Raw genomic sequence first — 70,566 nt, forward strand, 5'->3', positions numbered from 1 at the left:
GGATCATTCGGGCTCTAGGCCTCAATTATACACCAAACAAATAATTCTGAACCCCGAAGACGAAGGGTGGATGGGTGAGAGGGAGGGAGCAGGAGACCAGGGGAAGTCAGATAAGACAGGTGACGGCCAGCAAGTGGTGTTGAGGACCCTCCCTTCTCCCCATCTATGAGGAAGGAGCTGGGAATATTGGACGCAGCTTGGAAGAGGGACTTGGGGCAAACGACGGGGCAGAGTTCCCAGAGAAAGGTCGATGAGGACATCCTCTGAAAATATTTTAGATTCTTAGAAACTGAACTGATAGGAAGAGAGAGGAAAGGAAGAGGGAGGGGCGTGGCAGGAGATGGCGAAGGGAAGTGTCTTCTCCACAAAGCACAGAGAGACTGGAGAAAAAAAAAAAAAAGCCTTAGGCCTGCAGCGCGGACCTACAAAGCTCAGGACAGTTTCCCTTAACAGCTGTGGGCTTTGGATTCCTTTCCTGGGGTGAATAGTGCCTGTCGGGGATCTAAGCGAAGGCAGCCAGCCTCCAGCACTGTCAAGAATCAAGCACAGGGGCTTCCTCCCAATTGCAGGCCAGCGAGCAAATCAAGGCAGGAGGCCGGGGGGGGCGGGGGGGGGCGCCTAGGAAGTCCCCTTGCCTCCCAGCCCCATGCCCCGTCGCCGGCTGCCTATCAGCACCACCTCGGCAGGCTTAGGGGAACAGACCCCAGACCCAGACCCCAGAGCTCCTGGATAAGAGCGGCCCGGAAATCTGGATTCTAACCAGCAACCCTCCCCCAGCCCCCTGCCAACCCCCCAGTGTTTCTGAGTCAGCCCCTGAGAACGGCTGACTTTGTCTCACACTGTCATCCTCCAGGAAGGGAAATGGGGCCCAGAGAAGCACAGCCGCCTGCCCGAGTCACCGTCTGCACCCCGGACCCCACACGTGCCGGCAGCGAGGGCCTCCCGCTTCTCCTTGCCTCCTCAGTCCCCAACTCTGGAAAGATCTTCCTGGCCTTGCCTCTCCGTCCTGATGTGGCGGAGGCCTCCCTTCCACTCTCTCTGGCGCGGGAACTGACCCCTCCTGTTTCTTCACCAGCACCTGAGTTGGGCCCGAGTAATGGTGTCCAGCCGGGCACCTGAGCCAGGGAAAGTGTTCAACAGGCGTTTGTAGAATGAATGGCGCCGTCAGTCAAGCCCTCCAGGCCTCTGCCCCGGGGACAGCAACTTCCAGAGAGTCCGTGGGGAAAGGCCAGGAGACTTGCTCCTCTTCCCTCTGGTCTGAGTCCTGCAGAAAGCCAGGAACCAGGTGCCCTGGCTGTCAGTCCTTCCTCAGCCTCGTGCAGGGACCGACAGAGAGCAGCAGGCCCCCGCTCTGCGATGGGGCTTCCTTGGCTGGCGGCTGGCCCGCTCATCCTCCAGATAGACATGTGAGGTCAGCAGACCCCTCCGGAGACCAGACAGTGTCAGAAGCATGACAAGACCAAGGGTTGTGGGGTGCTCTTCCGCACCCCCTGCGGTGGGCCAAGAGAGAGACCAACCTGAATATGGCCATTGAATGCAGGGGTGAGGTTCTGGGGGGCCCCCATGTGGCCTAGCTTCTGCAGGAGGACCATCCCAGCCTGGAGGGGGCTCACCTTCCTTCGCCGCCGGGGGCTTGTCCCCGCTGAAGGGCTGCCGGAGGGCACGGGGCAGGGGAAGAGGAAATTGAGCCGGAGAAAGGGAGAGCGGGGCTGTCCGCGCCAATTGGTCAGTGACCATTCCAAGTCACACTGGTGACTCTGGGTGCTGGCGGGCTGGGATGGCGCGAGAAGATAGAGTAGGGACAGCAGGAAGCAGAGAGGGAGGAGAGGAGGAGAAAGAGGTCAAGGCAGACAGGATGGCGCCAATGAAAGGAGGGCAACCTGCTTCCAGGCACCTCGGTTTCCCTTTTAAAGCTTCCGCCCTTAACAAGAGCTCGTGCGGCCCTTCGTGGGAGCCCCCAGCCCTTGCGCTGCCCAGTGGTTTGGACTCCCTATGGATTCCCAGAGCACCCAGGGCCCTTTCAGGAAGAGAGCAGAGCACTTGACTGGGAGTCAGGGATGCAGGTTTCAGTGCCAATCTGCCACGAATGTGCTTTGCAATTTTGAGAAAGAACCCACCCCCCACCCACCCCCATCCAGGGCCTTAGTTGTCCCAGCTACTAGAAAACAGGCCACACCAGGAGGTCTTCAAGACACCCTCCACGCTGGGGCATGGTGTGGCGATGCTTAGTGATAACATAAGGTAATAGGGGGGTGGGGATGGAAAGTCCCTGAACTAAGAATCGGGGCTTGGGGAGCCTCTTCTTTACAGATGGGGACAGAGAGGCCAATAATGGCGAGATCAGGAGGAGATAGACCCTTAGGGCTCAAAGTATGATCCAGGCACCAGCAGCATCAGTACCACCAGAAGGAGCTTACGGAAATGCGGCATCCCAGGCCTTGCCCCAGACCTCCTGAATGGGACTCCGCATATTAACAAGACCCTCAGGTGATGTAAAGTTTGAGAGCCCTATGCCAGGGGAAGGCTAAGGGTGTGGGTTTCTTTTCTTTTCTTTTTATTTTTTTCTAATGTTTTATTTATGTCTGAGAGAGAGACAGCATGAGCAGGGGAAGGTCAGAGAGAGAGGGAGATACAGAATCTGAAAGAGGCTCCAGGCTCTGAGCTGGCTGTCAGCACAGAGACCGACACGGGGCTCGAACCCACGAACTGCGAGATCATGACCTGAGCCGAAGTCGGACGCTTAACAGACTGAGCCACCCAGGCGCCCCAGTATGTGGGTTTCACATGGGGCCAGACAGGGCCCAGACAGAGGCGAGGCTCCTCTGCCTCCTCACTCCACTGCTATTCTCGGCAAAGCAGAGATGCTAAAACCGACCTCACAGGATTGTCATGGGGATGTGAGCCCATGGTCAAAGAGAAGTGTTGGGCACAGCGCTCGGTGTTCCAGGAGCATGCAGCTGTCAGAGTAGTGGGGCCGGTGCTGGGGCCACTGTGTGATACATTCTGCTCAGCGCTCCCAGTTTCCTTGGGACAGCCTGGTCACCTGCTCACTGTGTGCTCCTGGGCCAGGCCTCTGACCTTTCTGTGCTTCTGTGGCCTCGCATATAAAGTGAGAGTAGTCAGGAGTGCCTCTCTCATAAGGCTGTTGAAGGATTAGGTAATTAAATGATCGGACGCACGTGGCTCTACAAATGCTTTTACTGTTATGATTACAGGAGCTCCAGTCTGGAGATCCAGATTCTAGGGAAGAAGGCAAACCTTCCTCCTGGCCATGAAGGAAGGGTTGAGGCAGAGCCTTCTGGAAGGGGAGCCAGGGAAGGAGCGGGCAGGACCACCTCCCAGAGGCAGCCACGGGGGCCAGGAACTGAGCAGGCACCTGTCCTGAAGCCCAAGTTTTGACGAGAACAGCACCCACACAGAGATCATGCTGACACACACGCGTGCACTCATCAGAGCAACAGAGTGGGAGTCTGAAAGCCGTGCCACAAACTCACTGTGCAAGCATGAACGAGTAGCTTGCCCTCTCTGGGTTTCAACGTCCTCGTCTGAAGAAGAGAATTGGACGATTAGACAATATCAGAGTGCCTTCGGGCTGTACCATGCTGATTCAGTGGTTCCGGTACATTCTAAAGCATGCACCTGCCCCCACATGTTGTCACAACACAGTAAGGGACAGGGAAAGACACCCTCCTCCCTACCTCCCCCTCACACTCAGAGAGGCATGGACAGGAGGGAAGCACCCAGGAATCACCTGGCCGTGCCACAGACGCACAACCACTGGGCTCCCCTCTCCACCCTCCTTGGCCCCTTCCCTCAGCAGGGCCAGGTAGCTGGGGGACGCCCCTTCCTGCGCAGCACACAGTCCAGGCATCTGCTGCCCCCTGCTGGCTAGAGGAGGGATGGCTGCGTGGCCCGCAGAGCCAGGCCTAGGGCGGGGACTCGTGGCACATCCAGCAATGCAGCGTGTCCTTAGAGCCACCCTTCCCCTCAGCGGCTGCCCTTCCAAGATCCCAGGGAAGGTTGTGAGAAGAAATTAGAAGAAGGCCCACTGGCACACCCGGATCCCTGGGCAGGAAGGAAAACCGGAAGGGACACATTGATCTTTATTTTATTAACAGCGCTTAATACGAGCCAGGCGCTGTTCTAAGCGCTTTACAAATATTACTTCATTTACCCTCTAAGATAGGTACTAGCACTATTCCTCGTTTTACAGATGAAGGGAGTGGGGCTAAAAAAAAAGAAGTCTCAAAATTACACAGCCAACGGGCTCACAGGGGCGGGGCGGGGCGGGGGTGGGGTATACCAAGGCCCAGAGGGGCTGAGAGGGACCAAGTAGAGGTAGAGACACAGGGACCCAGCTACAGGAACGTGGGAGGGGAGGGGGCAGGGGAGGGGTAGGTATGGAGACAGCAGGATGGCCAGGAGAGGGAGGGGAGGGAGGCGGGCTCCCCTTTGACCCCAGGGCCCCAAAGATGCTATCAGGCCAGACCCAGGCCGGAAAATCCTTCCTGGATCCCTCCACATTCCAGCCTCTGCCCGGCTGGTTTTACAGCCTCACGGTGAGGCCGGACACTGTTTATGGCAGCCCCATTCTCCAGCTCTTGTCTCCAGGCCCCAAAGGCATCTGGCCAGGCTGAGGGAGGCTTGTGGGGGCAGGGGTCCCCCGCCCAGCCTCCCAACCCCTCCTTTGAACCCTGCTGGGTGCCGGAAGGAGGGGGCCCAGTGGGCGCCACAGGGCCCCTTCCAGGCTCCTTACTGCTTGTCTGGGGGAGGAGGCTGACCCCCGTTGTATGGGCCACCTCCCAAGACCACTACATCCCAGCTCTGCCAATTCCTTGTAATGTGACCTTGGACACAGGCCTTCATAGGATTTAACCTTTCCAAGCCTCAGTTTAGCCTTCTGTAAAATGAAAATAATAGTACCTCGTGCTTATGTTGAGAATCTGACAAGTTATAAAGAGCCAGCCCCAAATTGTAGCCAATATTATACCATAGAGTTTGTACATCAGGCAAAAACTAAAGATTCCCACCCCATTTAGTGGTCTTAGGAATCTCCCGCTAATTCTGCCCCCAAGCTAGTGTCCATGCTGCAAGCTTCCTCTGTCCTGTCCCACCTCTTCTCACAGCGGGCCCCCACCTCAGACCCCTCACCTCCACACCCTCTGCCTGGGCTTGAGTGTGTTGCCCTCTGCTGGCAATGGGGAGAACTGCACACTCCTCTTCCTTCTGCAGCTTAGAAACCAGAAGCTTCGGAAAGGAGAGGAAGCCCAGGCAGGCAGGGAGGTTCTCTCCTGCGTTCCAAGCCTCTGGAAAAACCTCTACAGAATCCATAAAAGGACCAAGGGCGATAGAGCCCAGGGCGGGTTTGGAATCGGAATCAAGGACTAGAATGCCTGCATTCTTTTTAAAAAAAATTTTTTAATGTTTTATTTATTTCTGAGAGAGAGAGAGAGAGACAGCATGAGCAGGGGAGGGTCAGAGAGAGAGGGAGACACAGAATCCGAAACAGGCTCCAGGCTCTGAGCTGGCTGTCAATACAGAGCCCGACGCGGGGCTCGAACCCACGAACCGCGAGATCATGACCTGAGCCAGTCAGACTCCCAAAAGACTGAGCCACCCAGGCGCCCCTAAAATGCCTGTGTTCTAAGGAAGTTTGGGCAGATGAACTGGAATGGCAGAGAGATGAAGGAAGGCCTTGCAGAAGGGCTTCCCAGACACAAAGAGATGGTTCAGGGGAAGAGAGTGGGAGGAAATACAAGATGCCTCCTCCTCTGCAGCATGTCCCAGCCTGACAAAGACGGCGGGGGCGGGGGGGGGGGGAGGCGGGGACAAGAGAGGACATGGAGAAGGAAGGATGTCTGGGATGCCCCCAAAGACATAGGAAAGGGGGGCTTCCAGGGATGGGAGGAGGGTGCCCCCCCCCCACGCACACACACGCTGACGATGGGAAGAGGTTAATTGAGTCTGTCTACAGGCAAGATAAAAACTCCAGCAGAACCGGAGCTGGCTCCCTGGAGTGTCTTCCAGATAATACTCAGAACCTGGCTGCGATGAACAACTCCTGGGGATAATCGGCCGCCGCTGGGGAAGAGCAGAGAACCTGCTTCCTCCACTCTCATTCCTGCTCTCCCCAGTCCCCCAACCCCCGAGCCCCCCCCCCCACGCCCCACCCAGTCCCAGACAGCCAGAGGGGTGGAAGTCAGACAGGAGGAAGAACATGTAACTCTGTCTGAGACTGGGCTCTGCATTCCCCTTCCTGACCCCGTGGTGCTGAGAATGCCCAGATCTCTCACCCTCTGCTCACCCACCCACTTGGCCCACTACTATTTCATGCAAAGGTTGGTCCATCTCAGGGGACTTGGGATGCTGCACTTCTCAAAGTCGGCAACAAGTCCTTGAGCAACGTCAAGGGCTGCAGGGCTGTGGTCCCCTCTTTCTGTGCCCCTAGACCCTCCAGGAGATCTGCCCTTCCCCCCCTAACTCCTTTCCCGCCAACCGGCCCCTCCCCAACCCCCCCCCCCCCCCAGCCATCACAAATTCCAAACGAGAAGCTGGTTCCAGGCGCCGTGTTTGTGTTTATCTCAGGACAGGCTCTGTCTTGTCAGAAGCTGCCCCTGCCCCTGACCCCCTGCCCTGCCCCCAGAGCTCTGCAGTGAGGATACACTGAACAGGGATGTGCAACGGACAGGCGCTCCAGGAGGCCAGGGCCAGAGGAGTATGGGGGTCCATATTCTCACGGCAGCCTGCGCCCCAACCAAGTGGCCTGGGCATGTAAGGCCTCTTCTCCTGAAAGGCCTTCTCAGGACCCAGGGGCCCTCTAACTGGTTCCTCTTCCTCAGTAGGTATCCCTACATTCAACTCCCCAGACCACGAGTCGGAGCCGCCACCCCCCCCCCCCAGAGCCCCCTCTCAGCCCCATCATCTCCTCAAGTGGCAGAGTCCAGGTTCTCAGACCCAGGCCCTCCCTTCCCCTGCACCCTCTCAGGGTGGGGTCCTAAGGAAAGGCCTGCAAAGAAGGGCACCAAGGGGAGGAATAAACACACAGGGCATGGGAAAGAGACTGGAGATACAGAAATGAAACTGACCCCAAGCAGGTCATAAACAAAGCGGGACCTTCTGTAAATAAAGCGTGAAATTTACCATAAACAGAAGCGAAATGGGCTATAAGAGAGGGATGCTTAAAAACAAAATCACGGACCCCTCCCCAAGTGAGTGGGGAAGGGAAGGGGACCTGGGAACACCTGACTCAGGGAGAAAGAGGATTTGAGAGAGGGACAACATGAGGAACGAGAGCTTACCGCTCTCTGAAGGGGCCCAGGGTTAGGTTAGGAGTTGATAGGATCTCTAAACAGCAAGCAGACGGAGATGATACAGAACGACTTCCCGGTGTCAAGGGCAAGTATAATCTGCCACCACTTCACCTTCCATTTATCGTCCCATCTCCCCTCCCTCCAAACTCCATAGGGGCAGTAGACAAAGTCCCAGGAAACAGCCAAGGGGAAAGATTCAGAAGCTGGGGCCCACCGCAAACCACAGGAGCGAGAAGGTCCTGAGTAGGTAGGTTGTGTGGGAAGGAGGGCACACAAGAAACCAGATGCTCCAGCAAGAGAAAATTAAATGCTGGAGCAGCAAGGGTTCCAAGTCCAGAGGTAAAGAACCACTTCCATCCTGCCCTCCTCCTTCCTCTCCTCTGACTGTGTCTTACCTTGGCCTTTCTCCCTCCTCTGGTCTCTCCCTCCTCTTTGGTGGCATCTGCACCATCCCAGAGCATCAGGTTCAAAGGCAAAACTTTGAGTCAATCCCAGCACTGCTCTTATGTGTCAACTGACTGACAGGCCGGACTGAGACTGTTGAACATCAGGTTAGGACTGCAAGTGCAAGTTCTCTTCGTTTCCCTTTCACTTCTGGGTGCGTGTGCCTGCCTTTGTGTCCCACAGCTGTCTGAACCTCGGAAGTCAGGAGGAGAAGGATGAGGTTGGTGCCTGCCCTTGCAAAGGGACCCAGGTAAACCCTGTTCAGTTCCTAATCTCTAAACATGGTTGTGAGGGTAGGGGGAAAAGATCGTGCCTCTAAACCTTCCCGAACCTTCCCAGGGCCAGCAGAAGGTCCAGATGCTGCCAGACCCTGGAGCCATAACCTGCTCCACGGCTGCCCCACCACCGCCACCATGCAATTACCATTCATAGTGCACAGCTGGGTGATTAATGACCTGATTAATAATTACTCAGGCTAATAAAATAATTAATTAATTTGGCAAGCCATTATTTATCTGCTCATCCTCAGCCTGAAACTCAGCAACTAGGAGTTTGGGAATCTCCCCTCCAGGCTCTTTCAGAAATGTGATCATTAATATGGGCAAGGAAGGGTGGGGGATGGGTCTTCTGCATCCTGAGACCCTTCCAAGGTGGAAGAGGCGAGGGCCCGAGGGCTTTCTGAGAATGCAGATGGGAAGGGCTGAAACAGACTGACCTGGCAACCTCAGGCCCTAGAAGGAGCTGACCAGGGAGGTCTGGGGGGGAGGGGGGGTTACACTTTTTGTGGGGAGAGAGGCACACCAGGGAGCTTGGTGGGGGGAGCTGAGCACCCAGGTTTGGGGAATTTGTGGATGTGTTCTCTCCAGCAAATGATTGATGGCACCATTTTCAACAAATGATCTTTATCTCGCCTCTTGTCTCCCAAATTTATGATTTTGCCCCCAAGCCCCAGGCTAGACAAGCAAGGACTGAGTGAGTTCTGCAGTGGGGGTGGACTGACTTGTGGTGGGGTCCGAGAATAAGTGGGGTATCTCCTGGCCTCTGCAGGAGGGAGCAGCTTCCCCCCTACTGTATGTTTCTGGGCTCCTGAGAAATAGAGCCCTGCCCAGGACTTAGATTTGGGTCTGGTCCCCTCCTTCCCAGTAGGGAGGGGAGCAAATAACAGGGTGAAAGAGACACAGCTGATCTTCTGGGGTTGGGAAGGGAAGCAGAAGCCCACCCCAGTGGTGAGAGAGTCCAGTCAGTCTTTAAACAGGCAGAATGTTCCAGACCCAGGGGCAGAAACCAGACATCATTTCTACACGACCGGAGGAGCTGAAACACCAGTTGGTCACTCACCAAGCAGACCTATATTAGACGGCCAGTTTGTGCAGGGACAAATAAAAACCAGACCTTGCCCTAGAGAAGCTCAAATACTTGTGGGGGAAGACAGACTTGTAAATGTCCTAGGGTAAGTGCCATAAACAAAAGAGGTGCGTATAAAATCCATGGGAGCACAGAAACATCCTGCCTGGGGGATCAGAGAAAACAATCCCAGAAAAGAGGGGACATTTGAACTGGGCTCTGCGGAATGAGTAGGAATTTGCCAAGACAAAATGGAAAGTATGTGCAGAGACTCAGAAGAGCAGAAAGTGTTTGGAGAGCCGTGAGCTGGGAGGCGAGGAGGTAACCTGATGAGATGGGAAGCCAGATCGCAAGAGCCTGGACAGAGCAGGAGTCTGGACATTTTCTTACAGGCCATGGGGAGCTCCTAGAGGTTTAAGTAGGAGAGTGATCCTCACGAACTGTGTTTTAGAAGAAGAATATGGAAGGTGCAGAGGAGAGAGGGTAGGCAGAGGGGCCGGTTAGAAAGCTGAGGCAGGGCTAGGCTGGGAGATCCCCGTAAGGACTGACAGTTGGGATGAGGCGGTGGCTAGGGGGCTGGGAGCAGGGGGGTTGGATTTCAAGCCTCCCAAAGTCATAAAAAGGCTGTAAGGCAGAGACTGCTGAGATTTTCCTCACTATCCACTGCCTTCTGTCCAGCACGTGTGAGGAGATGGCAGGAAACCTGGGACTTTAATGAACCCACACTTCCAAGGGCTGGATTGGAACTGGACCCTCCTCCAGAGAGCTGAGAAATAGAGGGAGTTAGAGCCAGGCCTAGCTGGAGGGTAGGACGTCTGGAGGCTTCCATCCGGCTTCAGCAGGGGGGCGTGGCCAGGAGAACAGAGGTAGGCAGAAACCTGCCCAAGTGGTGGCTGTGGGGAGGGGGCCGCGCGGCGGTGCCCCCGGTGGCCAGCAGAGGGCGCGCGGGAGGTGGGCCGGACCTAGAGCGAGGGCTGCGGCGAGTGGCTGTACGGGCCTGGGCGCCCTCTGCTGGGGGCCGGGCCTGGAAGCCGCGACTCGGTACTCCTACTGTGGGGTCTCCCATTCCAGGTATCTGGGGCTGCGCCCAGAATCCCGCAGAAAACTGGCGTCCTGCCCTGGAGAATCGGATCCTAGGTCCAAGACGGTCAGTTCTGGGGGCCACCGGTCTCATTCTTGGGTTCCCTGTCCAGCGTCGCCAACAGTTGGCTCTCCAGCTTTTGCCTGGATCGCCTCCAAGGACCGGGACGGGACCTAACACCTCCAAGAGCCTCGACTTGGCGTGTGAATATGGGTGTACTTATGCCTACGCACGCCAGGTCGGCGTGGCTTGAGCTCCCCCAGATCACAACTTGCGTAAAACAAAATGCTACCACTTCCATTACTTCACAAAGTCCTCCTTTCAACCGCCTGGGAGGTGAACAAGGCAGGATCACATCCCCATTTCACAGATGAGGAAATGGAGGCTTCAGACTGCGAGATCACACGGTTAGTAAGTGCAAGGCTTGAAACCAGGCCTCCCCCACCCCAGGCTATACTCGTGTCCCTACTCGGTGCTAATTAATGTGTGGTCCCAGTTCATAGATGAAGGGTCACCTAGGGGAACAGACTGGAGGAGCAAGCGGGCTCCTGGTCTGCCTGGCACCAGTAGGTCGAGCTTCCTGAAAGACCCGTTTCCTAGGGGTACAGAGTGGACATTTCAGGCAGTGCCCTGAGCGTGTCAAAGTGGGGGGGGGGGGAGGTGCCACCGGAGTCCACGTGCAAAAATCTCTGAGGAGATCTGAGCCGCGGGCGGGAGACTCAAAACTCATCCAGACACAGCTCGCCCCATCCGGTTGGGGATGGGCCTCTGGCAAGCCTCGGGCAGGGGGCGGGGGGGCGGGTCGCGGGGCCACTCTAGGGTCTGTCCCGGTGGGCGGTCAGAGTGAGAGCCCCTAGTGGGACGCCGCCTACCACTCGAGCCCCGCAGCCTTATCTGTCGGGGGAGGGCAGCCGCCTCCACCTGGGTTTCTTTTACCTGCGCCTAACGTTTAACTTTCTATATTCTCTCTCCTGTCCCCACCTGTCCCCACCACTCCTGACGGGGGTTTCAGGTAGTTCGCCTCCGGCCCCGAGAACGATGTCACCATTCCCTCACCCGACCACCACTCCCTGTCTGACTCCAACGGGGGAAGTCCTTCTTAGTGTCTGACCACCTTTCCTCCTGCTGCAACTGTAGCTAAACCTAAGGATTTCTGTCCTCACGGAAGAAAGTGAGTGCTTTAACTTTCTTCCTCTTGGCTAGGCAATGCAAACCTCCAGTCCTTTATCCGCGCTGACATCCCATTTCCCCTTCCTGACAAGACCTTCTTTCGGGACCAGATCGGTTTTTTGGGTTTTTTTTTCTCCTGCCTTTCACTGTCAAGGTAATCCAAGGTTGTTTTCTGATTGGCTGCCCCCTCCCTTCCAATTTCTCCATCTCAGTACAGTACCCTCCCCAACTGTACGGATATCCAAGTCCCACGCGCCAGGGCCCATAGATGGCCTCAGTTTCTATGGTAGGGAGTGGCCCCGCCTCCGTGGAGCCCTCCCGTTTTGTGAGAGTCCTGCTCAACCGCATCTAGGACATCCCGTCTTCCCCCAGCTACTGAACAGGACACCGTCACGTTTATTCATCGCAAAAACATTTATTGAGCGCCTACTATGTGTTCGGCCCAAGGTCCTCGCCTGACCCCCAGCCCTCTGGCTGCTCGCTGGGCTTAAAGGAAGAAGGAGATCCAGGAGTGCCGGTCTCCAGTCCGGAGCGCGGGGTATGAGAGCTGAAGGTCGTCGGCGACTGCGTGAAGCCACCGGGGTCGGGCGGGGGCGGTCGGACGCCTGCGGGTCTGATGCTCCGGGATCGCAGCGAGGACACTGCACCGGGCGCCGCCGCCAGCGCTCCAGCCTGGCGCAGGATTCCCATTCTTAGCGCAAGGAAGACCCCTTGTGGCTGCTGTGGGAAGAGCCAGCAAGGAAAGGGGGCCGGAGCGGAGATGGCAGTCCCCAGTCCAGAGTCCCATGTAGGTCTAGCCTGGGGTGGAGCCTTGTTCCCTGGGGGGCCTTGGTGGCTAGCTGTGCCTAATAATCCTTCGCCCCATTCCCACACCCTCAAAACCCAACAAGTGGGATTTGCGGAATAGTCTTCTCGCCCAATCATGAGAAAATAACACAGCAACAGTAGCAAGTGTGACTGTGGTTAGACTTCTGGAAGTTCTCCAGAAGTGATGGGAAGCAGGACAGCTCGCAAGGAAGGAATGAAAGAAGACAGGCTTTCGGATCCTCCCCTTCCCTGGCGTTGGGGAGAGAATCTCTGAGGCTGAGGAGGGTGTGGGGTTATCATCCCTTGCCCAGCGGCTCCTTCCGGTTCATGGTCGGGGAAGGAAGCTCTCACCAGCAGGGGGGCTCAGGTAGTGTCGGCGCTGCCCGGGGCCGTCCCTCTTCCCACACCTTAGGCTTGTGGGGGAGGGGAGCGGGGGGCAGTGCACAAGGTCACCATGGGCACAGGGAGGGGACCCCATGTTCGTTACAGGAGACTGTCTAGGGTCCTGAGATGGGGCCGTCTGGGCAGGGAAGATGCCCCCCACACCAGGTCTGAACTCCTTTGGGGAGCGGAGGAGCCCTAACGATACTGCACCCCTTCCCCCAGCCTTGGAAGCTGCTAGCAACCGAGCTCGGGCAGTGTCAATTTGCATACATTTGCATACCCAGCTGCGCACAGCTGCATCCGGCTTCGGACCATAAATTCGAGGCGGGCGGCTCCGGGTGAGCGGGTCCCACGCGAGGCGGACGCTCTCTCCGCGCGCGTCCGCCGCGCCTGGTCACGCCCCTGGTGCTGGCGAGTCCTCACGGCTCCCGGAACTGCGGTCGGGGCAGCCTTGCCCTTCCCCGCCTTCCCCCACCCCCGCTCGCGCCCCCTCCCGGGCTTCTGTCTGCGTCGCACTGCCGCAGGCCAAGCCTGAAACCCCTGTTCCCGGTTCCTTGGTCCCTCGGGACGCGACCAGAGTCCTTGTGTCCTGAATGTAATCACCTTTCTCTGCTGCCTTGGCCAGGGGTTTCTAGTGTGTCGTCTCCTGGGGCGGGGGGGCACCTTGTTAAAAAAAACCAGGTCTGATCATGGTCAAGGGCTTAAAATTCTGTGGCCTCCCTGGGCTAGCAGAACAATAGCAGAAGAAAGCTTATATCGTTCACTCGTGCCAAGGAAAGCCTGTCGCATTCTGCTGGCATCTCTCTTTAGCCTTAGTCTTATCACCTGCCTTGTGGCCAGTCCCAGTCCCAGGCACACGACAGCACGTGCACCAGCTCCCCAAACGGCAGAGGATCCTGAAACTCCCCCACGAGGTCTCCCTCAGCCTGGCCCTTCCCTGTACCTTATTTCCACCTGGACCGCCCCTCCCTGTTGTTTGACAAACACCCTTCATTCGCCGCCCTGGGGAGAGCTCCTTCGGCTCTCTCGCCTCTGGAAGCTTTTCATGACATCTACCTCACACACGTTTGGGTAGTTGCACCCACCAGGTTGCCGGGTCCCCTCAGGTTAAGACAGAAACCATGTGTTTTCATTGCTGTTTCCCAATGCCGAAGGGCACAGCCTGGCACCCAGGAGATGCTCAGAAGTACTGAATGAGGAAGGAAGGAAGGAAGGAAGGAAGGAAGGAAGGAAGGAAGGAACGAACGAACGAACGAACGAACGAAGCAAGCTTTCGATTCTCCCAGGCACTGTGTGTGTGTGAAATAGGACACACATAGACAGTCAGGGCTCTGCTGAGTGCCATCCCTCACATGATATCTGTGAGCCCACGGGAGAGTCCCTCCTCCCTCTCCAGTTCCTTTTTGGGCCAAACACCCCTAAGATTGTGAGAGGTGAGAAACCGGGAGGCTGAGTGGAGAGTTGGTGCAGGGAGGGAGCACTAGACTCAAGAGTCAAGAGATTGAGGGTCAGACTCTACTGCTGTTTGACCTTGGAAAAGCAACTTCTTTCCTCTCCACCTGTTTCCTCAACTGGGAATAATGAAAATAATATTGACTCCTTAATAGGGCGTCTGTAATGATTGAACGAAATATTTCATGACATGCTTACTACATGTCATTGCAGGCGGATGACGAGGGGATCCATCTTGCCCCTTCCCTGGGGGAGGAGAGCACCTCCAGTAATGATCCATGTCAAGAAGTGTAAAGGAGTGAGGTTTCCAGGGCCTCGAGTTTCACCAGTCTGCATTCTGCCAGCACCTGTGGGACAGCAAGACATTTACCCGGAAAGGTGGAAGTCATGCCTGCTTATGGACTTGATGGTCCTCACGGCTGTTCCCTCAATGGCTACCAGGGGGCAGCACAAAACCCCAAATCACCTCAGACTGCCTGACACCCAGAGAGGCAGGAGATCCTTCTGGGCCATTTTCTGGAAACTGCCTGAATCCCCGTCCCCAGCCCCCTTTGCTGTCGTTACCATCCCCTTCCTGGTTTGTCTTGGTGTGCTTCCCATTCCCTCTCTCCATCCCTGGTGCCTCTGTTTCTTCCTGTGGCTTTGTGCTCCCTTGGCCAATTTATAGCTGGCTCCTCCAGACCCCCATTGCCCGTCCTGCACTTGATTGTGAACAATCTTGCTTTACTAGGCATCGGAGCGTTGGGAGGGGCACAGGCAAAACCTCTGGGAACAGAACACAACAGGGAATTCTGGGGAAGGCAGACCTGGGTTCCAGGCCTGGCTCCTACTGCTAATCAACTGATCCCCAGGGCAGAACTGAGTTGTGAAGTGTAAATGCTTTCAGTGCATGGAAAGCTCACTTGGTGGATGCTTGTCTTATTAAACATCGGTCCCTCTGACTCTGCCCAGGGTTCACCCTACCTCAGGCAGGAACCTCCCTCATACCAGCGCTATTTCCCATCTGGTCTCCACTTTCTTGATGACAAGACCCTTTGTTTGTTCTTCTCCTTCTTCTTCCTCTTCTCCTCCTCCTTCTTCTTCATTAATTATTTACTTTATTATGTATTTTTATTTTAGAGAGAGAGAGAGCGAGCATGTGTGTGCAAACTGGGGAGAGAGGCAGAGGGAGAGAGAATCTTAGGCAGGCTTCATGCTCCAGCATGGGGCTTGACCCCATGACCCTGCAATCACCACCTGAGCAGAAATCAAGAGTCAGATGATCAACTGACTGAGCCACCCAGGCCCTTCATTCTTAACACTGACTTTCCCTTGGATACATACACCCAGGTCCTATCCCGTCAGGAGACGCAGTCTGGATTCAGCTTCACGTCGGAGAGGGGTGTGCCCAACATGGAGGGAACTCACATAGGGCTCCAGCCCACTCCCACCCAGAGAGCCCCAAGCAGGCATTTTCTGGGCGAGACAAACAGCAACTCTGTTACCTTATAGGAGGCCGAATGTGTGTATGCATGTGTGTCAAGGATCGTGACATCCATGAGGCCGGGCACCACTGGAATGCCCTGCCCCCTGCCCCCACTCCCCCAGACAGGAAGACTTGCTGTAATTGACCTTGCTAAGATTCTCATCACCTTCCTTTGGTGGTCGTGGTGCCCAGGACACAACCCACATCCCCCTCTCTCATATAGTGCCTTTCCCCCCCACTCCCTACATACCTCACCTTTCTTACCTGTTTCCTCTTTTCTTTCCCTCTCCCTTTTTTTTTTTAAAAAAAATTTTTTTTAATGTTTTGTTTATTTCTAGGAGAGACAGAGAGACAGCGTGAGCAGGGGAGGGTCAGAGAGAGAGGGAGTCACAGACTGAAACAGGCTCCAGGCTCTGAGCTGGCAGTCAGCACAGAGCCCGACGCGGAGCTCGAACCCACGAACCACGAGATCATGACCTAAGCGAAAGTCGGACGCTTAACCGACTAAGCCACCCAGGCGCCCCTTTCCCTCTCCCTTTATGCACCCACTCTTTCTCCTCCCATTTCCTCTCTCCTCTTCCTCCTGAGGTTGGTCTCTTCCCGTCCTCCTCACCCTCCAGAAATCCTATCCTTTTTCCATCTCAAATGCTTTCTTCTGCTCATCTCAGGGAGCTCTTTGTCACCTCCCTCCAGTTCCCCGGCTCTGTCCTCTGTGCTTTGCCACCAGGGCCCTAATGATTTATGAGCCACTTTTTGGAGAGCTCAAACTCAGAAACCGCCTTCGGGTGCTTCAAGGAACATAATGCGCAAACTCCAGCGCGGGGACAGCCTCGGTGATAAGGGTGTTGAGACCAGAGAGTCCTGTGCAGAAAGCAGGAGGGCAGAAGGAAGGACTGGGAGCCGGGGCCAGAGCTGGGCAGTCTGGGCAGTGAAGATCTTGCCAAACTGTTGTTGGTATTCTCGGTGACTTTCACCCCTGCTGCTGATGGCGAAGACAAATCCAGTCTCTCTTGATGTCATGGCATGTCATTCTGTAAATTATGTTCACATCCTTATTCACTGTTCATCCTTCAGAAAGTCTGTAATGACTATTCCCCAAGCACCAGCTATGTCTTAGACCGTGAGCTCCAGAAGGCAGGGATGACACGGAACTCCCATCGGTACAGCTCTTGGCTTTGAGAACCCTCCATGATGCTCAGGAGGAGAGAACAGAAGGCAAGTGGATACAGGCAAGGCATTCTAAACAGTATTGGTTACGAATACGCAGTGCTCTGGAACTATTTTATGATGTTATGTGGAAAAAACATCCGAAATGGTACACACACTACATAAAAAAAATTTGTCTCATATAGGGGCACCTGGGTGGCTGGCTCTTGATTTCAGCTCAGGTCATGATCTCACCCTTGTGAGATAGAGCCCCACATCAGGCTCTGCGCGGGAGCACGGAGCGTGCTGGGGCTTTTCTCTCTCTCTCCCTCTTTCTCAGCCCCTCCCCAGCTCGTGAGTATGTGCTACCTTTAATACTCTTCAGATATACCCCCAGAATAAATACATTTTTTTAAAAGAAGAGAGGATTTGTCTCATATGGACAAAATCTGGCCAAGCACACGCAAACATAAACGTGTATTCATTGTATTAACATGATTGAGTTACACTTTTCCCAATGTTTTCCCAATAAAACATATCAATGTTTTATTATAATAAAAGACAAAATATTTTGTGAAAAACGAAATCATTATTCAACATTTGAGGTAAGTACCCCCGCGCCAGGAAACTGATACCCAGAGGGGGAAACTAATTTACCCAGTATCACACAGCTTATGAATGACAAAGCCTGACTTGAACTTTCATCTAATGATTCCCCACCCCCACCCCCTCCTCTTTGTCGGGCTCTTCTGGGCTGGTGCTTTGGCTAATTCTGGAGTGAGGTCAGTTGTGAGCTTCTGCCGCTTCCTAGCCTCCCTCAATCCACACTTTATCCTGCCGTTCTAGTGTGTTTGGCCTTCAACATGCTCACTGGCCTTCTGATAACAGGCTGCCCCCGAGGCCCTCTCTGGCCTCCCTGCCTTTCCACCTGAACAGACACGTGGCCTGCAATTTTCTGCTTCTGATTTGTATGGCCGTCCTGGTGCAGAGCTGAGAGCAGCTTTTGTTTGCCTCCATTAATGATTTTCTTCCTCTTGGCCCAGAGGAGGCCACAGAGCCCCTTCCAAGGCCTGTCCTGGGTGTGCAATCCAAAGCACCTTGCAATCATATTCATAAATGATTTGAGGATTATCTGCTACCTTGAATTACTGAGGCCATTGCTTCCCCTCCATTAGATTCCACTTGGACTCAGTGGGGTTTCACAGATTCACATGAGTGCCATGTATGTCTCAAATTCTCATATCTGCGCAGACCTGCCATTTCTTTGGGAGGAAGGGGGATCTGTGTGCCCCATCTCTTCTGCGGAGGCAGCAACAGCGATTCAGTTCTGAGGAATTTCTTTCTTTTTTTTTTTTTTTAATATTTTTTATTTATTTCTAGGAGAGAGAGAGACAGTGTGAGCAGGGGAGGGTCAGAGAGAGAGGGAGTCACAGACTGAAACAGGCTCCAGGCTCTGAGCTGGCAGTCAGCACAGAGCCCGACGCGGGGCTCGAACCCACGAACCGCGAGATCATGACCCGAGTGAAAGTCGGACGCTTAACCGACTAAGCCACCCGGGCGCCCCAGTTCTGAGGAATTTCTAAGGCCCGTTAGGGTACTACCTCTGCAGCCAATGAGTACCGCCAACTCCCAATCTCCCCTCCCCCATACACCTTCCCCTCATAGGCTTCCCGGAGACCACCTGAAGCAGGATTGGGGATTGAGGGAAGGAAATGTCAAGATTCCAGGCCCTCCCCTCCCCCACCCCTCCACCCCAGGGCAGAAATTAAAGCCGTTCAGGGTGCTGCCAAAGGGCCTCCTGAAGCAATCAAAATATATCTTAGACTTTCATCCAGTCCAGAGCAAAGGCTCTTCTAAGAACACATGAGAGTAAATGCGGAGTTGATTCATGGCCCAGAGCTCTTCAGAAGTGAAGTGCCAGCCGTCTGTGTCTGGGTGGAGAAGACATTCTGCCTGGAGCAGAGGACACGGCCCTACAGGCCCCTCTGTGCGCTTCCACATTCCTCGCACCTGGGTTCTGGAACACACGTGCCCTGCACAGTGTCCGTTCTTCCGAGCCTCTCACCCCCCATCCTTCCTCATTTCATCCTACTCTCCCAGCCTCTCACAGGGACAACCTGGTACCTCCTCTCTGTCTTCCATGTCCTCTATCCAAGCAGTGCTGTCCCTGGCCACTCTTGACCCAGCTCCTTAATCCCAACCGGAAACCCTCTTCTCTGCTTTGAGTGAAAAAAGGAAGGTGGGGATAAGACACCCAATCACAATTCCTCACTTCCCTCTATCCGCAGGCTCGGCCTGTCTGTTAGGGGTGGAGGCGAGAATCAGGGAAATGGTTTCTACCTGCTCCCATGATCCCTGAGGTTGGTGAACAGGGCAACAAGAAACCTCTAAAGAAGGAAGGCTATATTCCTATGCAGAAAGGCAGCCAAAAATTCAGACAGAAGTAAGGATCCAATTGGTTTAGCTGGACCACAGCACCCTAGTCTCCAATCGCCTTGAGGACGCTTATGAAATCGTCAAGTGATTATCTTAAAATTTTTAGCAGAAAAATACCACACAGAGAATGGACTCTGTTTTTGTGGGAATGACAAGGGTCTCTGTCACGTACAAAATCATGAAGAACCCAATTAAAAATAGGAACTGCTTTTCAAGGTGAAGCGTCCCTGTTTTAGACATCATTGCTGAGAAATCAGGAGGGTTGAAGATGGAGAGATAGCTTCAATCTCCAAGAAGACTCCCTTTCCCCACACCTCCAAAGGGGAGAAGGGGGAAAAAAGCCTGTACTTTCCCTCCCAATTCCTTCCTGGGAGCTTTCTCATTAGCTGTGTATTCCTAGATATGTGGATGGGGGGTGGGGAGGGAAAGGGAGAGGGAAATAGGAACCGAGATGATAAAAAGGGAAAAACAGGAACTGAGAAAGGGCAATGAACAGAAGAAGGAAGAAGGGCAGAGAGAAGATGGGAACAAGGGGCATCCTCTGTGTCCTGGTCTCAAAGCAGGAGAGGTTTCCTCCATCCCCCGCAACACCTTTGAGAAGCAACGCCAGCCTTGCTCTCTCCTGGGAGCATCATGGAGGCTCTGCCCCCTCGACCTCCCGGGTCCTTGTGCAGGTAAGACTGGAACAGTAAGGCAGGAACTAGAGGGGGGTGGGGCATACGACAGAGGACAAAGGCGCAGCCGGGCCCAGGTCTCTGGGAGGTGAAACATAAGGCAGCAGAAGGTGCCAGTGGTGGGCAGGGGAGTCAGGGGGAACAGGCGGCAGAGAGGTGCTGCAAGGTGTGGGAAATCGCAGGCGCGCTCGCGCTCGGTCCTGGGGGCACACAGCATCCGCAAGGGCTTCGGGTCACCTGTCCTCTCCAGAGCCGCAGCCCTCACCTGCCCCTCCCCACCCCCTCCCTCGCTGCAGACCTAGAAGTCGAATTTTCTCACTGCAGCCAGCAGCTCACCACCAGCCTCCTCCCCCAGCAAGCAGCAGCGGCGAAAAGGAGGAAGAAAGGAAGGGGTGCAGTGATAACCCCAAAGCTTTTCATCTCAGCAGCCCCCAAATGTATAAGCCAGCTCAATCCTCAGCCCCTCTTCCTCTCTCCCTGGCTCACAACCAAATGATCACACAAGGCTTTTCTGAGAAAAGGCGTGAGGTATCGCCTCTCCCCATCTGGGAGGGAGCATCACATTATATGCAGAAAGAGATGCACCTGTTTCCAGAGGTGGCATGGGGTAGAAAGAGCTCATAAAGAGTCCCAGATTGTTGCAAGAAAGATAATAATTTGATGGGGTTGAAATTAAATGTCCAAATTGAGGCTGCTTATGAAATTTAAATGGGGTGGGGAGAACGTGGGGCGGGGAGACCAGAAATGAGAAGAAAAAAGACAAAGAAAGGGAAAAACACACCCGATACAGTAGACAAAGGGGAGAGACCATAAAAAATACAGACACACAAATAAAGACAGAAGCTGAGAGAGGAGGGAGCCGGCACCTGGAAAGCAAGATGTTACAGCTGCAGAGGGGGTGGGGGAAGCAGGAGAGCAGAGGCAGGGGAGGAGGGAACAAAGGCCGAGGAGCCAAGGACCCGAGGACCAGACCTTTTCCCTCATGTGGCTGCAGCCTGTCCCCAACTTTAAGCAGGAGGGTTCAAGGGGTTTCTCACTCGGGCTTTACCTTCCGCATCTCTGCTAGAGTTGCATTGTCCCCAGGGCCTGGGTGGTGTGCTCAGCTCCCCTGCTGGCCCCAGCTTATGCCTTGTGCCCCCGCCCCCCTCCACAGGTCACTTGGGTAGCAGCTTGGTGCGGCCTCAGGATGTACTGGGTTCCCCTGGCATGTGCTCGTGTGCACCAGCCGTCGACACCAGGGCTCTCGCTCCCTTCCAGACGTAGAGGCTGCCAGGGGGCTGCTGCCCCTAACAGAGCACGAGCACTCAGCAACCCACCTAAGCACAGAGCCCCACACTCGGTCCTCCATTATCCCCAGGCTGTCAGTGCCGCATCGGCATCGATCTCACGAGCTCCACAGCTCTTTAGTGGAGACAAAAGGGGAGGCAAAAAACAGCCCGGCTCCGGGCTTGCCCGGCACACTGAGGCAACATTCCTGGGAGAAGAGTTATGAGCAATGATGAGCTCATCTGAATGAGTGCCATGCGGGCGCACCCCCTGACACACTGGAGGGAAACAAAAACCAAGACGCAGTTGTTTAGAGGTGGCGGTGCCGGCGTCAAAACCCTGGAGCCGCGCCTTCCGCAGGCCCCAGGCAGAGACAAAGTGGCGTGAGGGGGAAGAGAGCTGCTACGAAAGGGAAAGGAAGCGGGCAAGCAGTCCCAGGCTTCGGAGGTGGGAAATAAATAATGTCCAGAAGGGGCTGGCTCTGAAGTGGACCAAATGGCTCTCCTGTCCCATGTTTATGGGGTCATGGACCATTAAACCAGCCAACCTACAGATGTCTTCATAAGACTTTACGAGATTAGACTGGGGAGACCCTATAACTCAGCAGCAAGAAGGGAAAACGAGAGGGAAGAATTGCAGATAAGAGATGTGGAAATGAGGACTCAGCCTTCGGGGGTGTTACATCTCAGTGGGAGGAGGTCTGGCTTCTGGGACCCCTCTGCCTTCCTCACTCCGCTTCTGGGAGGGTTTCTGCCTGTCTCCATTGGACTGAAAAGTGCATCAGGCTTTTATTAACTAATCATTATAAACCATCATTTAATGGATTTTCCTCCGAATCCAACTTCCAGTTGCTACGCCCCCCTCCAGCCCCACGTTCCTGACCCACAATCAGGTCCTTAAAGAAATGGTTTCTTTGGTTCTTGTGAAGCAAATCAGAAAAGATAATAAAATAGCTGTATTTACAAGCTCACATATATTGGGAGTTTCAAGCCCGATTTAGATTGTCAGTGTGGTTTTCCACAAATTTTAATAACCAGGAGGTGATTCTTCTGGGGGGGTCCCTGGGATGCTGAAGGCTAGTGTTTACTCTCTGGGCCACTGGCAGTAGAGCTGAAGGCAGGCAGTGTGAACAGGTGAAGGCAGGAAGGCAGTGTGAACAGGTTAAGGGAATAGAGTAGGGAACAGTGCATGTATGGTCTCTTACTCCCTTGGGCTTGCGCCACCCTGTGGCGATTTGCAGAAAGTCAATGAGGCCAACAATCCTTAGGAAAAGAGCCCTTGTTCTGAAGTCTCCCCGCTCTTTCAGAAAGGCATCTGTGACACCTAGTTGACATTCCAGGGCTCCAGTTAAGGAAGGGTGTCAGACCCACATCTTCAAACCACCACGCAGGATCCATATTTGAAAAGCAACCATTTATTAGAACCAATACAAGAGTATGAAAAGAGGGAAAAGAGGAGGGTGGAAGAGGGGGAGAGAATGAGGTCTGCATCAATGTCAGTTGTGGAAACACATAAATTGCCTACTTTTAAACATTTACATTTAAAAGGCGAACATATATATATATCACTTATCCTAAAAAAATAAAAAAAGAAAAAAAAAAAAGAAAAGCAGACATGTTTGGCTGAACTAAAACCAAGAAACACAACCAAAACTCCCCCACAAACCAAAAAGATCCATAGAGAATTCAATTTCCCATTTTTTCCGCTTAGAAATCCGGCTACCAAGTGTGATGTGTTTTGCTACTCAGGATGGGACAGAGTGTGGAGAGAAGCCCAGCCTCGAGTCTCTCAGATCCCATCCTGTGAGAAAGGGCAGGGGCTGCTGGGCCACAAGTGAGTCAACTCCTGGCTACTTGGCAGGAGGTCAGACTGCACTCTCCATCCTCCAAAACTCCACAGAACCACCTGGTGCCGCAAGCGCGGAATGAAGAGTCCGCAGAGCACGGAGCACCGGAATGTGACCGCAGCAAGGGGCCAGGACCTTGTGCTTTTCCGTGGGTTACACGTCTAGGGCCAAGGAGGGGGAAAGGAGAAAGAGCCCTGTTGGGAAGAGGAGCTGGCTGAGCCCACATCTGGGCAAATAGAAATAGTGTCCAAAGTTTTCCCAAACCAGAGGAAAAAGAGGTCAAGGTCAGATTCAGACTGTGGACACTGAGAAAAAGACGACAAAACGAGTAAATTGGATGAAGCTCTAAGGAGTATCACTGCCTAATTCTGAGTGTTAAATGTGATCTCTACACAAAAATTTTCCCAAAGTGGCTCTTTTTTGGTAGGGGATGGAGAAAGTGGTTATGTTTTTTGAACCGGCTGGTTCCTATGGGGAGGCAAGGGGTGCAGTGATTCAATTCAGGGGGCAATAAAATCAACGCTATAAATTCAGCCCACTGTGTACACTTTGCTCCTGAGACAGCTGGAGTCTGCTCCAATCCCATGGGGAACAAGACCTTAATACACAACCTGCAGAGAGAAACAAGCAATAGTGTCCCTGCCTCATGGTTCCCTAATCCAATGCTCTTGGGTCTGAAACAGCCTCTCTTTGTGGATGCAAGACATAGAAAATACTAAGTGCCTTCCCCCATAACATCCTAAGTCTGGACTATGAAGACTCCAACATTCACAAAAACACTGTCAACATCTGAACTAGCAGCTTTGATGAGGGGTGGGGGGCAGAGAACTTGCCGAGGTCACTAGCAGTTCCAACCTTGGGACAGCTCAGTGAGGACTAAAGCCTGTGTCAGGCCTAGACATTGGACTTCGGCTCAAGGCATCCTCCATCGAGGACCCTAAGGTACTCTACCAACTTTGATTTACAATGCCTCACAACACCCCTGTGAGGTAGGTCAGTATCATTAACCCCATTTGACAGATGGGGAACTGAGGCATTGAAAGGAGTGACTTGCCCAAGGTCAGCCATTATGAATCAGTTGAGAAGGTTGGCACACATAGTCAGCATCCACTCAATTCTTGTTCCACTCCCCAGGGCATTTTACTTCTTAGGGTGCACTAGCGAGCAAAAGAAGTCAGCAGGTACACCTTACACCGCAAACTAGATGATCTCCATCAACCCCCAAGTATTAGCAGAGGGCCTATTAGCTGGCATAACGCAAGGAAGCTTGGAGATACAAACTGCTTCTAAAAGTCATGTGTTAATGGATATTTTGCAAATAAAATTACATTTCAAGCAGTAAGGGCATGAATTCTTTTGTAACAAAATATTCACTTTATCATAAGAGGTGAAGGACTAAGTCATGCTGATTTCCCAGAGTTGTGTGAGAACCCCTATTCCTAAATCCTGAAATTCAAGAACAAAACCTCGTTTTAAGCAAGACCCTCGTCCCTAGCGGTGATCTTGGTCATGCTTGGAGCTACAAGGTTAGGAGGGGTGGAGGGAAGGGGGCAAAACTAGCAGTAGCAGTGCCCGCAGCAGCAGCCTTCCCTACAGGCCGAGCCACGAGGCGGCAGTCCTTCGGCGGCTGCTTGTCCTTCCCCTCAGTGCCCACAAGGCTGCATCTTTCCAACTTTCTGTCCCAGCGCAACTTCAGGAGTTGCAGGATCTTCATGAATGGCTCTCGAAATTAAGGATATGAATGGCGAAACCTAGTTTTCTGTTCAGAAGAGGGGATGAAGTGTTCTCTAGAACTACTTGTAAGACTTGTAATATTCTTGAAGTACCTGACAGGGGCATAACTTTTTGACAACAGAAAGCTAAAGGGAAAAACACCCCCCCCTCCCCCTTTGGACTTACGACGACTCCAGTAGTCATGATTATGACCCTTGCCCTAACCCTTGCCCTAAAACTAGGGGGGGAAAAAAACAAAACCCACAGTCAGCCCTAGCTTAGAATCAAATCCTAAAGCTACTGGAAACTGCAGAACACTGACTTGAGCCTTAAAAGTGCTGTGACACGATTAAACTCTATCTTCTCGGGTCTCCTTGAAGACTCTCCAGGCAGGAAGCCTCTTTTCCTCTGTACCCCCTCATAGTAGCCAGAGCAGCTGGACCTAACATATGTCAGAAGCCCAAAGAATGATTTGCCAACACACATGGTCTGATGTCCACCAGGGTTACTCTAGTGCCAGGAAGGACCGACCATTCCAAGATCTAAATATACACCTTTTTTCACTAATTGGTGATCAACACTGGACAATCCCAGATGATGGTAACATTCAAGACTGATTAAAATGACAATGACAGTTCAGGTTCAGTCTGTTGGGAATTCCTCCAAAAGTGTGATGAGCTGGCCACTGGTGCCTGGATCGACTGTGAGGTCACACTTGTCAATGCCAGGGGACAGGCAGCTCTCTCTCTCACACACACAAACACACTGGCAAGATAAAAAGTTCATTGCATTCAATTTAGCCTAATTTCTTGATAATAGTTTCCTATTAGATTTTCCGATTAATACTGATGGCACTTACCTAGGCTGTGATAATTAGGTTTTGATCTATTGTGACATTAATGATCACAATCAGTTGACTTTGAAATTGTCTTAATTAATGGCTCTTCCCTCCTCAGCTGCCTCCAGTGCAGGTTCCATCCCCTCCCCCCAACATCATGCTTTAACTCTTTCTTACTGATCCCAGAGACAAACAGCAGTGGAGGATCACTTCCCATAAACCAAGACTTTAAGCTATTTTAAAACATTTCTGTGACAGAAGAACAATATGAGATGATGAAATGAGGATCAGGACGAAAAGGCAAGAGAACATGCGGTCAAGGCATAGAAAAAGCTCCATGTTAGAAAACCACCAAAGTCAAGCACGATGTTAGAGTGGCAATGACAAGTTGAAGTCACTCTAAAAAGACAAGATGAGGTAGTTTAAAATTCAAGAAATCCAGCACAAGCACAAAGAAATTAGAATTGTCTTCATGAAGCTATCCAAAGAACCTTCACATTGTAATTTTCCAGAACAGTTCCTCTTCATTCCTGGGAATTCTGACTACCAAAGTCAGTCAACTTTCAGTTATCCAGGCAGCGAAAAGTCTCTTTTTCTTGTGGTTACACAGTCCAGAACTGAGAATTTTCTGACAGTCAAACTGGTTCTTCACAGGGTTAGGCTTCACTCCTGACTTCCCTAGACTAAGTATATCTGAAACTTCAGGGTATGGGCATTTCCAGGACAGAGTTCCACATAAGGACACAAGTCTGCTTAGATATCACCACCTTGCAGTGTTGAATAAAACTATACTGCACAGAACAGATGCTCACATGTTACAGATGTGCCCCAAGCCTTCTCTGTGGAAAATCTCTTGTCATCGAAAAGTATGTCCTCATTTTAGGGTTAAAGCCAACCTCACGTTAATTCTTCCAAAAGGGAGGAGAAAACGAAAAAGGTGTGAACAACTCTGATGGGAATAAACGTTATAGAACTCACAATATGTCACCAGCACCGAACTGGGCACTGAACTGGATCTGCGACATAAGATTAATATGCTTTCCACAAACAAGGATTCACTAGACCGTTAAATACTTTGGCAAAGAGCCTAAAACAGGGATCAAGATGAGGGGTTCTCAATCTCCACTCACCTGTTTTCACTCTCAGCAACAGCATTTCTAACCAACCTTCAGTTATTCTTATCTTCTGGAATAAGACAAGCCCTCGTTGTATCCCATCTACGGCCAGTTAGCTCAGTTCATCCAAGGTCACAGGTCTTTTCCATATATGAATCCACTGTCGCCCTCTTACTGCCCCCAAATCAGAAATGTGTCCCCATTTATAGTATTTATTACACTGAACTGTTCAGTCAGTTCATCCCACATCAGCATCAAGGTTCTTTAAGGCCAGAGACTGCATCTTCCTGAACTCTGTACCCTCAAGGCCGAAACTGCTTGAACAAAACGAACGCTGAAGTACACTACGGTGGCTAGAATACGGACAATTCAATACAAATCCACTTCTATTAACTGGGTAGGGGGCACTGATTTCTGAGCATATACTCCTGGATGCAAGGCTGGTAATAGCTCTGTTTTTGAAAATGTAACTTTTATGATTAGTGATAAAGCCAGCATGAAACTACAATACACTGGATCCAGACCATTCCTCTCTCCACCTTGCCACAGGTATGTTTCCTTGGCTGTTCGATTACAAAGGTATAGACCGCAACAGTGTGATTTTTATGCTGGTACAAAATGAGCTTTTCCTTTGACCTCATTTGTGAGAAACAACTTCCACATTTCAAATCTAATGACATTACCCTTCCTGGGGTTCTCATATCACTGCAAAGTAGTTATTTCAGGCCCTCCAAGTCACACCCTAAGGGCAAAAACAATGGCTCCCCAGCCCAACACAAGACAGATCCCTCTGACCCCTGACTGTACCTTAAGTGAGCTAGACTAAATGCTGATCCAACGGCCAGCATTAGAATCACAAGATGAAAATCCCAAGCACCTTCCCAAAAGCCTGAACAGACAGAAAATTGACTGTAGGAGGCAAGCTACAGAACAGGAATGAAAAGAGTTAAGAATAACCTAACTGCCCAAGCTATGGAAACAGGACTATCTTTCATAGCCTTCAATAAAAAGCAGTTCACACATACAACTGTGGGACAGCCAAGGACCACCTAGACTTGTGAGCATTAAGGAACACCATAGGCTCAAATGCTCCCTTGAGCAGACGAAAACTGTGGAGGAAAACCGATATGGCTCTCTCCAGGTTAAAAATGGGTGCTTCCATCAGGGCCCATGTTCCTAACAGCTAATCCTGACATGAGGGCATTGGCCCAGAGCAGGGCTCAGAAAAGCAGCTACCCTGACCTTGGTCAACTCTGCTGGGCAAGACTCTGCTACCTTCTGGGGAAAGGGAGATCCTTGAATATGGATTACTAGAAGAAAAATTTAGTCTTAGAAAGACCTTTTGAAAAAAGACTAAACACAGGAAAAAAAATACTTCGAGTACCTGAGACCTAGATGTTTAGGAGTGCTTAGCCCATGGCTCCTAACTCTTCTGAGGAGAAAGCCCCATGAAGACGGGTTTCCCTTTGAGGGTGCAATTCTGCAAGGGCCAGCACAGCTACTCAGCACTAACAAATGCCGGGGGGGCACAGGCAGGCATCTGGTTTCCTTTCTGCTGAGGACTGAAATCAGTACTGGCCCCTGGCTCCCTACATTCCTCCAGAAGCAGCTGTGGGCAGTCAGGGAAAAAACAAAATCGTTCTGGCAGCACTCAGTATAAGACCATGATTCAATAAACCATGAACAGAAAAGATGGAGTGAAGAGTAAGGTTTTAAAGGGCTGATGAGTTGTAGATGATACTTCCTTTGTTAAAAGAAAATCAGATTTTGATGAATGTCTGAAATATTATCTATAACTACGGCAACCACATGCCCTAGGTTTCTCAGGACCAATCTGGGGTCTCTGGCCTACTTTTGTCTTATTCGTGTCTACCCTGACATCCTTGGCTACTTGTAGGACAAATCTGTTTCCTGACCGTCCTTTCTTTCTTTTAGGTGCCCATCAGATTAAGTACAAACCAATTACCTAGCAGTTGATCTAGACCTTGAATTGTTTCAGAGTAAAGAAAGATGGAGAAAGAAACTCCTACCCACTTGAGCTATGGGTTAGGAGTTCTCACCCAATCACATTACCATTCAGAAGGATTTTCCTGGATGACTTAAACCAAAAGCTTCATTGTTCCAGTCTGTCATGTCACTGCAGCAACAGCTGTCTTCTCAACTGTGCAGTATAATTTTTGACATAATTTATACAAGCACACAGAATTCAATCAGCAGCTGAGCAGGAAAGCAATGGTAACAAATGCTATGAATGGGTAGATGATTTGCATATTATTCAGCTCATCTGTGGACTGGAGCAATCTATCCATTCCCCCGATTACTCTGAATAATCTAGAAATGGCTGAATGCTCCTGGCCAGACAGCTATACGTTTTAAAAATCAAAAGCAACAACAAAAACCACCTCAATGGCTGGTGAACTCTAGAGTTAAGGCTATTTCAAGCGTTTATTCTTAATTCTTCAGCTCTGGACTGGGACATGGATGCTCATAACCCTGCTATTTCCTTACTTTTAGTCTGGATTCTCTAGCTCCCCCCCACCTCAACTGAAAGAAAATGGCTAAAGAGAAGTAGGGCATTTCTTGGGGGCACAAAGGCAGAAAGATATGATAATAATCTCAGTATAATGGCAAAGCAGGAGGAAGCCAAAAGGGAAATATTTTGCTGAGTAGGGACAGAAGGTTGTGTCAGCATGCTAACGCCAGGGCCTGTCACTCTGAGGTGATAGTCTTCCACAGAAATGCAGTTTAAAATAAGATACAACAAAGAGTTTGCAGGTGGAAAAAGGGAAGAGTACTGTAACACTTTGGGGACTCTTGGTGGCAAATCCAGGAGTCATCAAAGCAGGAAATTTAGGACTATAAACACTATGAATATTTAAAATTTGATGTGGCCGATGGCTCCCCTCCAAGAATTCCCCACTGAAAATAATGGCACGGAGGGGAAACTTGGGTCCACGGAGAAGTGAGGGTCAGGTCTGAAGCCTCTTTGGTAACAGGAATGCTTTGGGAGGCCACAAAAGTTGGCAGGGCTGGAGGGTGCCTAGCACCTTGGCACAAGCAAGCACCAGGCAGTCACTCACACCTACATAAATATATAGTCCAAATGTGAGGGATGGAAGGAAATAATACATATGTACCATACGTGATAATAAAGACAACTGAATCCTAACCCATCATCCTCATGTACTAATAACTAAAAAACTCCACAGTTAATATTGTCGTTTTATGACAGACTACACCACCTTGCAGAAGCAGAATCAAGGATTGCTAAGAAACAAGGCCCAAAGTCCCGGAGCTAAGAGTGCCTTGACAAATTTGAGTGTAAAACTTCAAGTCCTCCAAAGGATGGAGCTATTCTGGGAGGATGAGTGGGGATGAACAACAGAGGGTGGCCCAGAAGACCACACTAGGAACCCTGTATTCTACTGGGTAGAGCTGAATGAGGTTGGGAAAGCCCCAACAGGTAGGCAGTTGCTATTGGCTTTTTTAAAAAGATGGGAACATCTTTTCCATCCCAACAACTCAAAACAAAAGCTAGCTGGTCATCAACATGTTCTAGGAACCAAAACAAGAAACCAAAATTCATCACCATTGTAACAAAATCCCCCAATCTAAAAAGCAACCAACCCTGAAAAGATCAAGGCTCTAAGAGGATTAAAAAGTTAAAACTCATCTTGAGGTCACAGGGGAGCAGAAGGAAGAGATCAGGGCAAAGGAAAAAATTGTGGGAATTACACACAGTATGTAAATGCCTGGTCTTCACAGAGAGACACTTATCATGAATCAGACCATCAGTTATGTTACAAGAGAACCAATACCAACATTTCTCCTGTGGAGCACAGTGATAAGCACATTTTTTATGGATGTGTTTAGGATAGAACAGGGTGGGCAGAAGGGAGAGGAGGCGGGGAGGTGAATGTATTATATACAAAGAGAAATGACAGAGACCACCCCCTCCTTTAGCTCTTTGCTGTTTCTTTCTCTTTGTTTTCCGCGTCCTCAGGATAGGCATGCCACGTCAGTCTCTCTTCATAAAATGCTATCACAATCTGTGGACATTTTACATTAGCTTCTTTTGCAAGAACCAGGTCTGCTTCATCTGTGTCTTTCCTGGAGACAGAGAATATGAGACTTAGAAGGAGAGGAAGTAAGAGTGAGAAAGAATCTATCTAAACCAAGGTTTATGTTGTTATATGGATTTAACGGACTTGATTTCCTCCCCATCTTGATTTCAAGGTGAGAAAGGGCCCTAACAGCTCAATATTTTCAAGGAGAAATTCAAGTAAATAAAAATTACCAGGGAGTATCATTTAACTACTACGACAGAAACAGAAGTCTTCAGCTAGAACTTAGATGGAAAACAGCAGGGTTAATCAAAAGGCTGAAAATGAAATATATAAATTTTGCTCCGACAATTCTGATTTGTGTGTATGAGCATGTGAGTGAACACACGATCAAACTACATTCAGTCCTATTGATTATGCACAGATTGATCAGCCCAGTTTCTGGATCATCTGAGTGAAAGGGTCTTAACCTTCCTCATCTTGTGGCCTTTTAAACACTCATTATCCTTTTGGTGAGAACTATGGATCGGAATAATAAGAAAACAGAAATTTAAGTCAGCAACAGTACTTATAAAAGGGAGAATAAAGGAGGATGTAAAATTTAGTCACTAAAATGAAATGCAGGAATTAACTGCAAATTTCAGTTATCCAAGTTTACAAAGGCTCTACTACCACGTGGGACAAAAAAACATAGCAAGTCCCTTAACCACCATTCCAAATTGAGAGAAAAAAATATTTTAAGTTAAAATTCCACTGAGATGTGAGCAAAGACAACTACCTCCTTTTCTAGAAAACAGAGATATTTAATTCATAGGGGTAAGTATTATGGGTGAAAAGAGGAGGGGAAAATAAAACTCAGAGCAGATACTCAACTTTGGACTGCAGTGGGGAAAAAAAGCTAGTTAATATGTGAATGTAAATCATAAGTAACACATATGGCTGAGTGGGAAAAGCAGTCAATATAGCCCCTTACTTCTGACAGAGTATAATGATTCTTCAAATCTAGGCTTCTGGGTAATTTACCAGCAAAATTTCGATCAGATAAAATATTAAACCGTTTGATTCTACAACTTTTAAGGTAAATTAGCTTCCTCAGTGGCAATGTGGCATGAAGCCTCTATTTAGAGACCAAACTTAAATCACAAGCCCAGAACACTTGGAAACAGAGAGGTAGTGAGGGCCACACCATAAATCACCCTGTCTTTAAGAAACCAAATTGAGGGGAAGTAACTACACTTTCCTCTAAGAGACATTCCCTCCACCGGATGAAATAACTTATGCTTTGGCTAGTATTAGTCTTAATGCTTTTTGTTGCGATTATTTTTCTCTTGTAGACACTATTCAGTTGTTTTGATCCTCAGTGATGGCAGAAAGCCTCACTCAACTCCTATCTCATGGCCACAGGCTCATGGTCTGACGGTAAATGATTCAGAACTGTGTAAATAAATGTTTAGGTCATGTCTATAGGTTTCCTACCTCAAAGCTACCTTAGGTATTGGGGCTAATATAATTTGCCTTACTACCAAAGCTTGAGAATGCCTTAAATTCATTCTCACCCTTAATTCCCATTAATACTAATAGGTGATATCAGCCAAAGATCTTTGACAATCAAAATTCTTAGTTGGGGAATACTCAGGTCTTCCCTATTTTCCGTACAAACTCAAGTCATTGGCAAAGAAATGCAATTGTACAGTGAGGATCTCTCTCACCATTTCATTAGGAACATTAAATCGCCACAGGAATCTGTCGCCCCAATGATCTTTTCTGGTTCCAGTCCTCTCTCAAAGCCCCGAGCGATATCATTGCTCTGCTATAAACAGAAGATAAAGAAAGTTTACAGCTTGGAGAAGAGTAAAACACCCCCGTTTCTCAGCTCAACAAAGCACAACCTAAGTTCATTTTGTCACCAATTCAAAGAATTCTTAGAACTTAAGAAATACAACAGTGGGCCAGCCAGTGACAGTGATGCTGAGAGATGTTTCCTGTAAGAAGATGCAGAAGATGCAGTTGTCTTTCCAATACTCCTTCACAGGATTAGGACATAGCCCCCAAAACTCTTTCATATCCCCTAAGATATTCTGAAAACATCATCTAGGAACTGATCTAACCCTCTAATCAAATCTCCTTCACATTATGAATTGACTACCCATACAATGCCGCTTCCGAGATGATAAACAAGTCCATGCTTACCTGAATGAAACTTCAAACATACCACCTCTTAATCTTAAAATTTTTTAGACATTTAGTTTACCTTAACACTGATCAACACTTCTAATACTTTGTACATAGTCCTCTATATGTATGAAAGAATAGCAGTAAGAATGGTTCCCGGCAGTACCATAAAACCACAGATTCCTTTCAGAGCTCACGTACTGCCAGAGCCACATGCTTGGAGAAGAGGCCCTCGTCTGTGCCCATCCCCTCCTGAAGGAGAGAACAGAACTGTTCATTAGAGAACAGAACTGGACAGCGATTTAAGACACACGGATCAGTTTCTAGATTACCCAAATTTGGTCAAAAAGCAACCACGCAATCAAGACAAGGAGCACAGAGTCCGATTCAAGGGTGATGGCACTGGTTGAGAGCAAAATGGTGAAATTTTAGACAAACCGGGTAATTTTAAAAACGTTGTTAGGAAAGATAATGCAAGCTTATCTAGTGGCACCATTAAAAAGATTTAGAAAGACTGCCCCAATGTACTAAATCTCTGATGTCTGATTTTCATAATAAAATCTGTTTGATCTGACATTCTCCCTGCTTTTTTCTGAGATACAAAGTATTCAGGATCCAGGTGGTCCCCAAAGATACAAAAACCCACACTGGGAAGGAAATTCCATGCATGGATCAGGGGAGATACTGACTCAAAAACACAGCCTCTTTTGGGGGCGCTTAAGGGGAGGAGGTTCCCAGATGTGCACACAGCTGCTCACAGCTGGAATGCTGGCACACGAACGGAGTCGTAAATCATAGCTGGCGGCTGAAAACAGTTTGCCACATAGGGAGGGAAGGGAAGAAAAATGTTCAAGCTGCTGAAAAGGAGCCGAGGCGAGGAAAATGCTAAAATCATCACACAGGCAGTAATCTTAAATCAGGCATAATGCCGACTAACAAATTTCTTCTGCAGTGGTCTAAAGAAAGAAACGCAATCCCCTCCTGTACCTTTAAAACATACAATCACCTATCTTTCTGGCTGCCTACCTGACAGCAGGGAGCACTGCTGAGAATGCTGTCAGGGGCCCCAGATGAACATTACAATGTAAGGGACGTGTAGGGGTTGTTTTCAAGGTCAGTGGCATCAGAACCTGGCCTTGGAAGAAAACGCTCTATGCTGGCCAATAGGTCAAAGCCGCTTGTTCCTTTTTAAAAGGATAGAAACCTTAGGTTGAGGAAAAACAAACTATACGGCACAAATGGCTGGTCACAAGTCTTACCCTGTGCCGTTTGGTCTCTTTAACTTAGCTAGAAAATGAATCAAATGACAAAACCCAGAAAACAAAGGACTAATGAAAAAGGAAAAAGAAAAAAAAATAAATAAAGAACCAAGTCTTGGCTCCTGAGAGAAGGGAAGGCATTCCCAAATTCCTTATCAGTATACTATATCATAATGCTATACGCCCCTCACCAGAATAGTTTAAATAAAGTTGTAAAAAATAAAATTCATCAGGGAAATAAATAAGGAGACAGACACAAACCCAGAGTTCACTTTCACTTGTAGCTTCCAATCTTTCACTCTTATTTCAATTCTTTTTGGAAGGCTGATCTCCTATTTTCTCTATCACTTACATATAAGTCTTAAAAAACTGATGCCTAGGGCCCAACCCACAGAAATCTAAATGTAATTGGTCTGGGGTGCATCTTGGGTACTGGGTCTTTTTTTTAAAGCTCCCCCCCCCCCTCCTCGTGATTCTAATGTGCAGCTAGGGCTGAAAACTAATGTTCTAGAAAAATGGGTACCAAGTAGAATGAAGATAAATAGAGCCGCTTATGGCAGTGATGCTGAAGATTCAGAAGTGGACTTGTGCTTTTATTTTATTAAATGTTAAGGGTATGATACATCCTTCACCACAAAAGGCTTCATAACCTTGGAATAAATGAGTGGAAGCTGGTGGGGTAGTGTGCGTGTATGCGCGTGTGTGTGTATACACAGATGGAAAAGATATAGATGAAAAAAGAGAGGCAAGAATAGTGCTTATACTAGTTATTTGAGAGCCAAAGATCAGAAGGATTAACGCAACCGAATCAAACCAAAATTTGATAAACATACTTTCCAAACTGAATAATAAAAAGGTTCAAAAGAAAGATGAAAATTAATTTGGAATATGTATAAATAATAGGATCAAAAGAGAGACTACCCACGCCACTGAACTGTATGTACACTTTAAAATGGTTAACTGTATGTTATGGGAATTATTCCTCAATTTAAAAAAGCAAGAGAATACAAAAGTGGGAAATAAGTGCTATCACTGGAACAAAGGGAAAAAAGTGAAGTAGTAAACATTTTAAAGCCCTTTTTGTAAGACTTAAAAATGTGGAGTTCCTCCCCATCTAAGATAACCTGGCTGCCCACTTACGGAGAAGACAGGGAGTGGCTGCCTGTTTTATAGGGATTTAATTTTGCCACCTTAATACAATTCAGTGGAACACATACAGTATTACATTTCTCACTCAGCCAGGAGGGGGAGCTGTAGTCAATAAACATACCTCCCCGGAAGCTCTTTTGTTCAACAAATTACCTTGCCGGCCATCCTTAGAAAATAAACAACCATGATAAGGCTGGGGGAGGGGGGGTGAGAGGAGGAGAGGGCGAGTGGCAAAACAATTGTTTGTGGGGAAAAGGGGAAAGGAAGCTTACCTCTCTCTTTTTTTTGGATTTGATATCATCAGCATTGTTCGAGAAATTGGATTTCCTCTTGTTACTTTCTGACTTCTCCCTGGGTTTGTTATTTTCACCCTCCTTCATCTTCTTATACTTTTTCATAAACTCAGAAATTAGCTCAGGGCAATCCAAATTTTTCTCAGGTTCCCAAGTATTGTGCTCCCTGGGCACAAAGAATGGAGGGGGGAAAAAAAAAGGAAAAGAATGAGGGGGGTGGGGGCAATCCAATGCTTTCTTAAAGAAGACACGTAGAAAAAAAAGAAAAAAACCTAAACTTAAAAAGAGATAACAAATTTGATCCAAGGAATCTATCCAAGAGAAATGAAAAAATATATCCACAAAGAAACATGCACACAATTACTTATAGCAGCATTTTAATAGCCAGAGACAGAAAACAATTCAAATGTCCATCAACTTGTGAATGGATGAATAAATGTGGTATATCTACACATAAGAATACTACTCAGCGACAAAAGAAACACAATACTAATTAATACATGCCACAATATGAAAGAACCTCAAAAATAATGGGCTGAGTGAAAGAAACCAGATGCAAAAGACTATATATTATTGGATTCCATTTATATGAAATGTCTACTAAGGACACATTTAGAGACAAAAAGCAGACCAATGGTTCCTTAGGGCTAAGGCTTGGGATTAACTACAAATGAGGTCAAGGGCATCTGGGGAGATTATGGAAATATTCTACAAGTCGAGTGTGGTAATGGCTGCACAAGTCTATGAATGTACTAAAATTTGTTGAATTGTACATTTTCAATGAATGAATTTTTGGCATGTAAATTATCCTCAGTAAAGCTTTTAACAACTCAAATATGAATTCTGCTTTGGAAGTGGCAAAATGTCATTTCATACATATAAATCATCTATGCAAATCCTGAGGAAGGAATAACAATGAAACCTGCACCCCCAGTTTACACTAACTTTACTAACACAAACTTTACTTATTTTGAAGAAATATAATTATTGAAGGATTGGTAATAATTATTAAGAAAAAAAGGTAGTAAAGGCTTAAAATCATTAGAATATAAGCAAATGGTAGGAAGACGACTCAGAAGTGGAATTTGGAGTGTATTATTCAATACTATGGATTCAAGTCTACTGTTACTAGTCAAAATACACTTAAAAAAATTTTTTTAATAGTTTATTTATTTTTGAGACAGAGAGAGACAGAGCATGAGTGGGGGAGGGGCAGCAAGAGAGGGAGACACAGAAACTGAAACAGGCTCCAGGCTCTGAGCTGTCAGCACAGAGCCCAACACGGGGCTCAAACCCATGAACCATGAGGTCATGACCTGAGCCAAAACTGGAGGCTTAACCAACTGAGCCACCCAGGCGCCCCTCAAAATGCACTTTTATATTAATTTTAAAAAACCCAAACTGAGTAACTCAGTCTAATTAAACTTGGATCACAGGAGTCCTATTAAGAGGAGAACGAACAGTTATCATTCTCAAAGCTGTTCTATGTATTCCTGGCATGGGTTTTGGAAAACCAAGCTACCAACTACATCATAAGCTTATGGAATCAAAGCATGAAATGTACCTACATGGGAAAAACCAGAACAGGCATCCGCTTCACTCCCAGCCAGTGGCAGAAGTTCTTTTGGTTATATAGTATTACTAGTTTATATTAAAGTACATCTGAAAATACATCATAGACATGATTTCTACAATCCTTTCACTGACTTGGGAAAAATTATTTAACGGATGTGCTATTCATTTTAAATACCTTGTTTTTTAAATAAAGTGTCTTTAGATGGGCATAGTTTCACCACATGCCATAACTTGACTTAAATAAGCAGAATAATGGAAAAATTTAATATTTACTCTAGATTTAAGTAACCTTCTGCAAAAAGAGCTTGAGAATGAGACAAAATATATTTCGAAATCATTTGAGCTAAAACTAGGAAAGACTCTTTCATAGCTCCTCTTTCAGTGAAAAACAAAAAAAACCCCACCTCATACAGTAACTTTCCCCCACACCCACAAACCATAGAGCTTACTATTCCAGAAGAAATTAAGACCCCAAAAGCAAGAGGCATGTTGACACTGTAACACAAGCAAGCAGACATGGGGGGACAGGAGAGCATCTCTCCTGACCGCAAGGCAAGCTGGTCCTATAACGCTAGAACAGGTTTATCTCTTCTCCTACCATACTGGTATTGCTGCTTCTACGTCAACCAATTTTCACCCAAAAGACAGCATGATATCATTTAAAAAGAGCCTGGGCATCGGGGCCAAAGAAGTCTGATACCGGATCCTTGTGCCAGCACTTACCAGGGCCAGATGCTTACACTATCTTCGGCAAATAACTTCACTAACTTCCTTATCTGTAAACTGAAAATACTTCTAAAGGCTGTTATGATAATTAAAGAGAACACATGAAGTAATATCTGACCATTGCCTAACAAGCAGTAGGTATTTAGTTATAGACAGTGCTGAAAGGGGCAAAATTTGTTCATCTTTAATGAAATCCTGGGCATTTCTGGGAAAGGAAGGACAAGTGCTTCAAACCATCTACCCCAAAATTCCTTCCCTCTTTAATTTACATAAGCTACCGGTAGCTCAAATACACATACAGTTTCAAGTCCCTTCAAAATGACCAAGAATTCCCAATAGTGATTCAATGGGACCAATAAACACCCTTAAAATCTTTCAGTGTTACTTTCCTTAAAGTTTATTCAGTTATTTAAGTAATCTCTATACCCAAGGTGTGGCTTGAACTCAGGACCCCAAGAATAAGAGTCACACACTCCACTAAATGAACCAGCCAGGCAGCTCTGGGTATTATTCTAATTCCCATTCCTAAGTCTGTCAAACTTGTGTTTCTCATCTCTGAAGGTCACTGGGATACCATTCCTCTTCAGAAATATGAAGGGCATATTGACTGCTGTGCTACCCATGGTGCTGTGTGCTAGAAATGCTAAGCATCTATAGCACATGAGCTGTCCCACCTGAAATGCCACCAGTTCTCCAAATGAGAAATACTGATGTATGTAATGAAATAACCTTAAGTATGTTCTACAGGCTCCTGATTCAGACCTTTGTCCAATCACGGTCAAACTTAAACCTTTTTAGTATTCTGAAGTCCTATACTTTAAAGTTATGATGTTCGATATGGTAACTATTAGCCAGGAGTAGCTTCTGAACACTTGAAATGTGACTAGTCTGAACTGAGATGTGCTATAAAATATACATCAGGTTTTTAAGACTTGGCATGAAAAACATAATGTAAGATCTCTTAATTTTTATACTGATTAATGTTGAAACAGCATTTTGATACACTGTGTTAGATAAACAGTAAAAAACTAATTTTACTTTTTCTTTCTTCCAAGATCTTATTTAAATTCAAGTTAGTTAACAGGTACTAAAGTATTGGTTTCAGGAGTAGAATTTAGTGAATTTCACTCTTCTTTAATGTGGCCACCGAAAAATTTTAAATTACAAATGTGGCTTGCACTGGATTTCTATTGGACAGCCACTCCCAAGAAACCTCCATCACATTCTATCGGTTCACTGGGGTTCTGAGAAATAACCTTCTTTCTTATCAGGTATCCTGGGAAGGGAATTAGTCAGAAACTGAGGCAAAATGTCTAATGATTATAGTCTCACATACTTCACCTTTCAAGCTGCCTCTTCTGTGCTTCAATATACATCTAGATCTTTTTCTTCCAAAGAAAAATAATCTCCGTTAGCACTTCAGCATAAAGCCAGATACTTCCTAACATTCTAATCAATATCATATCAGATATTGATATGGTAACAGATATATTATACCTCAGTATCATTTTTTCTGTAGTGTTTATTTTGAGAAAGAGAGAGAGAGAGAGAGAGACAGTAAGTGTGAGCAGGGGAAGGGCAGAGAGAGAGGGAGAGAGAAAATTCCAAGCAGGCCCTACACTCAAGAGAGTAGAACCTGACCCAGGGCTCCATCTCATGGCCATGAGATGATGATGACCTGAGCCCAAGTCAAGAGTTGGGACACTTAACTGACTGGGGCCATCCAGGTGCCCCACTTCAGTATCATTCTTAAAGCTAATTGATTAAAAAAAAAAAAAGGTGGGGGGGGGCAGAGTTTCAGGTCTTCAAAAACAAAACAAGCCAGACTGATAGACTATATTAAAATATTAACCGCAGAAACTAGGCAGTATGTATCTGAGTGTTCACTCAATTTCTTTTGCTTCAGCTGTACATTTGAAATTTAAAAAAAAAAAAATTGGCTGGGGGGGAATGTGGCCTCAGATTTAACTTTCTCATTAAGATAAATCCTTCATCCTAGGTCACTTCTGTTATTCAAGGATCATTTTGGGAAACTAGAGCCTATGGGATAGACAGCTTCTGCCTAACTGTATATATACATTTTAGATCAGTTATATTCAAAAGAATAGTAACAATAACAGTTTTTATTTATTTACTTTTTAATGTTTATTTTTGAGAGAGGTTGTGAGCATGGGGGCGAGGGAGAGGGAGGGAGAGGAAGAGGGAGGAAGAGGGAGGGAGAGGGAGGGAGAGGGAGGGAGAGGAATGAAGGGGGAAAGAGAGAAAGAGAGAGAATCCCAAGCAGGCCCCACATTGTCAGTGCAGAGTCCAACTCCGGGCTCGGGCTCACAAACTCTGAGATCATGACCTGAGCCAAAATCAACAGTCGGACGGTTAACTGACTGAGCCACCGAGGCACCCCAGTTTATACTTAAAAAACAAAAAAAAATTTTTTACTTTTAAGTAATCTCTACACCCAACATGGGGCTCAAAGAGTCACATGCTGTCCCAATGGATCCAGTCTGGCGCCCCAGTAACAGTTTATACTTACACTGAACATACTTGTTAGGCTCTACATCTACCCAGCATCTCTACGACAAGTACTATTTCCCACTCCTATTTAATTGAGGAGGAGAAAGAATAAGGAACTAAAACTAAGGTCACCCAGCTCTTAAATTGTGGAGCAAGAATCTGGACCTCCGCAATCTGGCTCCACATCTACACCTCTAACTAATTCACTAGACCATCTCTCAAAACCATTATCACTAGAACACCAATATCAAGGGAGAGACTCTGCTGAGTTTACTGCTGTGTCTTCTGACTCTTAGGAGTGCAGGTGAAGAGAGGAAAAGACAAAGATGGCGGTGGCTCATGGGGAAAGAAACCAAAGGTATCCACCTCTGCAAAGTCCTAAGGCCTAAAAGAAGGCACTTACTCAGAAAAGCCTTTCCACTTCAGTAGATATTCCACTTGCCCCTTAACTACACGCCTGTCTAGCACCTTCTCCACGACATACTCCTCCTCATCCTCTGAAGAAGAACTGTCAGCTGTCCGCTTGGTTTTCTTTCCCATGTTGCAAGCTGTTCCACCTGAAGGACTAAGGCCACCGGGTTCCTGCAAATAAGGAAGGACAAAATGGTCAGAATCCATACAAGGAGTTAAAACTTGTCACTTCTTGGGGGTGCCGGGGTGGCTCAGTTAAGCATCCGACTCTTGATTTGGCTCTGGTCATAATCTCACAGTTTGTGGAATTGAGCCCCAAGTCGAGCTCTGCACTGTCAGTGCAGAGCCTGTCTGGGTTTCTCTCCCTCTCTCTCTGCCCCTCTCCGGCTCATATTCACTTTCTCTCAAAATAAATAAACTAAAAATTAAGAAAACGAAACACTCCCAAAAACCTTTGTCTCTTCTTGATGGAATGCAGGGGGTATTTGTACTCTTCTCTTGGGTCTTGAAGCATTCTACAGATGAGTCCTGAGAATTATAAGTAAAAACTGGGTCAATCCCCACTTTCCCAACCACAACTTTCTCTTCAGCTCACAAGACTAAAATTGTTATTAGACACAACTGTCTAACCCCTTTATTTTCAGATTCTGAAAGACAAGTGGTGTGGTGTGTTACTCCTGGTTACTTCTTTAACTGTTTACAAGCCAGGATCTCAAAGAAATGTGGAAAACCAGCAGCTTAAAAGAAAAGGGACAGAATTAAAATCTTTCCCTACAAGGTGAATAAGGTTCTTTATACAAATGAAAAAAGAAAAGCCATAAAATGTAAGCCTTCCTCTGCTCTGAGGATCCTGACTAGCCTCTTAGCAGCACACAAAAAAGGCTGGGTCAAGCATCTTTTGACACTGTCTTCGGTGACTTGGTACACCTCTCCCTTAAACAAATTGAGCTTGTTCCTACAGAACATCCATCAGCTCACAACCCTGAGGCTGGCATCTCAGATACACTAAGCCTCCTTTTTCATCTGGGGATGAGAGAAAGGGAGGAAGAAAATGAGAATTTTATTCCATAAAATAAAAATTTGTTACTGGATTGTTCAGGAATTCTCAAGGCTCAACTATTCCAAGTAGTTAAGGAGGTACCACTCTTAACTGGAGTTGACTATGGGCCAAAGGCAGAAGAGGAGGAAAAAACTCTGGCCCCAGACGCACATCAACATGAAGCCTCAAAACACAGAGGAACCATTCATAGGCCCAAGGAAAGCTGAACCAAGGCAACACAAATGGAAATTGAGTTAAGCTCAGAAATATGCACAACTAGGGGGTACTCAACACAGAATCTAGTTTTTTAAGTTCCCACGTTGTTGTTTCCATAATCATCTTTAAGAATTCTTCTCTAACCATGTTAAATGATGCCTACAGTCTGGATTATAGAGTAGCAGGGAATTGTTTTCTTAGCTGAACTCCATTTTTCTTTTTCTGCAATCTTAAAAAGATTTTCTTTCTAAAAATATTTCCATCCCGACTAGAAGACGACTCCCAGGAACAAGGAAGGCCACTAATCCCAGAATTTTGTTCAAGTCAAGTAGCATAAAAAGTTGCATTTAGCAATCTACCTTGTAAGCAAAACTTAAGGAATTATTCCAAGAACATCTAGTTGGAAACCATGTCTCCAGAACCTATGAGCAATAGGGCTGCCCACCCAAAAAACTTGTCTGTACCCATTACAGCCCTGTAATAAAAGTAAGTTTTTATTAAAGTACTTTATTTGGAAGAGGGGCTGGCAGGGGGAGAATGTAGACAGGAGCTTCAAAATAATTTTTCCATGAATTTTGAAGAGAGTCCTAAGCTTTAAGAAAAAAAAAAATCTTATTTAAAATAAAAACAGCCTCCGACCTCACCAGAGACAGGAAATGTCATATTCCAGGGAGAGTACCCCACCCCCACCCCCACTCACCTTGGAATTTCCGGGAGCTGAGCAGTTTAGGTCAGAGCGCTGGGGTTAAAACCAGCCACGGGTTAGATGCATGCAGTTAAGCATTGTGGCTATGGCCTCCCCTGCCTCACCAGGAAAAACAAGGATTTACATATATGTGTTCTTCAGTTTGAGGGAGGAAAGAGGAAAATCTGCCTTTATACCTTCATGCAGAAGAGGAGCCCCAAAGGTAGAAGATGAATGGGGGTTCCCTCCTTTACCTACCGGATCGCCCCAGTTCTTTCTTTCCCTCTGGGCTAACAGGAGGGGCCTCCCCTCCCAGGTCTGGGGCTTGGCGGGCTGGCAGCTCCCCCGCCCCCACCCAGCTGCCTGGGAGCCACTGCGCAGCTGTCCCAGCCCGTTGCCATGGCAACTGGCAGCAGTACTAGACTAAGGGGGGGGAGCAAACGGAAAAGTTAAAAGGCTTAACTTTCCTTTTCAGTGAAGACTGGGTGGAGAAGTTGGAAGGTACTCCCTTGGCCTCAAAGCTAAGGCATTCAGAGCTCAAGGGAACTGGTTCTTGGGTTTTAAACCCCAAACTTGTACTTATTCCTCCAAGAGCACTGGGAATTAATCAATAGCATTTTAAGATCATCTAACAGGATTATTGCTCAAATGGAAGGGGGAGGGGAAAGGCTAGGTCCTTCTACAACAGAGAATCAGTACAAACCACCCACCCCTAACCCAGCCCACCAGAAGCACTTTAAACAAGGCCTTTTCTACCATCTGTCACTGAACAGTTAATTTAAATTGCTTGGGGGATGGGGGATAAGAGAGGGGGAGAAGGCAAGTATTTCAAGATACTATACAACTTGCCTTCTTTGGGAGAATGCTACAGAAACAGAATCCAGACACTTGAAGCATTATCAAAGAACCTATCAACTGAAATCATAGGTAGAAAAAAATTTAGTCCTTTAGTTCTTAAAAAAGGAGTAGTTTTAAAAGTCCATCCTCACCATTATTGTTAAATTAAAACCATTTTTCATTTGTTGTTCTTATAACAGTTTTACAAAACAAATTTTGGAATAAATGCGACCCACCCAAAGCATTAGTATATCATAATTTAAAACTCTATCAATAATCCCTAACAGTCGAGAAAAGGAGGGCTGAGATAAAATAAATACTTAGAAACTTGCAGTCCCATAAACTGGCCTTTCTCCTGCCCCTAGAGAACACTTTGGAGAGCCCCAAAGCCCCGCTCTGCTTTACAATAAGGGGCTTTAAAGGCAGGGACTGCTGCCATAGGAGAGTAAGAAAAAGGGACAAGTCAAAAGCAAAGAACCCAGGGCACCTGGGTGGTTCAGTCGGTTAAGCGTCCGACTTCGGCTCAGGTCATGATCTCACAATTCATGGGTTCGAGCCCCGCGATGGGCTCTGTACTTACTGACAGCCAGCTCAGAGCCTGGAGGCTGCTTCAGATTCTGTATCTCCCTTTCTCTCCTAGCCTCCCCTGCTCACCCTGTCTCTCTCTCAGAAATAAATAAAACATTTAAAACAATTAAAAAAGAAAAAAAAAAGCAAAGAACCCAAGTGTGGAAAAAGCAGAGAACAGTGATTATTTTGGTTATCAAACAGAAGAAATTACAGGGTTTCAGAATTGACAGTTTTTAACTACAGATTTCCTCACTTTGAATGGACCCGTCAGGATATCTGAGTAAAAACTGCCTTTTTGGACTCTTCCTAACTTTCTAAAACTTTTTGTAGTTAAGGGATATGAAAACAATGCCAAAGGAATTAGATCAGGATTCTGATTCTGTGATTAACTTGCCATGTGTGATACTGAGTAAATAACTGAGGTCCAACCCCAGAATCACTAAAATGGGCCAAATAAATCCCCACTGCCTACCTCCTAGGGAAACAGTGAGTTTATATAGAGACCAAAGAGATGGTGAGTCCCCCAAAGAGAAGCTTTTGTAAAAATATAGGGCCAAATACAACAGCAGCAGGAAATATGCGACCTTCCAAATTCCTAAGCTGTTAAACCCTATCGCATATAGTAACTCCCACAGCTCAAAATGTTGGTAGACAGCAAGAAAGAAGTCTCTTTGTTAACGAGGCACCAGTAAACTAATAAAGCTTCAGAGAATACGCAGGGTTACTTTTTTTTTTTTAATGCTTATGTATTTCGAGAGCGAGAGAGAGAGAGAGAGAGAGAGAGAGAGAGAGCGAGCGACGGAGGGGTAGAGAGGGAGGGAGACAGAGAATCCCAAGCAGGCTCTGCAGCTGTCAGCGCAGCGCCCAACTCAGGGCTCAAACCTATGAACCGTGAGATAATGACCTGAGCCAAAACCAAGGTCTGCTTAATTACTGACCCACCCAGGCACCCCAGGTACATTCTCTCTTAAGGGTAAAACACTTATTTTTACTTCTTAAAGCTCAGAAAAGCATTAGAGTGGCAGTATGAAAAGACTAACAGTAATTCTATGAAGAGACAAAGGACAGGAAAGAATGACAGCAACGTTAATATTTTAGTGAAATCTTTTAGGGAGAAAAAAAATGAAACCAACAAGGAAAAGGACAAAAAATTCTGGTGTGTATTCCCTCCCTGAAACATCCGGAAATAATGTCAGATCAATTTCCTCCTTCCCACTCTTTAAGAACTGCCTAAAGGGCACACAGCTAAGGTCCTTTTCTCTTTGGGAAATGCGTTTTGTAACAGCTGACAAATCAAATTGGGCGTGATGCCAGGAGTCAGAGTCCAACCATAATATTCTGTAAAGAATGGCATGCAAGTGTCTTGTAAATCTCCTGGACAGTCACAGATCAGAAGCTGGCAAGGATGACGACATAGTTCTGATGGAATGTGTCTTATCTTAACCTTGAAGTTACAGATCTGCTCAGGAGCAGCAGTAAGAAATGAGAAATGCACTCAGACATCGGAGGGGACATAATTCTCCTTTAGACAGTGCGACCCAGTGTATTAGGGTCAAATGAAACACAAAGCCAGACGGACAATTTAAGGGCTAGAGCCCGGACCAGATAAAGCATCGAGACTGGTGGTTCACACTGAGCTTGAGAGGAGGGAGCGTTCAAGTATAAGAAATGAGACAGGGCTGGCAGGATGATGGAGTGATTAAGGTAGAATCCAGATACCATGACGAAGGAAGAGAGGATGAGTCTGAGCGCAACCTTATCCTTGTAGGAATCTCCATAGGAAGGGGTGAGCAGCTTCTCAAGTTTCTAAAGTCTTTCAAGCATGACAGCTCTCAGCCCTTTCTTATACACAGTAACTCTGGTAAAGGCATCAACCACTACAGGTAGATTCCAGCAACTGAACTGCCCATCAGGACATGAGAAAAGAGCAGGCTCCACCAGCCCTTAATATCAACAACACAAGGCAAATTCACCTTGCAGGCCTCGGGGTGCTGGTCAAAATATACCTAAACCAGGGATCTGGTAAGAAGTTAGCCTTGGAAAAACATCAAAGAGCTTTGTGGTCAGGCACAGTCAGAACCCACATTCCAAGTCGATGACAGGAGACTTCTTTAACAGATAAATCTTCTGTGGGGCGGGGGGAAGAGGTGAAGAAGTGAGGCAGAAAGAGAAGAGGAACAAAAAAAAATCCCATTCGTTATAAGGGTTAAAAAAAAGTATTAAAGAACTACTAGTCTGCAGAAGGTACAGAGAGACCATTACAGAAAACTGGGACAATCCAGAACAGAGGTAATGGTTAGCGGTTTGCCATTTGTCAATCCTGGAACCAGAGAATCACTCCCATGGGGTCTCAGGGATCTGTCTGTCCAGTTCAGGCTCTGCTCTAGTCCTTCCAGTCACTACTTTGCAATGCCAGCTGTCTTGGTGGCTTTTCTTAGATCTTGGTGTAGCACATTTTATTTTCATCACTACTTACGAGCAGAAGTATATATACAACATAATTCTAAATCTTTCTCTGAGCTTGCTTTGTATTTTTTTTTAAAAAGGAATGAAAACTGGGGCGCCTGGGTGGCTGAGTCAGTTGAGCCTCCAACTTTGGCTCAGGTCGGAGAGTTCGAGCCCCGCATCAGGCTCTGAGCCTGGAGCCTGCTTCTGATTCTGTGTCTCCCCCTCTCTGCACCTCCCATGATCATGTTCTGTCTCTCTCTGATAAACATACGTTAAAAAAAAAATTTTTTTTTTTTAAAGTAATGAAAACTAACTGGTAAAGCACCTCACTGAACCACCCACTGAACTATTTGGAGGCGGTAGTCAGACCAAATGTCAAAACACATAATCAGCGAGTCTCTCTCTTCATTTTAGAGTTTTGTTTTGTAAGATTTTATATTTAAGTAATCTCTATACGAAATGTGGGACTTGAGCGTACAACCCAGATATCAAGAGTTGCATGCTTTCCCAAGTAAGCCAGTCAGGCAACTCCTGGCTTTTATTTAGTTTCAAAATAAAATCTAAGCCATAACAATGCAAAAACCCTCCAGAGAGAAAGCCATTCTAAAGAGGAGAAAAGGATAAGGGCATATGCAAAGCTCCCTATCATGTGTATCAACTAAATATGCTGCTGATGGGTGAATTCACTTAGCCCAGGCTTGAGAAATTCCCATTTCTCCCCCAGAAGTGCTTGCGGAAAGTTAGTGGCTTAGGTGAGGATTATGGTAGCACTGTCTTCTAGGAGTCCTCTATGTCGCCTTGTTGCAATAAATAAAACAGATGAAAAGAAACCGAATTTATAGAACTGTTTTAATCTGGTCTATGTTCTTTGTTCTTTATGGATCTAGAAGTACCAATGATTTTAAGTTTGTAACACATATAGCATAAAACTAAAATACCCTCTATAAAGATGTTTTCTTCTACTAGATTTATGATTTCCAAAGTATTAGCCATGTGGCATTTTAACAAAAACACAGCATAGAGATGCACATTACAGCTGTCCTGGCTGTCTCAGGTTTTGTTAAATGGGCTGATAACTATCACTCCACCTCCACCAAAAGCCCATGAGCACCCAATTCAAGAGGAGTTAAAAGCTTTTTAAATGTCTATTTAAGAGACTGGATTAGGAAAGAGTTGAGGAGGAAGATTAACTGTGGTCGTTAACACCCCTATCATTAACAAGCCACATATAGACAACACAAACTTTATTAATAGAAAGGAGCAGGAGAGAGGAAATGTTCTCCCTTTGGCTAGTGCAGCTCCAGTTCATGATCCTTTAAAAACCAGGCCAAGGCACTGCCTCAACCAGTCACAGAATTATTCTGGGGCAAAGTATCCTGTTTGTTGATTATCCAAGACTCCTGCTCCGGTGAGCAAGGGAATTAAGGGCCTTCTGTACTTTTAGATTAAAATATATACGTTATAAAATGAGATAAAGGGTGCCTTATAATTTTATTTGGCTGTACTCTCCTCCAAGCAATGACCCATTAAAAAATATAAATGAATGTGTACCATAGTTAACTCTCAGAACTGCTTGAAGTTATCTGTCTGGTTCACTGACATATTCAGCAGTAACACACAAATTCTTGAGCTCTCATTATGCAATCACAATCTCACAAAATAATTTTATATGGGATTTTACTTCCTTTATTAAAATCTACTGAATTTCTTCTCTCAAGTGTCAGTCTTCTTTAGTTAGGCTGCACCCAAACCCATTACTGGGCAAGAGGTTAGAGATCCAATTGCTCCAAGATTTATGAGAAAGTAGAATTTGGCACCACTATAGGCAAATGTCTTCCAGATGACGCTTTCCAACAACTTTGTCCTTGCAGTGTACTGAACTCATCTTAAGGGACCAGTCTCGGGTGGGTGTTAACCTCACACCCACTCCTCCCTTCAATGTGATGAAGCATAACTAGTAGATTCAGTCACCTTTCATGAAGAACCTGGCAATTTCACCAAAAATAAATCTTAAGAATGTTTGAGCTGTTACTATGAATCTTAGATTTTTACATACCACTTTGGCAGAGCATGTTCACAAAACATGAAAGGGTTAAAACAGAACTACAGTGTCTGCCCACAAGTAAAATTGGGGTCCCATTTTTCAAATAGCCATAAAATTAAGACATGGAGCTTAGCCGGCATTGTCCAGCTTGTACAACTTTTTTAAGTTTTTTAAAGTTTATTTCTTGATTTTGAGATAGGGAATTGGGGGGAGGGGGAGAGACAGGAAGAGAGAGAATCCCAAACAGGCTCCACACTGTCAGTGCAGAGTCCAATCTGGGGCTAGAACTCACGGAACAGTGAGATCATGACCTGAGCCGAAATCAAGAGTCCAGATGCTTAACCGACTGAGTCACCCAGGTGCCACCAGCCTGTACAGATTTTAGACATCAGCAGCTTAAGGGTCTACAAAGACCCCTTCATGTTTCTCCCACAAATCCTCTATTTTAAGCAAAAGCCTCTCCTATGCCAGACAATTTATACTATCTCATAGCCTTAATTTAGAGAAGACATTCAAGAGACAAAAAAATAGTTTGCATAACCATAAACTAAAATCTCTAACTGTTGAGGTGCTATTATAATTTAAATCAATATACTAAAATTTGATTAATACATGCTGACAAAAAAAGGGTTTTATAGAATTGGAGTTAGAAAGACTGTAAAACTTCATGGAGTAAAAGAGAACACTCCTTCAGCCTATGGCATAATTTTGTACTTTACCATTACCTTGCTGTATTAGCAACATGAATTATATTGAAGTCATATAGCCTACAATTTAGATAAATAAAATCAAAGCGGTATTGAACTTTTTCCCATCCCATACAATAGTATCCTTGGCAGCTCTCTGGCCATCCATTATGATCCTGACCAATTTCTCTCTGTGGCAATTTAAAAGCTGTAAAAAAATACATAATGGGTGATGACAGGAGAAACAAACCCACACCAGAAATTATTGAACCTTGTAGGTCTTTGCAAGTGTCTCTATTGACATTTAAGTGTGAGTTACTATGCCACAATATCATAAAAGTATGCTCTACACTTCAGATATATTGATAGTTAAATGCAAAGAAAGGCCACTACCAGATTAACGGCTAAAAGGGATAGCCAATCTCAGACCACCCAGCTCTTCCACTGGATACTCTGATGTGTTACTTAAACCAAGTAAGATGTTTCTGACTCTTTTTGTCCAGTTTCCAACTACAGTCCTAATTTAAGTCTTCTGCCACAGGGATGATTAATATAGCAATTCTGATCCTTGCTCTGGGATATTTATTGAAGGTCCAGTAAGTGTCGAGCATTGCATGGGCATTGGGTCTAACCCAGTCTTCAACTTAAGAGCTAAGGATTTTAACAATTTCTCTTTGGTAAAGTCAGCACTGGTAAAGTCCTGTCCCCAAAAGCTGTTACAAAAAAAAGCTACTAAAGGGGTAACTTGTTAACAGTGGCAAAATCAGGACTAGGAATAAGGAGATGTGGTCGTCTTCCAATCAGATTACTGAAAGGTCAAGCTAGATGATTCAGTTAACCTTAGGGCGCTAAATTATTTGCCATACTTATCTCACAGGTCTGCTGTAAAGGTAGGAAGACAAATGAACTGGAAAACACTTTTAAAAACATAAAGGAAATATGGGGCACCTGGATGGCTCCGTCGTCTGACTTAGGCTCAGGTTTGTGCTGCTGTCAGCACAAAGCCTGCTTTGAAGCCTCTGTCCCCCCTCTCTGCCCCTGTGCCCCTGTCCTGCTTGTGCACTCACTCTCTCAAAAATAAATAGACATTTCGTATGTATATGTGAATACGAATATGAATATATACATATATATGAAACAGCTTGGTAAGTGTTCCCTCCTCTCTTATTTTCTGGGAGAATCTGTATTAGTATACAAATAATTTGTATAATTAGTATTATCTCTTCCTTAAAGGTTTGGGGGGGGAGTTTGGTAAAACCAGTGAAACCATCTGAACCTGGAGTTTTCATTGGGGGAAGGTTTTCAACTACAAATTTCATTTTTTTTTTTTTTAATGTTTGTTTATTTTGAGAGAAAGAGAAAGAGGAAAAGGGTGAACAGGGGAGGGGCAGAGAGAGAGAGAGAGAGAGAGAGAGAATACCAAGCAAGCTCTGCACTGATAGCCCAACTCAGGGCTCAAACCCATGAACCGTGAGATTATGACCTGAGCCAAAACCAAGAGTTTGGAAGAATGATTGGGCCCCCCAGGTGCCCCCAAATTCCATTTCTTTAATAAAAACGGTGCTAAGGAGGTTCTGTATTTCTGCTGAAGTGAACTTTGGTAGTTTGTCTTTCAAGGAGGTGATTCAATTCATCTAAGACACTGAATTTAAGGACCGAGTTGTGCATAATATTCCCTTATTGTTTCTAAAATGTCTCTACAATCAGTTACAATATCCCTTCTCTTACTCATTTGTTTTTTCTCCCTGATCAGATTTGCTTTATTAATTTTAGTGATCTTTTCAAAATATCAACTTTCACAGATTTTCTCTATTTTTATTTTATACTTCCTCAACTACTTACTGCTTTTATCTTTAATATTTCCTTTCTTCTGCTTACTTTGGGTTTAATTTGCTCTTCTTTTCCTAGGTTCTTAAGATAGAAATGTAGGTCACTGAATCGAGACCTTTTTGCTTTTTTAACTGAAGCATATAATACTATAAATTTCCCTCTAAGCACTTAGTTACATCCCACAAATTTTGAGGTCATGTTATCATTTTTATTCAGTTCAAGGTATTCTCTAGTTTTCTTTGTGATTCTTCTTTGATCCATGGGTTGCTTAGAAGCGTATTAATTATAGATGTATATATTTTATTTCCATTGTTTTTTCTTTCATGTATTTTGAAGCTTTATTATTAACTGTGTAAAACTCAGGGTTGTTGGGTCCTCTTGATGAATTGATCCCTTTATCAACTAATCTGGCGTTAGCGATTTGCCCTACCTACCTCATGTCTGTTATGGAAAAAGAACAAAAAAGGTTGGAAAGTATACAGCAAACAGAAGGTAAGATGTCTGAGGACAGAGGAAGTTAAAATAACTTTAATTAATTTTCTGAACTATCTGTAAGTTATATCTATGCCTGTCTCCAACTACTCATATAAATGAGGTTTGCCTATGTTTTATCAGATCCTTAGATATAATTTATTGTTGGGAAATACAGAACAAATTAGCAGTATATTACCCTCCACAACTCCCTGTGAGGTAGGTAAGTCTTACTGATTTAGGGATGAGAAAGAAGGCACAGCGAGTTCAAGGATCTGCCTCAGCAACCAAACTTAAGATAGATACCCCAGTCTGTTGGTTGGCCTCTTTAGCAGGGCATTTTATTCCGACATAATTATGTCTGTTGACTGAGATATGAACTTGCTTTATTCTTAGAAGTGGAGATTACAATCAGAAGAATACTTGAATTCAATTTAGTTCCTCCTCCTCGTCCACTCCATGTAAGAAATAAATAAATAATGAGAGTGCATTTTAAAGCTTGATCTTCGAATAGTCCTTTCCACAACACACCACCATCTCAATCCCATGCTTTCTATGTCCTTTCTAGCGATGAAGCCTGATGGAACAGGCACTCAGTTAAGTCTGAACAGCCAAGACTGCATGTGAAAGATTTTGAAACTACAAGGTAGAAAAATCTGTCAGTGTTTAATTTGGACAAACTACTCTTACCAGAAAGGAAATCCAGAATACACAGTCCACAGCCTCATCAGGATGAGAGTGGAAAATGGCCCAACTAGTCCATTACACCCTTTTTAGAAATATCACAAGCAATTAACAAATTTGTTATCCTATGTTAATACCCCAAGGATATGGCAACCAGCCAACAACTTAGTCTTCTATCCTTCAAGTCCTAGGCAAGACCACCATTGGACTACATTGGCCCAAAATATTAGAATGAGTTCTTTATATGCATTTAAAATTACTGGCTTCGGGGCGCCTGGGTGGCTTAGTCGGTTAAGTGTCAGACTTTCGCTTAGGTCATGATCTTGTGGTTTGTGGGTTCGAGCCCCGCGTCGGGCTCTGTGCTGACTGCCAGCTCAGAGCCTGGAGCCTGTTTCAGAGTCTGTGACTCCCTCTCTCTCTGACCCTCCCCTGCTCACGTTGTCTCTCTCTCTCCTAGAAATAAATAAAACATTAAAAAAATTTTTTTAATTACTGGCTTCAAAAACAAACTCCAAGACAATTCAGGAGTCATTTAATGAAAGACTTCAGCCTAGAAGGCTATTAGCAATCACCTATCCAATTCTTTCCATAGAAGGTAGAGAAACTTAAGAAACAAAGAGGGCAAATGGCTCACCCAAGGTTATGTCGCTAGTTAATGACAGATATGGGAATGGAATCTAAGTTTGTTGAGGCTTTTTCCCCCCCACATTTGCTGTGCCTGGGTGGCTCAGTCGATTAAGCATCTGTCTCCTAATTTCAGCTCAGGTCATGATCTGAGTCAGGGGATCATGGCTCCACAAGTGTATATTCTCTCTTTCTCTCTCTCTCTCTCTCTCAAAGGAAAAAAAATTCTCTCTCTCCCTTTCTGCCCCTCTTTCTCTAAACTTAAAATAAATGAATAAAATACCTTTTCCTTTTTGAATTACATAAAATTTGGATAGGGGTTAGAGAACTAAGGTGTAGTGGTCTGAGTGATGGCCCTTCCAAAAGAGACCCAAGTCCTAATCCCCTGAACCTATAAATATCACTTAAATATCACTTTATATGGCAAAAGATGTGACTAAAAGATGTGAAAGGAGAAATTTATCCTGGAATATCTGGCTGGGACTTAAATGCAATCACGTTTACCCTTAGAAGAGGCAGGAGTTCTGAGACAGAGAAGACCATATGAAGGCAGAGCAGGAAGAGATGAGGTCACAAGATGAGGCAGACAACCGCCAGAAGGTGGGAAGGGGCAAGGAAGGGACTCTACCCTAGGGCCTCCAGAGGGGGCTCAACACCTTGACTGCAGACTTTTGGCCTTCAGAATTGTGAGAATAAATTCCCACTGTTTGAAGCCACGAAGTTTGTGGTCATCTGTTCCAGCAACCACAGGAAACTAATACACAGGGGAAATAAAATTTTTAAAAATCATAAACTGGGTCTATATATATAAAACCAATTACTGATCCAAAAAGAATTATGCTTCAAGTGACCCACAGAATGCCTAAAACCTTTAATCCCTCATTTCAAAGGGTAAATTGAAGCAATCAGGGAATGCAATTTACCCCTCAAAATGCTGGCAGATCCAGGAAGACAAACTCAGTGAGGTCTAGTATTTACATAGCTGCTAACAAGAACAGTGTAGGTTTTTCCCCAAACATGTTAGCTGGTGGAGCTCCTGGACAGACTAAACATAGGCACCAGTTGTCACTGTGGGTGTTCTGCCAACACAAGTGTAAAGTTGTCATCAGAAATGAATATGTGGCTTCGAGTAGCTTACAGAAATCCAACCAAGCTGAATCTTGGACTCTGCACAAGCCAATTCTTCTCAGGATGACCTGGACTCTTTCCCATTAGTACAATAATCAGTTAAAGGCATTCTTTATAAGAAGGAAAGGAAAATCAAAGTTGTCAGGGAAAAAAGATAACTGCCCAGAGTCCAAGTTCATGAATAACAATGTGTAAACAGCAGCCATACAAAATCAGTCACAAGTGGTATCTCACACTGTAAGTCACTACTTTTAAAATCAATATCCATAGCACACAGCTTTGAACCCAATCTCATGTAAGGTAAATGGAAAGAAAAATAGACTGAGTAAAAGAACAAGAAAAGGAAAGAAATGCTTTACCAAGAATTGTTAAATGGGCTATTCCAGTAAGATACATAAATCACACTATGCGGTTAAATTAAATATCTAAACTAAAAACATTAATCTTCCTCAGAAACCTTTGTACCCTGGATACCTTTTCTTTTTTCCAGAGCCACTATCAAGGGCTCTGAAAACCACCAAAACTTTCCTAGACATATAAGAACCCAGTCACTGCAAAGGCAGGTTCATTCTTTCTTTTTTGCCCCAACCGTCATCCTGCTCACTTACTATCCAGATAGCTTGCTTTTAATTGGTTTTCAGACAGACCAGTGAAGATCTGTTATTTCCCCTTTTAGGTATGGTAGCAATCATATATACCATTAAGTTCTAAGAATAATCACCTGAAATTTAATTTTTGTAACACAGGCTAAAAATCTTGTCTCATTAACAGATCAGTACAAACGAACAACCAAACCAGGTTCTCCGAAGGCAAGAAATAAGCCTCAACTTAAGATTTTCAATCTGATAGTCTCAGAATTTCCAGCGAGAAATTACCCATCAGAGAGAAATGTTCATCAGACCTATTAACTGACATTGTAAGAGAATTCACAAAAAAAGCAATTTGTACTTGCATACCACGGTAAACCAAGAAGCCTGTGTTCAAATCCTGAAGTCTTTCAAAGCAAAATATATCATTAAAATCATCAAGTAAGGGATCACAGTTTAATCTGTTTATAAATCCAAGCAGCTGTGGCTGGAGACGGGAGGAATCCATTCAGAATAATCTGAGGAAGCATGATTTGGTTCCCTTTCTTCAGATTAGTTTTCTTTTTCCCCCAGGCTGTGAATTTGGGGCCATGATATTGGCGGAAACTGATCTGCATCTTTAAGAAAATGAAATCGTGTACTGTAGATGAGAAAATACCAAAGTGCTTTGCACATATATTTACCTAGTAAAGCCTATTTCAATATGTGTACAGGGTCAGGCAAAAACTTTCTGATCCAAAAAAATTCAGTAAAGGAAAAAGGCTTAGAGCAGGTAAAAATCTAACAAGCATCTAATGCAAGACCCACCTTCTTCCAAAACATATGTGCCATTGTTTTAGGAAGCCAAACACTGGATGCAATCAATCGTATTTAAATTTCAAGACAGGGTAAAAATTTAATGAAATTCTCCTTTTATCCACCAGAACAAAGATCACTTACCTATGAAGAGATATCCATAGGATTTAGTGATGCATTCACCAAAGACTACTTCCTATACACTTCACCGGTCTTCTTCCTCTGATTTCCAATTATGAGACTTTGACAAGTTATTTCGGCATCTACCATCTTATTTATTTTTGTTTTTTTAAGTAATCTCTACACCCAATGTGGGACTGGAACCTATAACCCTGAGATCAACAGTAACATGTTCCTCCACTGAGCCAGCCCCAGCTCCCAGCACGTCATTTTACATCAACATGAATTTTTTTAAGTTTGTTTATTTATTTTTTAATAATCTCTACACCCAACGTGGGGCTTGAAGTCACGACCCTGAGATCAGGAGCACATGCTCTTCCAACCAAATCAGCCAGGCACCCCTAAATCAATGGTTTTCAACTGAGGGAGACTGCATCTCCACTACCCCACACACCCAGGACATCTGGCAATGTGTGGAGACATTCTGAGAGTCACAAATGGGGGTGACGGATGAGGTGAGATGCCTTTATTGGCTCAAAATGTCAACAGTGCTGAGGTCAAAAACCCTATAGCAGATCAAGATTATAGTCCTTTTGAGCCTGAATAAATTAGGGACAGACAACCTTAATCTACATCTCTTTATCTCTTGTAAACTAAGCAGGAAAAGTGCTTAGTGTATCTACAAATAATATACAAGAAAATATGAAATAAACTTGTCCTCTTGCAAGTGTCAGAGACTGCTGTGTTCATTATAAGGGCAACTAAACTTTCTTTTGTACAATGTCACAAAGGTCTCTAATCAGAAATGTACTAGGGGCGCCTGGGTGGCTTAGTCGGTTAAGCGTCCGACTTTCGCTTAGGTCATGATCTCGCGGTTCTTGGGTTCGAGCCCCGCGTCGGGCTCTGTGCTGACTGCCAGCTCAGAGCCTGGAGGCTGTTTCAGTCTGTGACTCCCTCTCTCTCTGACCCTCCCCTGCTCACGCTGTCTCTCTCTCTCTCTCTCCTAGAAATAAATAAAATATTAAAAAAAAAAAAAGAAATGTACTTCATATGTAGTTGAACTTATTACAATTACTTCTGTTATTTAAATATATCAGTTGGGGCGCCTGGGTGGCTTAGTCGGTTAAGCGTCCGACTTTCGCTTAGGTCATGATCTCGCGGTTCTTGGGTTCGAGCCCCGCGTCGGGCTCTGTGCTGACTGCCAGCTCAGAGCCTGGAGCCTGTTTCAGTCTGTGACTCCCTCTCTCTCTGACCCTCCCCTGCTCACACTGTCTCTCTCTCTCCTAGAAATAAATAAAACATTAAAAAAATTAAAAAAAAATATATATCAGTGAACAACAGAGCAATTTAGATTCTTATATGGCCATTATGTAATGAAAATTTCCCTATTTTACTGAAACATCTTCAAATCGGCTGAATGGGCATTACCAACAAGTGATTACAGTGCCTGTAAAATAAACACTTTGAAGGCAATGGAATAATCCAGGTGATGGACGAGTCCTTTGTCTAACACCCTAAATATCCCCCTAGTTAAGCAACTTCCTTATAAAAATGCAGTCATCCTCAAAGGAAGAGGAGAGAGCTTAGAAACTCGTAACGGTATAAAGAAAAATCGACATGGAGAGAAAGTCCTCAAAGAGAGTAAGATAAAGGCACTGAGACATGAATAATGCTTGTAAGGCGCTTAGCCTAGCGTCCCTAGTAGGTACACTAAGTAGTCAAATAAAAGTTACCTTTTTAACATTTCTATTTTTATACTGAGGCTCACCTTAGTTCCTAACGGAAGACCGCACTCTCTCGAGGTGTAAAGATAAAAGAGAAGCCCGTGATTATGACTGGAAACGCAGAAATTGACTTTTTAATTTAACCTTTATTTAATCACAAATTACGATCGCTGAAAAGACTTAAACATCAGACACCAACCTGCCTAGATCCCACTGCCCCCAGAGGTAACACACTTCGGTGCGTAGCCTTCCAAAACTTTTTCTATGGATTTACAAACATCCATCTGTCCGTGAAAAGGTGCATCGTTATGTAGGTTTTTGTTTCTCGGGCGCCTTTCCACGACAGTATAGATTTACCCTATTGGCCCTAACATTTCAAGTCAGTCTTCCTAAAGATTCGAGTTCCCAAAGACCTACCCTGCTCGCCTCAAAACTAAAAGTGTGGGTACCAAAACTTAGTGTTTCCCTCCCAGAAAGGTTATGGGACGGAGGCCTAAAGGCATGGTTTGAGAAGTCACAGTGGATAAAATAATGCGCCTGTCGCGCCATCACGGGCATTGAAACCCCTTCTTCACAACCCCTAACATCAAGACCTCCCTCTTCTGGACCGCTGATTGGACGATCTCCCCGAGCGTTTCCCGTAGGCTATCCGTCTACTGGCTCCAAATTTGGCCCAGCCACTTAACCGCTCGACTCCCGCATTCCCCATTGGAGTCGACCCGCTGCCTCCTGGAGGAGCCCAACCTACCGCGCGCTCCGTGCTCATTGGCTCAGGGAGCCGCTGCTCACGCGCGGGAAACCCGCCTCCTACATTCCGATGGCCCAAGGACCGATCAGTCTGCAGCGAAAGGCGGACCCAATTGGCCTAGACACAAGCCAGTCAAGCTCTTCGGCGCCAGAGCTCCACAGAACTTACAGGAATAAAACATCCCGCCCCTGTCCTTCCATTGGTTGGCCGGACCCACCGCTCCCCCTTCACTAGCCCCCACCCCGCGGTCCATTCATTTCACACAATAACGGGCCCAATTGGAGTCAGTTCAAGACCTCGTATGGGTAGACAAGACTATCCGTCACTTACCTGGAATCGAGACCGATCACTCACGCAAACGTCTTCCCTGTTCCTCTGTGGTGAGGCAGGACCACAAGACACCGCCGCCGCCGCCTTCTGCGCAACGCCAACCGCCCGCCAAAACGGATCCTTCCCTGCGCCTGCGCGACCAATCCTGGGACCGTACCCTTTCTCCGCCCATTACGCCTGCGCAAAACGAGGCACAACTCCCGCCACTACGCAAGCGCTGTAGATTCGCCTCCGTCTCTTGCCCGCCATTTCACGTGTTCCAAGCGCCCAGCGGAACTTCTTAATGCGCTTGCGTAAACTCGCCATTTTACTACACATGCGCTTAGCGGGCGGTCGTTGCAAAAGAGAAATTAAAAAGTCACCCCATAACTTCTTTCCTAATACATAGTATTAATCATGTTTTGCCAAGTGAGTTGAGCGTAATTCCGGGGCGTGAAGAATCAAAAAGTTATTTGAATACCTTACATACATTCAAATATGAATGATTGGTTGGCGAGCCAATCACACTAGCTAAGACAAATACTGCTCAGGAACCAATGAACACTAAGGGGTGGAGACTGCGTAGGCCGCCCAAAGGGATGACGTTACACAGCACTGCGGCCCTACAAACCAATAGCAGGGGGGAAGCCATTGCAAGTATCCAATCAGAGATACTCAGGGGCGGAGTCTACCAATGCCTAAAGCGAGGAGGCGGGATAAAAAGCGAGGCCGAAGGTAGGCTGGCAGATACGTTCGTTAGATTACTCCTTTCTGCCCGTGGACGCCGCCGAGTAAGCATCGATAAAGTCTCCCCTCCCACCGCCGTCATGTCTAAGTCAGAGGTGAGTAGCACGCTCTCTCCGTTTAATTTTCTTCCTCGTCCATTCCTGAATTCGGTAGGACGTGGCCTGGGTTGGCTGCTTGCGCCAGCTCTTTCGGCAGTTCTTCCGTTGCTGCCAGGGCCTACCCCTCCCAAAGTTCGGGTCGCCATTTTGTCCTCGTCGTCGCCATGAGGCCGCCGTCTTGCAACACTTAGTTATCACGCCGGGGTTATTCCTTATGGCGAAACTCTTACTCATATTCGATTGTTTCGTTTCGTTTTGTTACTGCCCTTGTATCGGGGCGAGTTTCTTAAGGAGCAGATGTAGTTCTTTCTTGGCTCTGTATTCTCCTAGCTCCGTCCTTTTGTTGCGCGTGCGTCGAAGGAGGAGTAGGGACGCATGCGCTTGGGGCTTCCCAGCCCCCAACGGACCGTCTCCCCTAATGGGGAGAAGCACGTGGCTTGCTGCGACCCGAGGGAACAATAAGTGCTGTGTATCATTGTTGGGTGGCTTTCCTTCTCCTGACTGGAAGATAATTTGTCGTCATAGCCCCCACGTAATGATTTTTTCCCCTACTCCCAGTCTCCCAAAGAGCCTGAACAGCTGCGGAAGCTTTTCATCGGAGGTTTGAGCTTTGAAACAACCGATGAGAGTCTGAGGAGCCATTTTGAGCAATGGGGAACGCTTACGGACTGTGTGGTAAGACTTGGAAGAGACAAAAAGCCGGTAGAATTAGTTGATTTCCTTGGATTATTTTTGCTGTGATCACCGTACTCGTGACGATGGTTAACGGGATTATAGTTGAAAATTACCTGGCAAGGGAAGGTGTGGCTTTCGCTGACTAGAGGCTCCCTGTTAGTAGATTTATATTAGATGAATAGCGGGAAGCTGAAGGGCCTTGTATTCGCTTCGCGGTTTTACTATCTAGTAAATGAATTAATGTTTCAGGTAATGAGAGATCCAAACACCAAGCGCTCCAGAGGCTTTGGATTTGTCACCTATGCCACTGTGGAGGAGGTGGATGCGGCCATGAATGCAAGGCCACACAAGGTGGATGGAAGAGTTGTAGAACCAAAGAGGGCTGTCTCGAGAGAAGTGAGTGATAATTTTTTATTCTTGGTCTTTTAAAAGTGTGCCACTAAGTGGATTTTGCATTTGGGGGTGGTAAACTTTTAATCTTGATTAAGAATAGTTCTACTTTGGAAGTGACTTAATTGGGCCTATTCATAATAGGATTCTCAAAGACCTGGTGCCCACCTAACTGTGAAAAAGATTTTTGTTGGTGGCATTAAAGAAGACACTGAAGAACATCATCTAAGAGATTATTTTGAACAGTATGGGAAAATTGAAGTGATCGAAATCATGACTGACCGAGGCAGTGGCAAAAAGAGAGGCTTTGCTTTTGTAACATTTGATGACCATGACTCTGTAGACAAGATTGTTAGTAAGTATCGGGTATGCCATTCACCAAGGTTTTTTAAACCCATGCTGTATGCTAAGCCTTGAGATTGTGTTGTCTTTGAAATTTTTTAGTTCAAAAATACCATACTGTGAACGGCCACAACTGTGAAGTAAGGAAGGCTCTGTCTAAACAAGAGATGGCTAGTGCTTCCTCCAGCCAAAGAGGTGGGTTTGTTTAATCAGACCTTACAGGCAACTAGTTAATTCCAGTTTGTACAGCTTAACACTTAAAACTTATCTTTTAAGGTCGAAGTGGTTCTGGAAACTTCGGTGGTGGTCGTGGAGGTGGTTTTGGTGGGAATGACAACTTTGGTCGTGGAGGAAACTTCAGTGGGCGTGGTATGTGTGGTTATATATAGTCTACTCAATTAATAGTAAGCTTGTAATTCGATTACCCCCAGATAACTTGTCCACTCGCAGCCTGTGGTAGATGTTCCTATTGGCCAATTTTTCCGAAGTTAAATTTTATTCATGTTCTGGCTTCTCACTAGCCAGAAGGTGAAGTCTTAAGTATAGAGATCGTTTTTGTAATACAGGTGGTTTCGTAAAACTTGAATTTAAGAAGAGTGTAATTTGTATGTGGCCAATACACCTCAGAAAGTGGTTAAAACTCTACTTTTTTCCAGGTGGCTTTGGTGGCAGTCGAGGTGGTGGTGGATATGGTGGCAGTGGGGATGGCTATAACGGATTTGGTAATGATGGTAAGTTTATCTTGAACAGTGTACAGGTGAAAAGTTTGTTTTGGACTCTCTAGAATAGGTTAGTAGAGCTAACCTAGTGCATGACAAGCTCAGCTCTGACCGTAACAGCATGCTGTGAGCAGGCTTTTAGGCGTTACACTTGCACAGGTTTTTGATTGTTGAATACTTTTGTCTTATTGAGAAGAATTGTATTCTTGTAGGTGGTTATGGAGGAGGCGGCCCTGGTTACTCTGGAGGAAGCAGAGGCTATGGAAGTGGTGGACAGGGTTATGGAAACCAGGGCAGTGGCTATGGCGGGAGTGGCAGCTATGACAGCTATAACAACGGAGGAGGCGGAGGCGGCTTTGGCGGTGGTAGTGGTAGGTATCCAGTGATCCAAGTACTTGGTGCAATAGTTAGATTAGCTCTTTAGAGTTTATGATCATAAGGGGATTTGATGCTCTTAAAAAGCCTTATGTGGGACAATGCATGGTATTCTTTTTTAACGGGCTTGCTAATGCTACCTCCTCCTAGCTTTAAGCTGGGGCCGCCTCACTCCCAAATAAGATAGATGCGTAAGTGGATAGTCCTGTCTTTAATCAGAATTAGATTAGCCTCCAGCAGGATTTAGTGTCTTAAGTCCTTTGGGATCTTAGGCACTTAGTTGATACATTCAGCATGTGTTTGCAGTGCCCTGGATGGGTACAGGCCTTCCAGGCTAGGAAGTGTGCTACTATGCCATGGTAAGTTGGGTGAATTTTTACATAGAGTACTAAATTGTTCAACTGAGTGCCTTGCCCAGAAAAGGATGAAATAAGTAATCAAACATTGGAGCCACCAGAGTTTGGGAGGAAGGCAAGCAGATCACGCGACATATTTTATTCTAAGTACGAAATAGAATTCAGAACTACCATCTTTCTCAAGTGACAAATAAAGGTCCTCTTTTCATTTCTAGGAAGCAACTTTGGAGGTGGTGGAAGCTATAATGATTTTGGCAATTACAACAATCAGTCTTCAAATTTTGGACCCATGAAAGGAGGAAATTTTGGAGGCAGAAGCTCTGGCCCCTATGGTGGTGGAGGCCAATACTTTGCCAAACCACGAAACCAAGGTGTTGTATGTATGTACCTATTAGAGGGTGAGGTGTCCATAATGAACTAGATCCCATAAGGAATACACTAGTTTTTTGGAGGGGTGTGAGTTGACAGTGAAAAGTTGTAATTTAAAACAACTGAAATTTGATAGATAATGTGCAATCAAATTGGGAAAATCATGTGTGCCCAAACTCTTAAATCTGAACTTTTATTGCCCGTGATATAAACAGTCTTCGTATTTGTGCTTCTAAAACTTAAAGGGACAAATTACTTTCTTAGGTGGCTATGGCGGTTCCAGCAGCAGCAGTAGCTATGGCAGTGGCAGAAGGTTTTAATTACTGCCAGGTAAGTAAACCTCTCTTTATGTTTCAAGTTAACTTTTATAAATTGTAATGAATCCAGTAACCCTAATGTAGCTGAGCAGTGCAACATAGTTAACATTATAATTGCAGTAAAATTGTGGCTATTAAGTTAATATTCAGATCAGCAAAATTTGTGGGAAAGAAAACTTGCTATTGGATTGTAGCCTTGAGTCTTAATATGTTTAGATTAACAACTTTATTCCATATTGTTCAACAGGAAACAAAGCTTAGCAGGAGAGGAGAGCCAGAGAAGTGACAGGGAAGCTACAGGTTACAACAGATTTGTGAACTCAGCCAAGCACAGTGGTGGCAGGGCCTAGCTGCTACAAAGAAGACATGTTTTAGACAATACTCATGTGTATGGGCAAAAAACTCGAGGACTGTATTTGTGACTAATTGTATAACAGGTTATTTTAGTTTCTGTTCTGTGGAAAGTGTAAAGCATTCCAACAAAGGGTTTTAATGTAGATTTTTTTTTTTTGCACCCATGCTGTTGATTGCTAAATGTAATAGTCTGATCATGACGCTGAATAAATGTGTCTTTTTTTAAATGTGCTGTGTAAAGTTAGTCTACTCTGAAGCCATCTTGGTAAACTACCCCAACAGTGTGAAGTTAGAATTCCTTCAGGGTGATGCCAGGTTCCATTTGAAATTTTATTTGCAACCTGCTTGGGCACAGAATCCATTGTCTCCACAAACATTGGTGTGGTTGAACTGACAGTTAATGTGTTGTGACCTGGAGTTCACCGTTAAAAGGGTCACCCAAGCAAAGTCCTGGAGTTTATTTGGTTATTAATATGATTGTTGGCACATCCTATGCAATATATCTAAATTGAATCATGGTATCAGATAAAATTATAGATGGGATTAAAGCTTGTGTATCATCCATTATCATGTGTAATCAATAAACGATTTAATATTCTCTTGAATGGAATGGCAACTGTATGGATTTGGGACTGGCAGAGCTTTGGACTTTCCCTGCCCACTACCCCTCATAATGTTGAATGCTTCTATCACAATTCAAGTTCAAAACTCTGCCAGAGAATAGAAACCAGCTGCTGGCTAATGCCACCCCATAAGTCCACAGATTAGAAGTGTTTGGGAGACCTTTTTAAGCTGACCAGCACCAGTAAGAATATCTTATTTTTAATGCAAAAACAGGCTTACATTAAAGGAAAACAGCAGTTACACTCTGTTCTGGTTTGGTGGGTCCTTAATAGAGGTCTGTAGATTAACTATATGGATTTCTTATTTGGATAGTAAAATTTTGGGGATGGGGAGGCAATTTTAGTATATTCATGCTAACTGCAGTTTTCCTTTAACTATGGTACATCACACAACCATCCTAAAATGTTAATTGTACAGAAAATGATTTCTGAAGCCTTTTATAGTTACATAATATCCGATCATTGTTATTTGTTACATAGGTTCTCTTGAGCCCTCCCTTTGGTACCCTCAATTTCAGTGCCATTGTACCTGGCAGCATAGAGAATTGTTTATCACTAGGACTGTGTATTCCCTCCCAATATCTTGGATGTGTTGCTTGGAAGTTTTGGGGAGGAGGGTGGAGGGGGGAGTGGGTGGGAGGTGGGAGGGAAAGCATGGGTGATAGTTCCATGAGTTTGATATCGGCTGAGTTTGCAATGGCAGGTGGAACCTTAACTATTGAGGGAGTTTGCAGATACCTCAGGATTCGTGACAATGCCTTTAAAGATCCAGGAGAGATGTTCAGCTACTAGGAACTGCTAGCAAGCATAGCGCGAATGGCTCCGAGCTCAGACACTCTACAGCTGAGAGTAGACACTTGTGGTATGTGGAGTACAGATAAGCCAGGGGCCGGCCATGGCACGCTCCATGAAAGCTAGGAGGGAGTGAAGTTTCAGTGACCATCGCAAGAAAGGAGGCAGACCAGAGTAAGGCACACCTGACTCTTAGGACTAGCAGTCAGAACCAGGAGAAAAGGTTTTATTGCTATGCTGGTAGGTAAGAACAGATTTTACTTCCATCCATATAGTGTTCTCTAAAATCCAGTTTTGTTAACATTCTCCTTAATATATTGAGCCAAAACTAGTCCAGTTAAGCTGAACCTGGTTTTTCTGGAGATGAATTTTCTTAACTTTGACACCCTAGATTTGGTGGCTCCCAAACGAAGGAAGTAAAACACTCTAATTCTGTAACCATATATTTTTTGCCCTTTAATTTTATTTCCTTCCTACCTTTGACCCATTTCCTTAAAATAATGGCTCAAAGTAATGTGTTAGAATCTCCCCCAAAAGCTGGCGGGAGGGAGGGTGGACCATTTTGGGGAGGGGGGTGGGGGGTTGACCCTGAGCTGGGAGTTGGTCTCCCAGAAAGCTAGTTCTAAAGGTTGTTTACTTTTCTAGGGAGGAGTCTGCCACTCCCGGCTAAATCAACTCTCTTTAAAAATATAAAACAAAACAAACTCATCTGTCCAAATTCATGGCTAAAAGGTAAGCTTTTTACAAACCCAACAGTGGCAAGAGTGCTTGGTATTGCCAAAGTAGAGAAACAGAAGCTGTACCTGAATACAAAAAGAACTCTCCTAGTCCAGTAAAAGCCCATAGCCAGCAAAAAGTGATTCAAGTAGCTGGGTTCCCAGTAAATGGAACACTGTAATTATAGAACCCTTCAAATGCTTATGCAAATGATGCAAATGATTCATGACGTTTTTCTTTATTTTGGCAGGAACATCCTTATGAGGACAACCTTTATCTGAGCCACTATGCACTTCATTTTCACTGCCATGTAGTTGTTAGCTGTTCGCAGCTTGAATTAATCATTCAGTTTTATGAATGGACTTTTTTTAATAAAATGCTTTTAATTTCGACTTGGCTCTTTTTTTCCCCACCTTCCTGCTATGGTAATAAACTAGAGTTTTTAGCAGAGTTGAAGTCTTTCCCCCTTTGTTCCTTACTAATTCTTCTTTGGATCCTTCTAAAGGAACAAGTAAGACTTATGTAGGTTTGTTAAAGGTGCGACGATGTTATTAATAGAAACCATTGGACCACAGGTTCAATTGAGTTTAGGGAGGAACAATTGGGTTGAGAGTGAATGGGGGAGGGGACGGAGACAGAACCTGAGGCAGGCTCCAGGCTCTGAGCTGCTGGCACAGAGCCTAATGCAAGGCTTAAACTCAACTGCAATAATCATGAGCAGAGAGGTGGGACGCTGAACCAGCTGGGCCATTCAGGCACCCCTTGAAGAGGTCCTAATCCTGCACGTATTACTGTAAAAGTTTCATCCCATCAGTATCCTGGTTTAGTGAAATCAGAAACTGGCTCTCTCTGGCCAAGTGAGAAGCTGTACAGTTGCCTCTGCAAGTATGTATTGGCCAGCTATCTACAGGTTCTAAACTAATCTGGAACCAGGATAAGATGAATATGGAAGTCCTAGATGTTTTTCAAAAGTAACCCAAAAATTTGAGCAATAATTCAGCCCCCAGAGCAAATGTTTAAAATTTTCTACGTTCAAGAAAAGATCATCCAGTCTGTTTTCAACCTAACAAAAATGGGGTATTGAGCTGTGAATGTCTAGGCAGTCTTAAATTCTACAATATTGATGGTTTTAAGAACCAAATCGGTGCCTAGGTGGCTCAGCCAAACATCCCCATCTTGGCTGAGGTCTTGCTTTTCAAGATGGTGGCATAGAACCTCTCGTCAACCTCCGACAGTTGGAGCGTGCTTAAGATTCTCCCTCCTGCCCCTCTCCCCACTCAGGCTCTTTATCTAAAAAGAATCTAGGGGCACCTGGGTGGCTTAGTCGGTTAAGCGTACGACTTTCGCTTAGGTCATGATCTCGCGGTTCGTGGGTTCGAGCCCCGCGTTGGGCTCTGTGCTGACTGCCAGCTCAGAGCCTGGAGCCTGTTTCAGTCTGTGACTCCCTCTCTCTCTGACCCTCACCTGCTCATGCTGTCTCTCTCTGTCTCATAGAAATAAATAAAACATTAAAAAAAAATAAAAAGAATCTAATCGTGACCTGAAGTTAACAGTTCAGGCCACCAAAGTGCCAAAAGCATTCATTCCTATTGAAAATGAGGTTAATGCTTCTGTTACGTTCTGTGTACTTTGCCCCATGTTTTACAAACACAAGATGGTTAATAAGTCCCATACTTTTTAGGTGAGGAAAATTACCCTCTTGTTCAAGTTCCTACAATCTGAAACAACCCAAGTCACAGTCCACAGCTGCGTTCCACTTTTTGCTTTAGGTAGGCGCGTACCAGGCTGCATGTGTGTGGGTGTCTTACCCGCTACAGTGTATCTTGAGAACACATTTCTCCGGTTAGCTGTTTGCATCTCCAGTGTAGCTCTAGAACTTAGGTGCTCAGTGTATAAATGAAGGTCTAAATTTGCCTCTTGAGTTAACCACTTTTGTGAATTTGGTTAGAAGTGGGGGAAAAAAACACCACTACCGGATGTTTCCTCAGGTGAACTAAAGCAGTTTCTGAACAGCTAATCCCAGGCACTACCCTTTACAACTAGATGCCGTTGTTTTTTTTTTCTTTTTCTTTCATTTTTTAGAAAACAGTTAACAACTTGTCTGAAATGTTTTTAGGTCTCTCAGGAATCAGCTTTAAGTTGCTTTCATTCCCTAACCCTAGGCTAGAGACCATGTTCTGGAGAATCTGTAGGCATAAAGATTCTACACCTCCTTTGATCACTGCCTGCTTTTATGTCTCACAACTGTCTATTAGAACTTGAAAGGAAGTTTTCCCCATTGGAATGGAGCTAGTAAAATTGAATAGAAATGTAAACAATTAAAATACCCTAAAGAGGTAATTTGTGTCATTCAGTGACCAGAAAAATTAGGAACCACCCAACTCCAACTTGGGAGATGAAGGTGTATTGTCAAAAATTTTACTGGATTTTGATGATGGATTCTGAAACTTTTTAGATAAATGTTTATTTTTGAGAGACAGAGGGGGAGACCAGAGAATCCCAAGTAGGCTCCATGCTGTCCATGCAGAGCCTGATGCGGGACTTAAACTCACAAATTGGGAGACCATTTCCTGAGCCAAAATCCAGAGTCAGATTGCTTAATGAACTGAGCCAAGCAGGTGCACTGGATTCTGAAACTTAATCGTGTTCTGCTTCAAGAACAAAATAATAATAAGCCCTAGATCTTTGAGGGTCTAGAAAAGGGAGGCCCCAAAACAACTGGGTAGTGTGTCTAACATAACCAGAGAGAGAGAAAATGCATATCCCACTTCACCATGAAGCAAGTTTTGCCCAGACTTGGGTATGAAGTCCCTTGAAACTGATGTCCAATCAAATTCTCTCGTTCCAACCAAGAGCATCTCAATCTTCTGAAAGAGCTCTGATACATCACAATAAGGAAGTCATACAGAAGACAGGAGGGAGAGAGCGAGAAAAAGTCCTGTGGGCATTTGAAGCTTTTCTGTGCTCCAAAGATTGAGAAAGAAGAGGTCTAAACTTCAGAGACCTTGCACAGTAGGTATAGCCAGTTTTGGCCACAATCTCAGCTCCATAAATAGTGGGCCACCAGGGAGGTTGGGGTTCCTCATATCATCCACCGCTCCTGGCTCTAAAGAAGATGAAGGGGGTAGATCTCCACACTGCTCAAAACCACATTTCCTGTGTACCTCTCTCATACAGAGCTGTAGGGGAAAGGAACAATCCTGGCAAGATTCCCTCCCCACCACCACCAAGCAGTGAACTCGGAGTACTCAGCTCATCACCCTCTCTCAAGAAGGAAGACACAGTGTGGAAGGCTATTAGTGTAGAGCGCTTTATATATCAAAGCTCAAACAAGAGGAGGAAGTTGGAGCCCTGGGAAGCCAAATCACGGGAAAGAGATCCCAGCCCTCCCCTCACATGCTTGTCTCAAGGCAAGCCTCACTGAATACGCTGTGGACCCTCCAAATGCCAGGTTTCCCACTGTCCCCTTCTGGCCTAGAGAACCCAGTTCCTTCGGGGCCTCGGGATTGGGGAGTACCTTTATCAGAAGGGAATAAAGCAAATCTCCATCACAGTCCCACCCCTTGGGCCAGCTCAGTCTGTGGCCTCCATCTTGGTCCCCCGGGGCACTAGGAAGATGGCGCCATCAGCGGCCTGTTGCAGAGCATACTCTTCAGGGGAGTAGCTGTTGCCTGCTTCATCCCGCAGGTGCTGGAAAATGTCACAGTACAGCTCTGTCAGCTGTTGGCGCATGACCTCCAGGGTCCGATCGGCCTCCCCTCTGGCCCGGAGAAGTCGCTCCCGCTCGCTCCCCAGCCGCTCCAGTTCCCGCTCCAATTGCACGATGGTCTCCAGCTTCCTCTTGCGACAGTTCTGGGCGGCCACCTTGTTTTTACCCCGCCGTCGGATGTCCCTGACCAATGCCAGCTGGCTCTCCGTCAGTGGGTACCGTGCCAACAGCTCATTAAAGTCATCTACCGGCAAGTTGACGATCTTGTCCGTTGGGAAGGGGATCTTCATGGCCAGGGCCCTACGCTCATCCCGACTCCCCGCCTCCCCCCGTGCAGTGGACTTGGCCCGCACAGGGCCTGAGGAGGGTTCTAAGGCTAAGGGGGTCTCCACAGGTGGCAAGGCATAGTTGGGATGGGCTAAGGAGTTGGGCATAAGTGAGTAGGGGTATTCCACTGGGTACATCTCTACATACTCGCTACGCCGCCGGCCAGCTTCCGTCCCCTCCAGCTCAAGAGATTCAGCATCACTATAGTTAAGGGATAATCCTGAGTCAGATTCTGGGTCTTCTTGAGGTTTGGGGGGCCCCGCTGGCAGCCCAATGTCCAGGAGAGCCAAAGGATCTGAGAGGGGCTCACTGAGCAGGCTGGAGAGAGTCAGAGGCTTGGAGACTGGTATAGCCATGTTGCCATAGGAGTACGAGGGGTCTGGGGCATGAGATGTGGGTGCTGGGAGCTCATAGGGTGGCGGAGCAAGAGGGAAGCCGGCATCTGGGTGGATCGAGCAGGGGCAGTAAGTTGGGGGCGGTGGAGGCCCAGGGTATGGGGCCAGGGCAGGGGGCTCAAACGGTGTCTCACTTGGAGCATTTAGACCCTGCAAGAAAAGCCATAGAGAATTTTTGGAGACAGGCTGAGGAAGAGAAACCAGCTGTCTCTCAGGACCAAGCTGGGTCCTTCTGAAAGACACAGTGAGATAATAACAAGGGAACAGAAAGGTGCTAAAAATCATTCAAAGCTTCTCGTAAGGGTGAGGTGAGGCTATCTCAAGCAGAAAGCAGCTTAAACTCGAGTGGAAGTCACCGGGGTCTGACTTCAGAAAAGACTATGTAATGTTGCAATGGTATAGAATCTCCTCTTCAGGAGAAGTTCTTACTGGGTTGAAATGGCTGTTCTTCCTTTATTTCCTTCAGGAGCACAAGAAGTTGTTATCTATGATGACCCCCTCAGAACCCTTTCCTACTCTGGTTATCTGGGGTCAAAGGGTCAAGTTCAGGCCCTGGTCATGCCCTGGGTGCCCAGCAGAGGGAGCTGCTGCATGGGACGAGGGCTTAGGGCAGATCCTGAGGACCCAGGCACAGTGGCAGGGGAGAGTGGGGGGGGGCAGGCAGAGCCGGGTCTGGGGGCTAAGAGGCACCTTGGAGAGCTGGCACTAACTCTACCCTCTCCTCTTCAGTCCCTCTGTCCCTGCCCAGGTGCAGAGAGGAGGAGAGAACATGCTGGAAACAGGGCCCCCAACCCACATGGAGGAGCCACCGTGCTCCAGCCCAGCTGGAGACAAAGACATCATTGTTAGGCCAACAGACACCCCTTTGTCCAACTAGCAGGAGGCGAGGACCCCGTCATAGTCTGCCCCCCCCCTTCCCGAGGCCCCTGAACTACTGCTCTGCTACCTGAGGGAAAGGGGCCCAGCATCTGAGGGCAAGGGAGGAAATGAAGGAAGAAGATGGGCAGGATTGGAGGAGAGCGAGTTTAGAAGGGAAGAAGATGAGAAAGGGAAGGCGGGGCAGGG

The 70,566-nt window shown here is 46.2% G+C and overlaps 2 protein-coding genes and 2 long non-coding RNA genes across 13 annotated transcripts in view; 2 read left to right on the forward strand and 2 right to left on the reverse strand.

Annotated features, from left to right (window-relative positions):
• Window positions 1–22,373: 22,373 nt before the first annotated feature.
• CBX5 (chromobox 5) lies at window positions 22,374–58,441 on the reverse strand. 6 transcript variants are annotated; one of them, XM_039216986.1, is made up of 6 exons: window positions 58,218–58,427; window positions 57,184–57,250; window positions 40,644–40,822; window positions 35,408–35,594; window positions 32,265–32,365; window positions 22,374–30,601 (listed from the first exon to the last, which is right to left on the reverse strand). In XM_039216986.1, exons 3-6 carry the CDS (start codon window positions 40,778–40,780, stop codon window positions 30,451–30,453), a joined length of 576 nt encoding a protein of 191 aa, XP_039072917.1. In that variant the 5' UTR covers window positions 40,781–40,822; window positions 57,184–57,250; window positions 58,218–58,427; the 3' UTR covers window positions 22,374–30,450. The 6 variants fall into 6 exon arrangements, with proteins under 6 accessions (XP_039072917.1, XP_039072920.1, XP_039072914.1 ...); XM_039216989.1 differs by lacking the exon at window positions 57,184–57,250 and having other exon boundaries at window positions 32,265–32,362; window positions 58,218–58,441; XM_039216983.1 differs by lacking the exon at window positions 57,184–57,250 and having other exon boundaries at window positions 58,218–58,424.
• Window positions 58,442–58,933: 492 nt separating this feature from the next.
• On the forward strand, window positions 58,934–60,009 carry LOC120220038. Its single transcript, XR_005525442.1, has 3 exons — window positions 58,934–59,038; window positions 59,600–59,716; window positions 59,966–60,009. It is a non-coding gene; the product is annotated as an uncharacterized LOC120220038 (long non-coding RNA).
• A 2,306-nt stretch (window positions 60,010–62,315) lies between these two features.
• On the forward strand, window positions 62,316–65,462 carry LOC120220040. 2 transcript variants are annotated; one of them, XR_005525444.1, is made up of 3 exons: window positions 62,316–62,597; window positions 64,999–65,085; window positions 65,321–65,462. It is a non-coding gene; the product is annotated as an uncharacterized LOC120220040 (long non-coding RNA). The 2 variants fall into 2 exon arrangements; XR_005525443.1 differs by lacking the exon at window positions 62,316–62,597 and having other exon boundaries at window positions 63,095–65,085.
• Window positions 65,463–67,651: 2,189 nt separating this feature from the next.
• NFE2 (nuclear factor, erythroid 2) overlaps window positions 67,652–70,566 on the reverse strand; it is a 7,860-nt gene continuing 4,945 nt past the window's right edge. For all 4 annotated transcript variants that reach the window (XM_039217018.1, XM_039217015.1, XM_039217014.1 and 1 more), the window contains one exon: window positions 67,652–69,651. In XM_039217018.1, the coding sequence (XP_039072949.1) occupies window positions 68,644–69,651 (1,008 nt within the window). In that variant the 3' untranslated portion in view covers window positions 67,652–68,643. The remainder of the gene's footprint in view (window positions 69,652–70,566) is intronic.

The sequence above is a fragment of the Hyaena hyaena genome, unplaced genomic scaffold (genome assembly GCF_003009895.1).
Source record: "Hyaena hyaena isolate Hyena2069 unplaced genomic scaffold, ASM300989v1 scaffold_663, whole genome shotgun sequence".
Classification (NCBI taxonomy): Eukaryota; Metazoa; Chordata; class Mammalia; order Carnivora; family Hyaenidae; genus Hyaena; species Hyaena hyaena.

Bases quoted from the DNA above. Each gene is read 5' to 3' on its own strand.
- CBX5 (XM_039216986.1), bottom strand. From the start codon at position 40,780: ATGGGAAAGAAAACCAAGCGGACAGCTGACAGTTCTTCTTCAGAGGAT. The intron at 32,366-35,407 runs GTAAGCTTCCTT...TTCTGTTTATAG, and splicing joins AATCCAAAAAAAAGAGAGAG to CAGAGCAATGATATCGCTCG. The intron at 30,602-32,264 runs GTGAGAGAGATC...CTCTGTCTCCAG, and splicing joins TTAATGTTCCTAATGAAATG to GAAAGACACAGATGAAGCAG.